At 38.9% G+C, this 72,089-nt stretch overlaps 2 non-coding genes across 2 annotated transcripts; one reads left to right on the plus strand and one right to left on the minus strand.

Annotated features, from left to right (window-relative positions):
* Positions 1–20,239: 20,239 nt before the first annotated feature.
* Positions 20,240–20,441, minus strand: LOC132535338 (small nucleolar RNA SNORA16B/SNORA16A family). The gene has a single exon (XR_009547127.1). It is a non-coding gene; the product is annotated as a small nucleolar RNA SNORA16B/SNORA16A family (small nucleolar RNA).
* A 2,604-nt stretch (positions 20,442–23,045) lies between these two features.
* On the plus strand, positions 23,046–23,173 carry LOC132535380 (small nucleolar RNA SNORA66). The gene has a single exon (XR_009547160.1). It is a non-coding gene; the product is annotated as a small nucleolar RNA SNORA66 (small nucleolar RNA).
* The last annotated feature ends 48,916 nt before the right edge of the window (positions 23,174–72,089 follow it).

Genomic DNA, 72,089 nt, shown 5'->3' on the forward strand with positions numbered 1-72,089 from the left:
CAGGTCCTTGTGCTTTGTGCCACGTGCGCTTAACCCACTGCACTACTGCCCGACTCCCGAATAGCCAATTTTCTAAAGAGATACGCATGGCCCACCAACATCTGAAGGAATGCTCCACTTCACTTATCATTAGAGAAATACAAATTAAACTCCACTAAGATTCCACTTGACACCTGTGAGAATGGCCTACACCAACAAAACAGAAAATGACAGGTGTTGGCAAGTTCTGAAGAAAAAAGGACTCTAGGGGGCCGGGCGGTAGTGAAGCAACAGGTTAAGCGCGCCGAAAAGCCCAAGGACTGGCATAAGGATCTCGGTTTGAGTCCCCAGTTCCCCACCTACAAGGGAGTCGCTTCACAAGTGGTGAAGCAGGTCTGCAGGTGTCTATCTTTCTCTCTCCCTCTGTCCTCTCTTGATTTCTCTATGTCCTATCCAACAACAATGACAGCAATAACAAGAATAATAACAACAACAAAGGCAACAAAAGGGAAAAAAATAGCCTCCAGGAAGGTTGGATTTGTAGTGCAGGCACCACGAGCAATAACCCTGGAGGCAAAAAACAACAACAATAAAAACAAAACAAAACAAACAAAAAACCCAAACAAACCAGGGACTCAATTACACTGTTGGTGGGAATGCAAACCTGGGGCAGTAGTTTTGGAAGACTGGAGAGTTCTTTAACAAACAGTGGAAATGCTGTATAATTCAACAATACCGGTTTTAAGCATTTATCCAAAGGACATGGCAACAGTAATTTGAAGGGACAAATATTTCCCAGAGTTCACAGCCGCATTATTCACAATAGCTAAAGAGTGGAAACAGCCTAAAGGCACATTGGCAGATTACTGGATACTAGTTATGGTATATATTCCATGGAATACTATTCTGTAATCAAAACAAATGATACTGTGTCCTTTGGGGCAAAATGCATGGAACTGAAAGTGATAATGCTTAGTAAAATAAGTAGAGGTGAAAGACAGCTACCAGATGGTTTACTCACATGTAGAGACTAGAGAACTGCTGCACATGAGCTTGCACACAAAACAATAAAACAACACCCAAAATAAGCCACTGTTGTTAAGACTGTGAGAACTAGGTGATTATCGTTGGGAGGGTGGGAAACAACTTTGTGGTGTGGAGCTAACCTTATAATCTTGTAAGCCAATATTAACCTCAAAGAAAAATACAGCTTTAATTTTTAAAGCCCTGTAGTATTTTCTTCTACGTATTTCATAGTTTCTACTTTAATACTAATGATCCATTTTGAGCTAATTTTGGTGCATGGTGCTAAGTGGTGGTCTGATTTTTATTTTTCGCGTGACTGTCTAGTTTTCTTAGTACCATTTGTTGAAGAGGCCTTCTTTTCCTCATTGAATGGTATTGGCCCTTTTGTCATCTTACTTTATACCTAATTCTGCATTGTTTAGTTCATTATTCCCTCTAGCAAATAAGCACACTCAGTGATAAATCTGACAATAACTGAGCAAATAAAGGCAACTAACAACATCAATTTAAAGATGTATTCACCATAAATCTTAAATGAATTTTTATGTTCACTATTGGCATCAGTCATCAAAGATGATAATCAGGTATTCGTGAAAGCAGTGCTGACTTTCAGTATTTTGTGCTATTGTAAGTAGAAAGGATCTTTTAAAGACTGAACTAAACGTTAATGAGTTCAAAGCTTTAGTTAGGTTATTCCATGTCTATCTACAGTAGCATCATTATTACTCTAGGGATGAGGAGCAGCAATTCTTCAAACAATATTCCTTTTTTTTTCTCCTGATCACTATTTTAATCCTTTTCTTTCTTGCTACCCTTCAAAATAATAGGAATATACCATATTTTCATATATGTCATTGACTTGTGTTTAAATATAATATTTTTCAATAAGAAAGAATTGGAGGTTATTTTTGAGGGAATTTTTTAAAAAATATTTGCACGTGATATTTCCATCTATTGATAGCAATCCAATGCTTTAAAGAAATCTTAGCTAATCTCCATACTTCACCTCCTCTTAACTTTCTCCCCTTTACAAAGACCTATGTACAAAGCTGAATAGGGAGAAACTCCTGCTGGCAACCTATATATTTTTCCCTCCAAATGGGCTTCTCAACTTTTGAGGCAGTTTTTCCACATGATTTTTGGTTTTCAGTGTTTTGAATATCTATCATGTTTTGCTTATTAGAACAGGTAAATATTTATTTCTATCTTTCCAAAGCATGTAAAATGGAAAGGATAAAATACAAAATTTTCTTCAAAGAAACAATGGGAATGGAGTGAACTGTAAGACATGTAAAGGAACGTAGAATTTGAAACTACTTTCTCTTAGGCTATAGTGACCTTTTTGGCAAGACAGATTTGTTATTGTTTTATTTTGTTGAGATAGGGATCTTTGCAGGAACTAGTGCTGCTATTGGGATGGATGTACTTTATCTTAATTTTTAGGTGCTATATTATCCAGAGTCTTTAATTTAGGTGTGCCTTTGTATGAACGCAGTAAAAGTGCATGCCATTACAACTCTGGGGGCCAGTGAAATTGTTCAGTTGGATAGTGTGCTATTTTGCCGTGTGTGTGATCCAGCCTCCAACATCTTGAAGGAAGCTGTGGTCTCTTTCACTTTCTCCCTTTGCTTCTCCATCTCTATCTAAAAACAAAAACAGAACAAATACAAACTCTGCAAGTCTGAGTTTTCTTCAAGTTGCTCTCTGTGTAATGTCTAAAATAGGATATTGAATCTTACCACTCCTACTCTAAACTCACAAATAGCTTGTAACTTGGGTGTTTGAGAGTTGGCATATTAGTAACTGCAGAAAACATAGTGTTAGTTTTCTAATGATAGTACATAGTAGATAGTACATGGTCAGTGCTGTCCAGAATTATGCCTACTGGTAACTGTGGTACCCAATAGAACAGGCAGCGGCATCCAATGGGCATTATGGAACTAAGCAAAAGGAGAATAGTTGAGGAAAAGGCAGACTGTAGATGTCATTTAGTAATTGAGTTCATGTGGGAGACCTCTTGGGTTTGTAGTAACATAGGAAATCAGTCTGTGATATGTTAGAAGCTAGTAGCGAGAAGACATAGTAAGGCGTTAGTGGGGAGAAAGAACTAGCAGTATTTGTTACCATGCCATCTGAGAGTACTTCTTGATCAGATCAAATATATACCACATACCACTGGTATGTCTTCACTGGTAGTGAAAATGTAATGGTGTAAAGGCAAAGTTGCTAAAATAGCATGTAGAGGTGAGGTGGTGGCACTTCAGGTAAAGTATACGTGTTACCATGAGCACAGACCAGGTTCAAACTCTCAGTCCCTACTTGCAAAGAGAAAACTTCATGAGTGGTGGAGGAATGCTGAAGATCTCCCCTCCCATCTCTGTATCTTATCTTCAATCAAAATGACAGGGGAAAGTAAAAAACGGCCACCAGGAATGGTGAAGTCCTGTAGTCATTGAGTAAGTAACCCTGCCTGGCCAAAAAAAAAAAAAAAGAATAAATAAAAATTATTTATATTTTATTTATTTATATTAATTAAAATAGAAATTAATTTCTATTTTAATTCATGTAGTTATCTCTCCATTAGAAGTTTTTTAAGTCGGGGCTGGGTGGTGGTGCACCTGGTTGAGCACACACATTACGATGTGCAAGGACCAGGGTTCGAGCCCCCAGTCCCCACCTGCAGGGGGAAAGCTTTGCAAGTGGTGAAGCAAGGCTGCAGGTGTCTATCTGTCTCTCTCCCTCTCTATAGCCCTCTTCCCTCTTGATTTCTGGCTTTCTCTATCCAATAAATAAAGATAATTAAAAAATTAAAAAAAAGAAGTTTTGTAAGTTAACTCAAAGATAATTCATATTCTTAATATAAAGATAACAATGAAGTAATCTTGTACACCTGTGGAATTCTAGCCTTTCCAAAGGCTTCCCTATATTTATTTATCTTCAGACTCCAACATCACTATTCTTCCTACCAAAATTTACTTTTTATAATAGTTTTTCACAAAAAGTTTGCATGGAGTTATAAATTTAGATGAAATATAATACTAAACTTAGATAATTTCTGTAGTCTCCATAATATAAAAAATTATACTTCATACTAAGGTACTTACCAATTTTTAAAAAAACTTTCAAAACATAAACAATATTACAATAATCAGGAAAGTTATCAATAATTTTACCTGACATAGAAGGAAACTAAAGGACAGAGAAATTAATTGATTTGCCTAGAACCTCCAACTGATTTCCTGTATATTCATCACTGGAATGAGTTGCTTATAAAATTATTTGAACCAGAGCCCTGGAGAGATAGCTTACTCTGCAAGATTCAAGTCCCAACAGCACTCAGGAGCTTCTGTGGCACCATAGGAAGGTCTGAATTGTGGTGTTTTTTCCCCTCCCCATCTGAATGACCAAGTAGCCTTCACATGGGCTACATCGTGGCAAAACTCTGAAACATACCACATACCATCCTGTGTGCAAATTCAACTCATTTTTCTCCCTTCACATGCTTTATGTATTATCCCAAGTTGTTTTTCTAAGGCCTGTGTGCTGAATTCTGAGCCAAAGTTGCTTCTTTTTTACCTGTAACAGAAAGTTCATTGCCTTTCACAGAACTCAAATGAGAGCACTGCTGTCAGCCACAGGTGAATCTCCCTCCTCGTCTCCTTCCCAATTCCAGACTTCTTTTCAAAAGAGCAGGAAGGTTGTCAAAAATAGCACCTTTTAAATTGGCAGTGTATTAGAAAAACAAAAACAAAAGTTTGCTTTGAAAATAATTGAGGTGTGTGGATGGTAGAGGTGCTGCCTGCCATGCTGCCTGGCAGGTACTCACTGGCTGAGATTGACCTTTGGTATCTACTGGCCTCACTGAGACAGCCACTGCGCATGCACCCTCATCAGCGAAGGCACATTAAGAATCTTAGGAAGCAAAAAGCAGCCTATTCTTTCATATATATATATATATATATATATATATATATTGCCTCTAGTGTTATCGCTGGGGCTTGGTGTCTGCACTACGAAACCACTGCTCCTATGGACATTTTTTTTTTTTTTAATTTTTGAATAGGTCAGAGACAAATTGAGAGGGGAGGGGAAGATAGAAGAGGAGAGAAAAAGATAGACACCTGCTTCACCAAGTGGTGAAGTGACCCTCCTGAAAGTGGGGAGACGGGCTCCAACTGGGATCATTGTGTGGATCCATGCACTTTCTACTATGTGTGCTCAACCTGGTGTGTCTACGCCCTGCTTTCTTTCTCTCTCTCTCTCTCTCTTTCTCTCTTTCTCTCTTTCTTTCTTTCTTTCTTTCTTTCTTTCTTTCTTTCTTTCTTTCTTTCTTTCTTTCTTTCTTTCTTTCTTTCTTTCTTTCTTTCTTTCTTTCTTTCTCTCTGCTTTTCTTTCTTTTTCTCATAGCAGCCCAAGATTTGCCGTTTTGATTTTTCTTTCCAAATCAGCTGGGAGAAACCAGTTCTCTCAGAGTCCTGTATCCTTTCTCCTCCAGTAAAACCAGCATGTTCTCCTTGGAACTCCAACACTAGAAGAGATTTCTGAAAGAATGTGCCAAGCTCCTAATTGAAGAGAAGAAATCTGTAGAATGGGGAGTCGGGCTGTAGCGCAGCGGGTTAAGCGCAGGTGGCGCAAAGCACAAGGACCGGCATAAGGATCCCGGTTCGAACCCCCACCTCCCCACGTGCAGGGGCGTCGCTTCACAGGCGGTGAAGCAGGTCTGCAAGTGTCTATCTTTCTCTCCTCTCTGTCTTCCCCTCCTCTCTCCATTTCTCTCTGTCCTATCCAACAACGACGACAACAACAATAATAACTACAACAATAAAACAACAAGGGCAACAGAAGGGAATAAATAAATAAAATAAAACATTAAAAAAATAAAAAAAAAAAGAAATCTGTAGAATATTTAAAGAGGAACACTTGAAAGATGCTTTCTGAGACCTAGGAGGTGATTCAATAGTACAGCACATGCTTTACCACATGTCAGGCCCTGAGTTCAACCCCTTGTACCCAATGGCAAAACCATGGACAACACCAGTGGGACTGCATGCATGGTGGATTCATGTTTTAGTGCTTTTCCTTTCTCTTTTCAAGACATGGGATAAATTAGATAAATTAGATCAGAAGATAACTTAGCAGTGGCATCACACATGCTCAAGGCCATGGGTTCACTCACCAGCACTGCATAAAATGGTGATCTGTTTTCTGAGTTTACTACTCTGCCTTAAAAATCAATATGATTTGGGAGTCTGGCGGTAGCGCAGCAGGTTAAGCACAGGTGGCACAAAATGCAAGAACTGGTGTAAGGATCCCAGTTCAAGCCCCTGGCTCCCCACCTGCAGGGGAGTCGCTTCACAGACAGTGAAGCAGGTATCCATCTTTCTCACACCCTCTCTGTCTTCCCCTCCTCTCTCCATATCTCTTTGTCCTATCTAACAATGACGACATCAATAATAACAACAAAAGGGAAAATAAGTAAGTAAATATAAAAAATTATATATAAAAAAGAAAATCAATATGATTCAAGGATTAACTGAAAATGTAAAAAGAAACTTAACGAGTTGAAAACATTGATGACTTGGCTATAGATTTATACAACTTTTTGATGTGTAGAGACTTAATATCCACAATTATGAAATGGCTACATGAAAAGGATAATCATAAACTGGAGACAACAGTTATGTGTGAAAGCCCTTTGAAGACCCACTGAATTGATGTATCCATTCCAGGATTAAGGAAAAAAGTTTCTGAATAGCTAGCACCTACCTAACTAAGGAATGGTTCAGTATAAACATAACTATTTACAAAGGGTTTTATAATAATATTTAACTTTTAGTAGTAACAGAAAAGTCAAATAAAAGTAAACTCTAATATGAAAAAGGAACAGTGATATTTTTAAATCAAGTGGTCTTTCCTTTTTATCATTGCTCCTATTGGCCATCCCCTCCCCCCCTTTTGATAGAGAGAGGTAAAGAGAGGGACCAAGAAGGAAAGGGACCGAGAGGAAAAGAGAAACACCTGAACTATTACTCTTTGCTTGTGAAGCTTTCTTTCTTCAGGTGAGGACAAGGGATTTGATCCCAGGTCCTTATACATGATGTCGATGAATACACTCTCTCAGGTGCACCGCTACCTGACCTGGTAGTATTATTTCTACTAGAAATGTTTTCTTTTTATTGTACTTGGGAAATGGTTAGGTTAGTGGAACAAAACAGGACTACATAGTCAGAATGATTAAATAAAAGGCTTTCCCACAAGAGGATTGTAAATGTGACCATCATGCCAATCACGACCATTTTGGTGAAACAGAGAAACAGCTACTAGTGCATTTCACATAGCCTTACATTTTTATGGTTGTTATTTCTGGGGTTTCACTGCTCTGAACCAGCTTTTTAGATAGAAAAAGGGAGACAAAAACAGGGAGAGAAAGAAGAAATGACAGCACAGCACTGAAGCTTCCTCCACTGTGGTAGGGTCACACTTAGGCCATGGACAAGGCAAAGCGGGCACCTTCCCAAGAGAGTCATATTACCAGGTTTTGCCTTGCTTACATTTATTAATTTTTAAAAATTATAACCTTTCAGAGATTCCTGCTTGCTACTTCGACTTTTTAACTGGCCACCAAGAAATTGTTTGATGCATGATTAAATAATATAAATATGAATATCTCAGTAGTATGCCAGGGTTAAGAAATGGGGAAATGTAAATGGGAGCACAGTGTGTACTCCAGAGGCTACAACCAAACTCTCAATCCAGATTCTATAATTTTATAACTATGTGATGTGCTGTTTACTTAGCCTGTTACCACATTTTGAAACGCACCTAGTTCATTGGGTTACTATGCGGTTTAATTAAAATAGTCTTCATATAATGTTAGTACAGTGTCTGGTAAACAGGTTGCACTCAATAAAATATATACAGCATAATTATAAGGAACTTTGGTATTCTCCTAAGCTAAGCCCCAAACTGTAAATTCCAAGTTTATCTTTGATGACTCTTTATCTCTTGACACTACCCATACCTAACAGATAATTGATAGTTAAATCATTTAAATACCACATTCCCGATCTTTCTCATTATCCTTTATCTCCTTTTTCTGTGTTTTTCCCAAAATGTAGCTCATTGTGCCTTTCCTCCTATGCTACAGATATAGTTTTTTTTTCCCCCTAATTCCCTCTGGTATCCTTTCTGCTTCATATATTGCTATCAGTTACAATCATGAGTAATTTTAATAACATCTAGTTATTCCCATTTTTAAGATTTGTTCTTTTAGACTTTGTCACAGACTTGATTATTGATCATAATTATATTATAATAGCATACATAAAGTGGCCCTCTAATTTTCCCATGTCCCTCCACTACAAGTGGAGTCTACTTTCCCATTCCCCATGACTTGCTTTGGCTATAGAATAGGAGTAGATATTACAGGAGTAAAAATTTTACATATTTTGGGTTTCCAGAAAAGTCACAAAGTATTTTTTCTTTGTTTTTCTATTTAAAAATATGTTATTGGTTTTTAAAATTTTTTTATATTTATTTTCCTTTTTGTTGCGCTTGTTTTTTATTGTTGCTGTAGTTATTGTTGTTGTTATTGATGTCGTTGTTGTTGGATAGGACAGAGAGAAATGGAGATAGGAGGGGAAGACAGAGAGAGAGAGAAAGAGAGAAATCTGCAGACCTGCTTCACTGCCTGTGAAGCGGCTCCCCTGCAGGTGGGGAACCAGGGGCTTGAACCAAGATCCTTAAGCCGGTTCTTGCACTTTGCACCATGTGCACTTAACCCGCTGCATTACCGCCCAACTCCCTGTTATTGGTTTTTAAATAGTCCAATATTTTTCATGGTGTAGCTTTTTTTTTTCCTGTATCTTCCACAAAAAGAACAAACTCTAGAATTCTGTTGTCCTTGTAACCTTGATGATGGAATGAACATAACTATGAAGGAAACCTAGGCTCAGCCCATAACCTAGACTCACTCCATGTAGTGCAAAATGGCATGAGCACTAGCCTATTAAACCCAGTTTATGTCAGTCAACCCTCAGCTGACCTGCAGACCCATGAGCATGAGAAAGTGTTAATGTACACTATTGAAATTGAGTTGATTTATTGTATTGCAATTATTGATTAGTACAAAACAAGTATCTAGCTTTTCATCTGACTACAGAATGGTCTATAGAATTATATAATAATTGTATAATAGAACTGACTATAGTCCAGCTAATTTTGACAACCTGATGGAGTCCCACAATGCCCTCGGCTTTTCTATCTGTAGTATTCTAGCCTGTTTTCACCCAAAATCCATATTGCTAGTAGTTATTGGTAGTGGGCTCAACAGTGATGGGTGACCTCATTGTAGTCCTCTTGAACCTCAAGTCAGGCTTCCATACCATTTGTGGCCTTGAATTTTTTGAGTTTAGTTTTTGACATACTTAATTTACATTTTCATAGTTTGATTTTGTAACAGAGAGGCAGTCCTTTTGATATGGGGTTAGTGTGGATGAAGGGCCTCTACGTTCCAGAAGTCTGACTCTTGGGGGTATTTCCCCATTTTATAGAAGGGGAAGGTGAAACTCAAAGAAGTTATATACATATTTTTTCTAAATGTAAACAGAATGGGAAGGAACTGAAATTCATATTCTGTTTCTCAATATCGTATCTTAACTTTGTCATCTTTTGCATCTTCCAAAATTAATAGGTAATTGATTTGTGAAATAGTTAAGTGACATGAATAATGTGTGTTTTATGTGTGGAGAATCTAGATGATAGTGTCCCAACTTAGTCGCCTTAATCAAGAAAATATCCACAAATTTAGATTCCTAGCTTTAAAAACCTCATGCCTCATCTCTTGAAGACTGTTCTAAATGTTGCCAATGTTTGTTTCTTTTAATTCTATAGAATTCAGAGGGAAACCACAGAACAGCTACCCAAGGATAAGAGTCTGACCTAAGCCCACAAAAGCCAAAAGTAGCAGGGTTGAAGTTGAAATCTAACTTGACACTTTGTCTTCAGCTCACACCCTGGCACCTTCAGCCTTTGTCTTTTTTTAACAGCAGAGTGCCAGCCTCGAATTTTTAAACCTTAACTCTGAATTTCTTGACTGCGTGTGTTTAAGATAGATTTTGCATGTTACTATTTTGAAGCAACTGTTTGTCAGAGCTGGAGAGGAGAGAGGAAATCAAAGAGGTGGGGGGTGGGGGTGAAGGGGAGGCTGCTTGTCTTAGAATTGAAGCTGCTGAGTAACCAAATTCAAGTGAAGTTTTTCTTGATTTTAACAAGCTCACTCTAAAAAGATTTCTCAGCCTTGCCATCACTGACTTGTGGAATGGGATAAACCTTTTTGTGAGTAGGGGCAGGGGGTGATGTCAGGGAAGGTGGGCCAGTCCTGTGCATTATATTTATCAGCATCCAATATCTACCCATCAGATGCCAGCAATGCACCTTCTGTTATGACAATAAAAATGTCTACAGAGATGACTTAATGATCTCTGGGAGCAAAACTATCCATATTGAGAACCACAGTGCAAAATAAATAAATGAAAATGAAATTACTGGAGTTTTCAAAAACTCAGAAAGGAAAAGAGATTCCATTTGCCCAAGTTCACAGTGATAGACCAAGAAATTAACCCCTGGCTCTGGAGTCTGCGTTCTTCATTACTTTGGTGTCTACATGCTGCAATTAAGAGAATACCTTGGATTCCATTGACCTTCAAGAAGTAATTATCACATTTCTTATCTTACCTCCCATTGAAACCAGTACTGGTTTGTCTTCTGGTGCCTCTGACTGAGGCTGGTCATGTAGAGAATTCAGGGAGGTTATCTACTGACACATGGGATAGATTTGTATCTGTCTCTGAATCAAATGTGTGATTCTCATTAAAGCCACTGAGAAAAGATAAGAAAACCATGTCATTATTTATACTGAGCTGGCATCTACGATCTGGAAGGAAGCACTAAAGCTGTACAGATCTCATTTTCTGGTGAAAATAGACAAACAGACTAACAAACCTGTATAGAAAAGGTGATATTAATGTTCTGGGAGGCATTCTGTATTAGTGAGGTAGAATAAGATAGTACAAGGGGTGAGTCGGGCGGTAGCACAGTGGGTTTAAGCACACGTGGTGCAAATTGCGAGGACTTAAGGATCCTGGTTCAAGCCCCTGCTCCCCACCTGCAGGGGAGTCCCTTCACAGGCAGTGAAGCAGGTCTACAGGTGTCTATCTTTCTCTCCCCCTCTGTCTTCCCCTCCTCTCTCCATTTCTCTCTGACCTATCCAACAATGATGACATCAATAACAACAGCAACAATAACTACAACAATAAAACAAGGGCAACAAAAGGGAATAAATAAATAAATATATATATTTTTAAAGATAGTACAAGGGACTATCTTTAGTGGTGCACCTGGTTAAGTGCACCTGGTGGTGCACCTGGTTAAGTGCACATGTTACAATGTGCAAGGACCCAGGTTCAAGCCCCCAGTCCCCACCTACAGGGGGAAAACTTTGTGAGTGGTGAAGCAGTGTTGCAGTTGTCTCTCTGTCTTTCTCCCTCTCTATCACTCCCTTCCCTCTCAATTTCTGTCTGTCTCTGTCCAATAAGTAAAATAAAGACTATGCAAAAATAAAATTTAGAAAAAAGAATAAGTACAGGATAGGATGATATTTTGTGTAGCTTTCATAAAGACAGACTTAGCATACAAATAAGTTCTCTAATGGGAAAGATGTACAGACCTAAAGGATAACTAGCAGAAGGTCAGGATGAGGGCACTAGCACTTGAAATTCTGATATTTTGCTAACACCCTCCATGGTCAAGGCCATGGAAACAGGCAGCCCAGTTTTACCGAAGGCAGCAGTTAGTGTGAGCACAGGGCTGATACTTCTCCAGATACAAAAGCTGGTTGCTGTTAAAACTCCTTGCTGTTAAAACTCAAGTTGTATTTCCTGAACTCAAAGTGAAGAGGAAGTTGCACCACAGATCCCTTACACATACCCCAGTGGACAGTAGTCTGCAGAGCTCACTTTTTAGTAAAATGACAGTGGATAGACATATAATAACCAAAACATTAAGTAATGACAAGCCTCACATTAATTTACCATGGCTTTTCTCAAGAGCATGCTTTTTTAGGAACAAGAAAAAAGTTGATGGAGGTAGGTAGACATTGGTTTGGGAATTTATAAATATCCCAACCCCTGGCAGTGATGCACCTGGTTAAGTTGCCCACATTACCATGCACAAGGACCCAAGTTCAAGACCCTGGCCCCCATCTGTAACAGGGAAGCTTCACATGTGAAGAAACAGTACTGTTGATGTCTTTCTTTCTCTTTGCCTATCTCTTCCCTCTGTGTTTCATTAAAAAAAAAAAAATCCTTGGGAGCCGGGCGGTAGTATAGCGGGTTAAGTGCACGTGATGCAAAGTGCAAGGACCGGCCTAAGGATCCTGGTTTGAGCCCCTGGCTCCTCACCTGCAGGGGAGTCACTTCACAAGAGGTGAAACAGGTCTGCAGGTGTCTATCTTTCTCTCCCTCTCTCTGTCTTCCCCTCCTCTCTCCATTTCTCTCTGTCCTATCCAATAACAATGACATCAATAGCACTAATAACTACAACAATAAGACAAGAGCAATGAAAGTGAATAAATAAATAAATATTTTTAAGAAATCCTACTATAAACTAAGATGAGAAACTATATATACTTAAAACACATTCAAAGCCCATGCTTTTATCATTTTAAGGCAATCCTTTACTCATTTATGTATTACATTTATTAAGAATCAGCTGTATTCAAGGAACTATGCCAGCTACTATGATTGTCGTGATGAACAGCATGGAGAAGGGACGTAGCTTTCCCAGTAAATGCATCATTAGATTTGTAATTGACTGCTGTGATGCAGCTCCTTATGGGAAGTGCAGGACAGCCTGGTTTGTCTGGGAGTTCAGGAAAGTATCCTCTGAAGATGGAATGTTTGAGCTAAGATCTGTAGGGTCAGAGAAGTAGTTAAGTGAGAGGAACATAGTGTTAGAAGTAGAGGGGATGGTTTGTATAAAGATTCTAGAACAAGAAGAATCATTGGTATCTGTAGGAATGAAAAATTAGCTACATACATACAGGAGAAGAAATAAAGATATTGAAGATAAGACTAAAAAAAAGGAAGGGGAGGTTAAAGCTGATTAATGGTCTTGATCTTTAGAAAGAACAATATTAAATTCAGATTCATCTTTAATTTTTTTTTTCTATTTTAGGGGCCTGGGTGGTAGCACAGCGGGTTAAGTACACATGGAATGAGGCACAAGGACTGACATAAGGATCCCTGCTCAAGCTTCCAGCTCCCCACCTGCTGGGGGGTCACTTTCCAAGCGGTGAAGCAGATCTGCAGGTGTCTATCTTTCTCTCCTCTTTGTCTTCCCCTCCTCTCTCGATTTCTTTCTGTCCTATCCAACAACAACAATAACAGCTATAACAACAGTAATAATAGCAACCACAGCAAGGGCAATAAAAGGGAAAAAAAATAGCCTCCAGGAGCAGTGGATTTGTAGTGCAGGCACCAAGCCCCAGCAATAACCCTGGAGGGGGGAATTTTTTAAATTTCATTTTATAGTTTACAGCACACTTGTTGACACATGGATACAACTTCTCATATCCCGTGACATGTACCTGCAAAACATTTTAACCCCAATCTAGGTCCATTTTCCCCCATTGTGCATCAGGACCAACATCTTCACCTTCAAGTTCATCTTCTAAAAATATCTTTTGTCTCTCACTGTGCAGAAAAGAGTCTAGATGAGGGCAGAGGGATACTTGTGAAAACTATTGCAATAGTCCTAACAATATTAGAAAGCCATAGTGGTGGCAGAGATAGAAAGAAACAGAAACACACTGAAAGATGCTGAAGATGGTGGATCAGTCTCTAGGTCTTGACTCCATGTGGAATATAAAGTTCAGGGGAGATTATGATACCAAAGCATTTGATATTTCCTGTGGTCATTAACTATTGCACTTGAACATTATATTCTCCAGATCTTTCATTTATAGAGAAAGAGATTGAAATCTGAGTTGTGAAGTGACTTGATCAAGACTTCACCAGGACCAGAACCCTAGTGTATCAGGTCAGCCAGTTGGGGGTGTTCTAGTTACGAGGTTCAGCACACACAGATTCCTTATAGTCATGAGACTATGACGGAATATGGTATGGGAAGCAGTAAGAGCTATCACCCCAAGCCCCATAGTGCAAGATCAACTTAAGTGTCTTTATCTAGCACTGCCTGCCCCTACATAAGGAAGAAAGATTTCATCATAAACTAATGTAGAAGAAATTCGTAAATGTTGGGGCATGGGAACTTAAAGTACAGAGGCAATTCACCCTGCCTACCCTGGTGAGGATGGGGTCACAGAGCTCATGGTAGAACTTTCTTTAATGTCAGTTACCTTCTTTTCTAATATTCTTGTCACATCCTTGAACCCTCTAAATGATTCAAATCATGGAATGAGTTTCAAATCCATTTCCTCTGCAAATCCATTTCCTCTATCCCATTGGAGCAATCTGTTTTCAGGCAGAGGGCTCCAGGAAGGACAAGCAGACATCCAGAGACTCTTCTCTCACATGTTCATTAACTACATTCTGAAAATTTCTGGGAAATCCACAAACAACTACAATGTTTCCCTTTGTTGTCTCTAGTGGGTTTATTTAGCAAAAAGTGTTTATTCTAACCTCTTAACTAGCTGTCAGCTCACCAGTTGCCTCACATGGGAGTGGAAAAATATACATGCATAGTAAGTAGCAAGAAAGAGCATACCCATAAAGTCGGTAAGATATTCTTTGACAGTACTTCAGTTAAAAAAAAATGTGATAGGGTAAGTCCCAGTGAAAATACTCCGTTGCACTGTCTTAGTAGGCAGTTGGGATAAATTGGGATTTATTTGCTATTTATTATTTGATATATACTTATATATTTATAAATTTAGTTATATGTTTATAAATTTATATATGTTTATATATTTATATCAAATATTATGTATTTATTATTCTATAAATATTGTGATATCAGACATCTCCTAATATCCAGTTTCCCTTTTCTCATGTGGTGTATGGCAATATGATGAAAACCCTTTGTTTTTCTGTAAGATTCTAAATAGCCCATGGAAGATTTGAATTCAATTAGCTTTGAATCATGTGCTCTTTTCTGGATAATCCACATGGCTAGAGGGTGTAATGATTAGGATACACAGTGCGTGAAAAAACCCACACAGATAAATTGGAGAAAGGACAGTCTTCCAAAAGAAAGTCTTACCCCCAAAAGAAGAGAGAGACTCGGGGTGGATCAAAGACTAGAAGTTTGCATCTGGGGGGTTTTAAGATTTCAGAGACTGCTACTTCCTGTTTGGGTCCTGCAGCATTCTGTGGTCACTGTGTAATGTGATCTAAGCTAATTGCCAATTTGTATCTAAAGCAAGAAGACTGAGTATTTTCTTTGATCTTGATTTTTTTTTTTTTTATTTCTCACATATGCTGCCCTGATAAATCTACTTATTATCACTTTCTCTACTTTGCCCTGTTTCCTGAATGGTCTCTGCTGCATTTCTGTTGAAAATCTTATTCACACATTTGTGTGCTTGTCTTGATTATAGAAATTTTTATTTTTACTGCATCCTTGTCTTTGCTCTACTTCAAGCCCATTGATTCAATCACCAGGTTCCTCTCTCTTTCTCTCTCTCTCTCTCTCTCTCTTTCTCTCTCTCTCTCTCTCACACACACACACACACACACACACACACACACACACACACACACACACACACACCATACAAAACAAGATCAAGTGATAGGAAACGAAAGACAAAGCTTAGTAGAGTATAGAAATCAAGGAAGAAACAATGTTCAGAAGAAGCAGACCCACCCTAAGAGTCCAGGTTGCTGGCGGTCATGAGGATGAAAGGGTACTATATCTAACTTCCTAGAGCATACATAGAAAATGAATTTTTAAAAAATTCAAGAAATAGGAAGATAGCAGGCAATTTCCAGAAATCAAAAACAAAACAAACAAACAAAAAAACCTGAGTGTAATCATTTCTGGGGAGCAGGGAAGTAGCAAGAAAAAAGTGACTGGGAGAGATGACTTTCATAGTAAATCTCGTTGAACTTTTGTTAAGTTATAGTCAAACTACAGGATAGTTTGATAAAACTAAAATGAAACAAGTTCTTATTTGATCCAGTGGTCTAGGACTTTAGCCTGGCTGGCTGGATGTAGTTCAGATTAATGGGTTCCCATGAGTTGGGTCCCCTATGTCTGTTCTTCTCTTGCCTTAATCTCAAATTTTGGTGGACCACCCATAACTACTTCTTGATAAATAAGTACATAGAAAAACTAAATCCTTAAGAAATTACATATTTCAATGTATATATAATCTACACTTGAATTTAATTTTATGTCTTAGGTATAGAGTTCTAAATCTGAAACCAATTTCCTCTCAGAATTTCTCCATCATATTTTAGTTTCCACTGTTTCAATGAAAAATGCAAAGCCATTATGAGTTCTTGCTTATAAGTATACTTTTTCTTCTTCTCTGGAAGCTTTTACAATTTTATCTTTTGAATCTAGTGTTATAAAACTCCAAATAGTTGGAGAGGGGCTGGGTGGCTGGGCAGCCATTAGGCCACATATATAGCCATGTTCTAGGGTCAGAGTTGAAGCCCCTAGGACCCACCTATATGGTGAGGGGCATGGCTCGAGGTAAAACAGTAATGTAGGTGTCTTCTCACTCCTTCATTTTCTATTTCTCTCTGTCTCTATCAAATTAAACAAAGAAAAAAAAAGAAAAGAAAGAGTAGAACAGAAGAAAGAAAGGCAGCTGGGAACAGTGAAGTTGGGGAAAAAAAAAAGAATACAGCACATGTTCACATATATATATCCATAAATTAGGGCAAAATATATACCTGAAAGCAAAAGTACACAATACTCTGCAGTGAGTCAGTATAAAGTTCATAATGAAATAGTGTCTACTTAGACTTAGATACCCTCCTCACCTACTTCCTATTACACTTCCCTCACTCACTCTAAAGGACTGCAAAAGTTGAATAAGGGCAAGAGACTGGCATACTTTAACAATGACTCTTTAGTTACTATTAGGCCCCCGCATCAGCTGGGGCCCTAGTCAGGGAGTCCTGAGATTCCCAAACAGATATGATGAGCCTAGACTTCAAATAAATCACTCTCTTCATTGTTACTGGTCATCTCTATCAGGAACAACAAAATAGATTCCTTTGTGGGCCCCCATAGGACCTTGCCCTCAACTTGGATCAACAATGGTAGAAAATGTTCCGTCCTCCCTTTGGAGGCTGGACAACATACTCTATGCTACACCTGAGGAAGATGGGTCCTGATATTGCGGCAGCTTGGAATGTTCCTACTCATGACCACAGAATGTGAGCTCAGATCTACAGGGATGCAGAGGTCACATAGGCTCCTAAGATGAATATGGGCCCCAGAGCAGATCAAATCGATGGGGTTTACAGTCAACAATATTTAAACCCCTTTCCCATATTAGGGAGCTACTCTCTTCCCTGATTCACCTTTCTGGTCCTATTTCCAGCCATGACATCATCTCCCCAGACAATAACTTGGATCCACCTGCATATCAGATTTCAGGCTCAGGAGGAAAAAAAAAAAAAAACTAGTATAGCCACAGGCTCATTGGGATTTAACTAAAATATGCCTACTAGCTATCTACAAAACGGCGACCCCCCCACCCCCAACTCTTCATCTGTACTATTCCAGCCTTTAGGTTCATGATTAGTCAACAATCTGTTTGGCTTTATATATGTTAACTCTCTTTTCAGCCACCAGCTTCCAGATGCTAGCATGATGCCAACTAGACTTCCCTGGATAGACAGCCCCACCAATATGTCCTAGAGCTCAGATTCCCCAGAACCCTGCCCCACTAGGGAAAGAGAGAGGCAGGCTGGAGTATGGATCGACCTGACAACACCCATGTTCAGCAGGGAAGCAATTACAGAAGCCAGACCTTCCACCTTCTGCATCCCACAATGACCTTGGGTCCATACTTCCAGGTTAAAGAATAGAAAAGCTATCAAAGGAGGGGATGGGATTCTGGTGGTGAGAATTGTGTAGAGTTGTACCCCTCTTATCCTATGGTTTTGTCAGTGTTTCCTTTTTATAAATAAAAGGAAAAAAGAGAACAACAAAAGAAACATATAATATATTGTAATGAACCTATATAAAATAGCTTCATTCTTGAATTTTTTTCATAATTATTTCAGTTATTATTTTCTCTATTCTATCTTTGTAAAATGCCTTTCATTTAAATGCTTAACCACATAGTCACTCTCTAACTTCTAATTAAGAAAGCTCTTTCCTCTATCTCTCTCATATTTTCTATTTCTTTTGTATTATGTTTTTCCCCATTCTCCCTCTTGGTCTATTTTTTTTTGTTTTTCCTCCTCCTGAGAAACGTCTTCTCTCCTTGCTTAACTCGAACTTCTGTGCATTGCGGTGGTGTCTCTCCAATCTTTATGATCCTCCCTTCAACAGACAGGGTGCTGACATTTAGAGATTTAGCTTTCTAGTTTATTAGGTCAGTCCATGCTTGTGTTTATGTCTTCCATTTGCAGAATTTGATTGTTACCAAATAGAGAAGATATTCTTTTAGAAGAAAATTGTGTTAATAAGGAAATGATCTTCCTTTCTTTCTCTTTTTATTAGTGCATGCAGCTTGGAAAAGAGTCCTAGCAGTAGTTTCAGAAGAGGACTGTTCTTCTTCAGCAGTCTAGAACAATTTCATTCTGATCCCAAACTTATAAGTACCTCTCAGCATAAAGAGGCCCTGTACTAACATTCCTATCTTTTCTTATAAGGCAGTTTGGTCCCCAGTTATTGCTATCCCTTGAAAATATCACTTCTTTTTCCTTCAGTCCCCTTCCCTTAGTAGCTTATCAAAGTAACTTTCCCATCTACTCAAAACTCTCACTACAAGCAGTTCTATTTAGTTAAATCAATAAATGAGTTCACAGCAGACTAGATTATTAGGAGAAAAAAAATTAGTAACCTATATGTGGAGAATATACATGACTATAAATTCTAAAGTAAATGAGACAAACAGACTTTGTATCCTGTGCTCAGGTCTGGAATATGGTCCAGGACATAAAGGAAAGAAGAGAGGATCAGGTGGTAGTGATAGCATAATGGTTATGCAAACAGACTCTCATGTCCGAGGCTCCAAGTCTCATATTCAATCTCCTGTACCTCCATAAACCAGAGCTGAGCAGTACTCTGGTAAAAAAAAAAAAAAAAGGGCAGGGGGGGTGTCACACAAGACTAGAAAGGAATGACTTCACATGATAAAACCTTGCTTCTAGATGTTTGCTCTGTCATATGATAAAAAAAACAAAACATAAAAAAACTATTTCTAGAGATGTCAGTAAAACTAGGTAATCTGCATTCTTGAACATTATGGTAACAGTGTCTCCCAAGGCCCAGAGGGCTTCACTGACCTTCACTCTACCTGTGTCCACATGTAGATTAAAATACTTCTCGGGGCATTTTGGGAAAATACTTCTCTGAATGTATCTTGAAATGCCATTGTTACAATGTCTTTTATTTTTTAACTTGCAAATTCTTTTATTAGATATAGACATACTAGCAAAATAATCAAAGCCCTGTGGCTTCTACTTTGTCTTCAGCTTGGTTCTTCTTGATTTTTCTCAACTATGGAGATCCATAGTAGTAGATGAAGACAGTTTTTTATTAGAGAAGAATCTTATTATAAAGCAAAGCTCCAGCAACAAACTGGTCTCTTCAAATTCCTCAGTATCAAGCACTGCCAGGAAATCTGAGGGCAATCAGGTTTGAGGTTATTGTGTTCCATCACTTTATAACCCCAGTATCCTCACGAAAACACAATTGTCTTGAATGGTCTCACTGTACACTTCAATGTACTCTTCTTCAGTATCCAAGATACAGCTGGCCTTAGTTTCTAATATGGATGCATAAACTTTTCAGCCAATGTCCCAAAGCCATTTACTTGTCACTGAATTTTCCTAGTGCAGATGTAGAACCCATCTAGCCTACCCCTACATATTGTCTTCTCTGGAGCAGATTACTTTTCAAAAGTCTTATTCTGATAACTGTACATAAGATTTCATCAAAAGAACATTTTCCCCAAGCTTCCCGAAACTGTAAATTTTAATAGTAGTGTGTCTTTATTTGCAAGGTCCATATGTACAATGGGAATTGTCTTTTCCTACACTGTGGCGGATCAGTTGCAATAAAAACAACTTTGAAAAGGAAAACTGTCACTTTGGGTTCTTTTTTTAATGACTTTTAAAAAGATTTATTTATTTATTTTCCCCTTTTGTTGCCCTTGTTGTTTAGGGTTCTTTCTTGACCACTGAAGTTAAGTAGAAGGAGCCATAGCTTCAATAAGGGCCATACTACAGTACCTTCTAAAGTAGTAGCCAGATGACCCAAGCTCTTTTGTCTGCTTCAGTCTCCTCTAGCAAATGGAGCTAAGGTGCCTCCTTCACTGCACCTATGTGAGCCAGAAATTAAACGATGGGGCAGGGGTAGATAGCATAATGGTTATGCAAACAGACTCTCATGCCTGAGGCTCCAAAGTCCCAGGTTCAATCCCTTGCACCACCAAAAGCCAGAGCTGAGCAGTGCTCTGGTAAAAAAAAAAAAAAAAAGAAGAAGAAATTAAACGATGGCCATAGCAAAACCACCAGTCAGATCCTGACACTTCACATACAACTCTGCTTTTGACTGCTCTGAGAACTGTAAGCACAATGGAGACACCTTCTCCCAAGATCCTCTCCGCCTCAGGCCTTAGTGAGGATTTGCAAATTTTTTTCCCCCAGCAAGTCTACAGTATCTGCAAAAGTGAAAGTAACCTTACACCCCTTGACTTCAAAACATAAGGTAAAAAAAACAAAACACCCTAAATTCTCACCTCGACATTGACTGCAAGAAAAACCAAAGAGAAAAGAAATGATAGTAACCTCTCTAGACCTATGCGCAGGCAACAGGGTGAGCAGTGGCAAGGACACAAACCCAGGGAAGGTGTGAGACATGGTGGAGTCTGCTGCTGCTTTAAGACCCAGGGAATGTCTGCTTGACACCTTGCTTTCTGCCTCTCCCCACCCCACTTCCTTCTATTTTTACAACTAGAGAGGAACAGGAAGAGGTATGTGCTTTTTTACTTTTTATTATTTTTTTTTATGTGTTTCAGCACTCATGGCTTATCTGTCTTTTAGAAAGTGACAAGGCTGTGAAGTTACCACTAGAGAATGATTCTGATGTGGGGCTAGGGCTTCAGGATCCTCATAGCTTGTCAAAGAAGAAGCTAACTAACCAGTTTTGGGGAATGTTGACTACCTTCTGTGAAGCTGGCAAGAAAGCTCCGGTTCATACTTGCATGCAGTATTCAAATCTAAAGTTAAAAATGACTCCAAGATCATTTTAGTTGTCAATGAAATGGAAGGTAAAGGAGCTCTGTTTTAAGAAAGTTGCCCTGGAATCAGTCTGCTCTATCAATAGTCACATTCCAGAGACACATGCTGTTGGCTGAGACCAGTCAGGGCTCCTGGGTTCAAAAATATATAGATTCTAGACTGGAACTCTCTATGCAAATAATACACATATAGCTGACTCTCAAATTTAAATGTATGACACATTCTGGGTATATACTTTTTTTTTTCTCTTAGCCACTAATTCCAACCAATTTTCTATATTTTTTTACCCCTCTCTAGCTTTTAGTTTTTTTCCTGTTCTTTTCATCAAATTAGCTCTTTAGAGAGGTCTACTACGCTTAGAAAAGAAAGCACAACTACTTTTATGTTTCAGGTCAATATTTTTATGTTATAAATATGTGCTGTAGAATATTTGTACATGTTTATAGCAAAAAAGATTTATTAGCTATTTAGTTAGAATTTAATGGAACAGGCTTATACTAATACATAGTCCGTTATTTATCTGAACTCAGATTTAAAATGACAGTCTGTATTTTATGTAGCAACATTAACTCTAGACCTTTTCTCTGAATATTTCAAATGAAGACATTAAGTTTTGGGGAGAGTGGTCCAGGAGTTGACATGAGGACCTGAGTTCAGTCACATGGGGCAGAGTGATGTCTGGTTCTTTCTCTCCTCCTATCTTCCCCATTAATAAATAAATAAAATCTTTTTAAAAAAATTTTGAGGAGAAATAAAGGATTACAGGCAAATTAGTCCCCATAGTATAATTCGCTTTGAAAAAGAGGAGCCCCACCGTGATTTCAGTGTGCTAATGGCAGGATGACTAAAGTTTTAAGTTTGTTTCCACTCTCAGGGAAGAGCCTTGTACCTGACATTCACAGTGTTCTGTACAAGGCATGATGAGCCCTGAAGGTAGTTATCTAAGTCCACTGTGTTAAAATCCTAACACATAAATTATTGAATAGGCAGATTTGTGGGTTTTTCCCTCCTTTTTTTGAGATTGCTTTTTAAAAATATTTATTTATTTATTTTCCCTTTTGTTGCCTTTTTTATTGTTGTAGTTATTATTGTTGTTGTTATTGATGTCGCCATTGTTAGATAGGACAGAGAAATGGAGAGAGGAGGGGAAGACAGAGAGAAAGTTAGACACCTGCAGGCCTGCTTCACCGCCTGTGAAGTGACTCCTCTGCAGGTGGGGAGCCGGAGCTCGAACCGGGTTCCTTACTCTGGCCTTTGTGCTTTGTGCTACGTACGCTTAACCCACTATGCTACTGCCAGACTCCTTGCATTTTTTTTTTTAACTGAGAGAACTCGGAAAGATGAGTATTTCTTGAGTAAATGTTAAGTGCCTAAGTCAGGAGCCCTATACCTCTCAAGCTGTGAAACTTCAGGACCATCTCTTTCACTCCACTCTATTTCATCTGGGGGAATAACTGGTAGTTAAGGCTTTAGAACAGTTTTTATACCATATATATTGTATACATTTAAAATGCTAGTTATTTGTTATTCTATTACCTACATGTTTTTGATCTGTTAAGTTTTTGAGAGTTCACAAATTTCAGTGTTCAAACTCAATCACTAACTGCATGTTTCAGAAGTGAGAGGAACTAGGTTTGCTAAAGTAATTGTGGTGATAGAATTGTATAAACCTCAGAAACTACTGAGGTGGCCCATTCTATCCCAGTACAGTGTTAAAACATTATATAACCAGTAACCAAGTACCTTAGCCACTACTTTGTGAATCAGATATTGACATTTTACCTTATTGTCTTATGTAGAGAGAACTTGACACATTTCCTTCCTTCCTCCCTCCCTTCCTTCCTCCCTCCCTTTATTCCTCCCTCCCTTTCTTGCTTTAACATCTCTAAAATTTGATACATTTCAAAATTAATGATGATTTTGGTTGTCAAAATAGTTTGCCTGGATGGTATGCTGGACATGTGTGCACAACCCAGGTTTGAGCCCAGCCCCTACGCATTAGAGGAAGTTTTGATGATGTGGGGTTTCTCCCTCTCCCTCTCCCTCTCCCTCTCTCTCTGTCCCTCCTGTCCTCTCCTACCCTCTCTTCTTCCTTCTCCCCTCTCCCTATTCCTCCCTTTCTCTCTCTTCCCTCCCTCTCTTCCCTCTGCCTCTTTCTCCTTCCTCCTCTTTTCCCTCTTCTTCCCTCTCCCTCTCTTCCTCTCTCTCCTCCTCTTTCCCCCTCCTTCGCTCTCTCTTCTCCCTCCTTTCCTCTCCCTCTCCCTCCCTTTCTCTCCCTGTCCCTCTCTCTTTTCTTTCCTTCTCTGCTCTGTCTTTTGCTTTATCTGAAAAAGTTGGTTTGAAGTAGTGGAGCCCAGAAGCAACAAAAGTCAAATAAAATTAATGACATTTTGTGGCAACTTTTTCCCCCAAGTGATACACAAAATAATAATGGCTTTTACAATTGAAAGCATCTTAGAATTGATAGCAGCATAATTTACATTACAGATAAAAATCAAATGACTTTTTTTCTTCTTTAGATTGTCATACCTGTTTATCCAGTTTTTCTTCATGCCTTAGAAGCAATGACTAGCATAAATCTGTTGCGTATTTTTTGGATCATAATTATATATATTTATTTTTCAGTATTTTTTATTGTTCTTATTATTGGCCTACATACATCAAGTAGTATCTATTTTATTTAGACTTATATCTTCAATTTATATTGATTTACACATTTACAACAGTTTTTTCTGTTCTATCACATTCCATTATAGAAATATATTGTAGCTAATTTATCAATTTTTTATTTTCTTTTCTGTTCTCTTTTTCCACTTTCTGTTCTTTTTTCTTTGTCATTGCTTGAGCTTGATTACTTTGAGTCAACATCTTCTGTATTTTTTAACATGATAAATTTTAAAATATTTTTTATTATCTTTATTTATTTATAAGCTAGAAACATCCAGAAATTGAGAGGGGAGAGGGAGATAGAGAGGGAGAGAAACAGAGAGAACACCTGCAGCACTGCTTCACCAGTCGCAAAGCTTCCCCCCCACCACAGGTGGGGAGCGGGGGCTTGAACCCAGGTCGTTATGCACTGTAACATGTGCACTCAACCAGCTGTGCCACCCCTCGCCACCCCCTCCCCCCGAGTCAACATTTTCAAACTGAAAGTGAGATGAAGATAGAGTGAAGTAAACATCACAGTCCCAAAGCTCCCTTCAGAATGATGGGAGCCAGACCCAAACCTGGGCCCATTCCCTATTGATGGGCATTTACTTATTTCCAATTCTTTTGGCTATGTTAGTATTATTATAAGCAATGACTCTCTGACATAGAGTTACAAATGGAATTCCAGGTGTTAGGGGATGTACATTTTCAATTTTTCTTTAATTTAATGAAGCCCTCATTTTGTGGTGTTTTTATGAGTGAAATATGGATATGTTATTGTGTAAAGTTTGGTTTGTTTGTTTTTTTCTCCTCAAAGGAAAGCCCTTTCTGTTTTACCTTTCACCCACGACTTTTCCAGAAATCATAGTTATACCGTGATGAAGTCACTCTCCGTAAATGTCACCTTTGAAAGTTGTTCTGAGCTGGTTTATGGGCCACTGGTCGACAGAAATACCTCCACTTCCTAAATCATCACTGTGCTTCCAAAGACTGTGTGCTTGAAAGGCCACAGGCAGCTCTCTCAGACTCACATGGAGATCAGCTAGAGTTGGAGAAGAGACTTAGCAGTGTGACTATTAAAGACACAGTACTCTGCATCAAAGGCCTGAATGGGTATTCCCATTTGATCCAAAAGTGTCACATATGGGAATTTACTATAAGGAAGAGATGAAAGATTTGCACGAAAATGAAGTGGGTATTAGCTACAAATAAGACTATAAACCATAGAAAGTAAGAAACATTGTTGGGACTCTATAAAAGGACTTTATTTTACTTATTTATTTTTTATATTTATTTAATTTCCCTTTTGTTGCCTTTGTTGTTGTTTTATTGTTATTGTAGTTGTTGTTGTTCTTGATGTCGTTGTTTGTTAGGACAGAGAGAATTGGAGAGAGGAGGGGAAGACAGAGAGAGGGAGAGAAAGATAGACACCTGTAGATCTGCTTCACCACATGTGAATCCACTCCCCTGCAGCCGGGGGCTTAAACCGGGATCCTTAGGTCGGTCCTTGAGCTTTGCGCCACGTGCGCTTAACCCGCTGTGCTACTGCTACCGCCAGACTCCCTAAAAGGACTTTATATGATTAAATTGGGATGAGTTCAGGGTGGGGCAGGGGACAATAGAAAGTGCACCTCACATGTTACTAAATGAAGAAAAGGTATGAGAGGATTTGAAAAATACAATTTAGTTATTATTATTTTCCTTTTTAAAAATAAATTTATTGGACAGAGACAACTAGAAGGAAGGGGGAGACAGAGATGGAGAGAGACAGAGAGATACCTGCAGCACTGCTTCACCACTTGCAAAGCTTCCTCCCTGCAGGTGGAGACCGGGGGCTCAAATCCGAGTCTTTGTACATTGAAATGTGCTCTCAACCAGGTGTGCCACCGCCTGGCCCTGAATACAACTTATTTTAACACACAACCACACACACACACACACACACACATTATGGAAGGAATAAAACGGCATTTACAGTGGCTATTTCTGGGATGTGCAAGTATGGGTGAGTTCTAATTTCTACCTTTTCCACCTTTCTGATTTCCATAGTTTGAATATAAATTATTTTTGCAGCAAAAATATTTCAAAATTTGCCAGGGTTCTGTTTGTTTGGAAGACACAAACAAATATTTGTTTGGTTTTGTGTTAAGAATAAACATTGAGAAGTAGGTAGGTATCTTGGTGATATAATTTAGGAGCTTGATGCAATGAGTAAATACACTTAATAAAACACATTATCTAGGGAAGATTTTGAATTTTCTTGGGCCTTTTCTTCACCCTTGTCATCCAAATTTCTTAAAGAACAGTAAGTGAAGACTACCCAGAGATGACCAGTGTCTTGCAATAAATAACCTCATCTTTCTTTTGTTTTTAAAGAATTCCTCCACTTATTTCCATCACTATACGAGAGCTTCTAACCATCTACAAAGTAGGTTGATAGATTTGCTTGATAGTAGGTTTGAGACAGATATCCAGTGATTCTTTCAGATGGATTTAATTCCATTTTAAGCAAGACCAAACTAGAAACACATTCTTTAAAGACATCATTTTAGTGGTCCAGGGGGTGGCACAATGGATCAAAGCACTGGATTCTCAAGCATGAGGTCCTGAGTTCAATTCCCGGAAGGACATGTACCAGAGTGATACCTGGTTCTTTCTCTCTCTCTACCTATCTTTTTCTCATTAATAAATCAATTTTTAAAAATCTTAAAAAAAAGAAATCCTTTTATTGGGGAAACAGTGATTTATAGGACAGTTGTTGATAGATTGGTACAGTCTCTTGCCTTCCTGTGATAGGTATTTTCACAGCATGGCCAGAGCCAACCCAAGTCCCTCTTTACTAGTCTGCTCTGGATACTTGATGCCCTTCCCCCACACCTCAGTCCCAGTCCAGAATCCTTTGCTTTGCTACAATATATCCCTCAAAGTTCAAGATTCATCCTGCATTTCCCCTTTCTTCTTAAGTACCACCGATAAGTGAGATTATCCACAGTTCAACCAGGAATAACACTCTTTCTGTACCTTTCATTGAACTATGGCAGAAGAAGGTGGGAGTAGAGAGGCCTGAGGGGGAAGATGAAAAGAAAAGAAAACAAGAGGAAAGGCAGAAAGCTCTATTTACTTTCTGTCAATTAAAAAATGTCCAAGTGACAGGATACATACAGTGGTACGACTGTATATAACTGAATTTCTCAACAGCTGAAGATACTATTTTTTACTGTATTAAGAAAGAGAGAGGGGGGTCTGGCAGTAGTGTAGCGGGTTAAGCATACGTGGCGCAAAGCTGAGGGACTGGCATTAGGATCCTGGTTCGAGCCCTGGCTCCCCATCTGCGGGGGAGTCGCTTCACAGGCAGTGAAGCAGTTTTGCAGGTGTCTATCTTTCTCTCCCCCTCTCTGTCTTCCTCTGCTTTCTCGATTTCTCTCTGTCCTATCCAACAACGAACGACATCAACAAAAACAATAATAACCACAACAAGGCTACAACAGCAAGGGCAACAAAGGGGGGGGGATGGCCCCCAGGAGCAGTGGATTCATGGTGCAGGCACTGAGCCCCAGCAATAACCCTGGAAGCAAAAAAGAGAGAGAGAGAGAGAGAGAGAGAGAGAGAGGTAGCACTGGACATCACTCTAGTATGGGTCAGAGATCCAGCTCAGGCTATGGCTAAGCTACTTTCACATTGCTGATAATAGTCAAATTTGAATAATCCAAAGTTAATATTATAGTAAACAAATCAAAGCTATTAAGATGATAAAACCTAATACGTTCTGGTTTATGGGATTTTGAATGACAGGCATGTGTCCATGGACAGTGACATTCAAACTAACTTAGCATTTATGCAAAGAATTCTAATAATATGTAAGAATAGCAAAATAAGGAATTTCCATGCCTTAGAGAAAGAGAAAATTATTTTCCCCAAAAAATGTTCACAAACTATTTTATTGCCCCTTTTATGATGTAACTTAATAGTAACTGAACATTAAATAACAGTTTAAGATTTCTTCTAACTTCATTTCACTCCAAAAAATCCAAAAAGTCACAGAATTTTAGAAAACAAAGTAATCATATAGGTGTTTCTAAATTAATTTTAAAGGTTTTTCTAAGTTCCCCTGGGTTATAACTAAAGAACGTGGGTTTGCAATTGGTGACTTTGAATTCCGAATCTTTTAAGTACAATCTGTGTCTTTGGTAATGAATCAGTTACCATGAAAGACTTAAGGGCCAGAAAAGAGAGAATGTAGGGAATTTTCCAATGTTTTTAAAAAGAGATTTCATTTATTTATTAACGAGAAAGACAGGAAGAAAGATAGAAAGAACCAGATATCGCTCTGGTACATGCGCTGCCAGGGATTGAACTCGGGACCTCATGGTTGTGAATTCAATGTTTTATCCATTGCACCACCTCCCAGACCATGAATTTTCCAATTTCTAACAAGCATTAAAAGTAAACTGCAGAGAGGTGAAGTGACTGGGCTCAAGGTCAGTAGACCTTCCTGAACTGTTTCATGGAAGAGAGAGAAGTGTTGGCAAAATGGGTCGGCTTGTTAATCTTGTATGCCTAAGTAACTCTTCAGAGTTGGGAAATTTGGATGCAGGCTGATGAGATGCAGAGGCAAGAGTTGGTTAAGTGAGCAGACCACGTGCTGGTACTGTTCTCTCTGCATTCCAGACAAACAATAGCTTTGGAAGTGGTGTGAATGGCACCCCACCCCCACAATTAACCTCAAAGAGGTGTTAATTTCACAGTCAAACTGAGGACCATTTAAATTCAGGCAGTGTCAGAAAACAAGCACTTATTTGGAACCAAAAGAACAATTTGTCTCTTTTCTTTTGCACTGTCTGCCCCATTAATTTTCCCTGAATAAAATGTCTTCAAAGAGACAGACTATCCTAGCACCTAGAATGGCCCCTCCATCCCAGCCTTGGCAGATGAGATCCTTGGGGAGATGAAAATCTGCTAAGGAGAAGAGTGAGAACAGTGGACAATTTCCTCCAAGATGGACCATTTCTGAAGTAAAGCTAGAGTAGTACCCATTAGTTTCACCGAGCATAGCCATTTTCTTTGTGATGACCTTATAGAAGTCATCATATGTATTTATCTGTACATGCTTTGGCTTTCAAATTATTCATTTGTTTTTGAACGACAAGCTTATGGTTTGCATGGTAACCTTCCTTTCCTTCATCTCTTGATTTCTCAATCTGTTGGCATGAGGACTACATCATTATTTGGTGAAGGAGGAGGAGTTTGACTTCCATGTTCTAGGACATTTATCAGCATCCTATTCACTTCCACCCACCCACTTGATGCCAACAGTGTTCTCTTCCTCTATGCTCCCCACTTATGACAAATGAAAGTGTCTCTACACTGCCACATGCCCCTGCTTGGAATTTAATCCCAGCATGTAAGTCATCAGAAATGTACATCCCAGCATGTAAGTCATCAGTCATTTTTCTTTTAAGAAAAAATCTTAGAAGACACCCAAAGTGAGGCCAGGAAGTGACACACCTGTTATAGCACACGCTTTCCAGGTTTAAGCCCAGGTCCCTACTGAAGGAGAGAAGCTTCATAGGCAGTGGGGGTAGTGCTAAAGGGCTTTCTCTACTCTCTCTCCCTCTCTCCCTCTCCCTCTCCCTCTCCCTCTCTCTCTCTCTCTCTCTCTCTCTATATATATATATATATATATATATATATATATATTTACTGATTTAATACTGATTGAAAAGATTGTAGGATAAGAGGGGTACAATTCCATACAATTCCCAACACCAGAGTTCTGAATCTCATCCCCTCCACTGGAAGCTTTCCTATTTATCCTTCTGGTAGTCTGTACCCAGGATCATTATGGGGTGCAGAAGGTGGAAGGTCTGGCTTCTATAATTGTTTCTCTGCTGGACATGGGTATCCGCAGGTTGATCCAACCCCAGCCTGTTTCTATCTTTCCCAACTAGGGTAGGGCTCTGGGAGGTGGGGTTGCAGGACACATTGATGAGGTCACCTGCTCAGGGAAGTCAGGTTGGTGTCATGGTAGTATCTGCAACTTGGTGGCTTAAAAGCATTAAGATATAAAGCAGAACAATTTGTTTAATAATCAGGAACCTAAAGGTAAGAATATAGCAAATTCTTCTAGCGTTTGCCATTCTTCCGTAGCCAGTCAACAGCGTCAGGTTGAGCCTGATGTAAAGTTTCAAGACCTCCTTTGAATCTGGAGAGGTGGCAGTCGTTGACTATGTGGGTCATAGTCTGTCTGTAGCCACAGGGGCAGTTCGGGTCGTCTCTGGCTCCCCAGCAATGGAACATAGCGGCAAACCGGCCATGGCCTGTTCGACAGCGATTGAGGAGGGCCCAATCAAAAAGTGTCAAAGCCGGGTTGACACTTGCAGGGGTCTGTGATGAGGTGTTTGTTCTTTACCTCAGCTGACTGCCAACTCTGTTTCCAAGAGACTGGAACAGAGAAGTTCAGTGTAGGCATAGGGGACCAGATAGGGTGACGAGATGTCAAGCGTTGGACAGGGTGGGCGAAGATATCCGCGTATATTGGCAGGTCCGGTGGAGCGTAGGCGTGGGAAATGAACTTAGATGACACCGCATCCCGACGAATATCTGGCGGGGCGATGTTGCTAAGAACTGGCAGCCGTGGAACGGATGGTTCCAGAAATTATCCTCATGGAGGAATATAATTTGGAATCGACCAAGTGGACATGGGGGCTACGGAACCATACTGGGGCACAGTATTCTGCAGTGGAATAGCATAATGCCAGAGATGATGATTGCAGTGTGGAAGCGCTCGCGCCCCATGAGGAGCTGGCCAGTCTTGCAATGATGTGATTCCTCGCGCCCACCTTTGCTGCAGTGTTTATGAGATGTTCGTGAAATGACAGAGTGCAATCGAGAGTAACGCCAAGATAGATTGGCTGGGCTTCATGCCGGATTCTCGTATCGCCAAGCTGCACATTAAGCTCACGCGAGGCTGAGGCATGGTGTAGATGGAAAACAGATGATACCGTTTTTGCAGTGCTAGGGATTAGTCGCCATTTTTTACAGTAATCAGATATCAGAGATATCTAATATAGCAAATGAGATTTGGGGTCTCCATTTTGGAAAAAGCCCAGAAGTCTATTTTAGGTATATTCCAAGGGCCCATAACTTTACTAATTTTTGCCTGAGCCCAACAACTAAAATTCTCTGCCCATTCTTTCCTTCTTTATTTCTTCCTGTCTCTGTCAGGAAAAAAAAGAAAGAAAGAAAGAAAGAAAGAAAGAAAGAAAGAAAGAAAGAAAGAAAGACACAAGCTGCTGCTGGGCACCAAGCCCCAGCTGTCAAAAAACTCAAAACCAAAAATAGCAAACACAACAATAACAAACACACAAATCAGAGTTATGGCTTCATGATCTCCGAATTCAGGTTACTGAACCATCTACTATATTGAAATGAAAAATCAAAAGTGAAGGATGTTGGGATATTTGGGAATTCACAGAGATAGGAAAGTTAATTCTCCCTTTCATTCTATCTTCTTTACTCCTCCCCTCTGTATTCCACTAGTTGTATACCAAAATATTACTGTTTTGAGAGGCACTATGTAAATGGTCAGACCTACTATGTAACAAACCCTACTCCATACCATGTAGCAGGGATTTTATTTTATTTTATTTTATTTTATTGGCTTGGCACCTGCACTTAATCATTCCTGGAAGTGACTTTTTTTTTTTTGATAAAGTGAGAGAAGGAGAGAAAGATAAAGAGAGGCAGAAAGAGGGAAGATATCTATAAGCACTGCTCCACTGCTCACAAAAATTCTTCCCTACAGCTGAGGACAGAGCTCTTGAACCCTGCTTGTCATGTTTGGGAATATGTGCACTGTACTGGGTGGTCACCACCTGGTCATTTTTGCAGGCTGTGAATCCTGACTCCACTGCTCATTGTTCTTGTCATTTCTCCTTTCTTTCTACTTCTCTCTCTCTCTCTGTCTCTCTCTCTGCCTTCAGGGTTATCGATGGGGCTTGGGGCTTGGTGCCTGCACTACAAATTCATGACCTTTTCCCCCATTATTTTTGTTGTTGCTACTGTTGTTGTTGTTGGATGATGGGGCAGAGAGAAATTGAGAGAGGAAGGGAAGACAGAGAGGGGGAGACAAAGACAAAGATAGACACCCACAGACCTGCTTCACCACTTGTGCTTGGACTTCAGTCTAGGGAAGCTGATTAATTTCTCCTGGCACAAGGATTAAATATTGAAAAGTTTAAATCTGCCTTTGTGATTTTAATGTACAACAAAATTAGAAAGCTTTGTGTCAAATTCTTCACCTTCCTCCCCTTCAGGCGGGGAGCCTGGGCCTCGAACCCAGATCCTTGCGCTGCTCCTTGTGCTTTGCATTATGTGTGCTTAATCTGGTGCGTACTCCCTGCTCCCTTTCTTGTGATTTCTTGATCCCTCCTTTTTCTTTTTCTTTTTTCCTAATCAGAAACTATTTGAAAATAAATAAATAAGAAAAAGAAGCTATTTGAGAAAAAAAACTTTAAAATGTCAATATTAACTTTCTTCCAGTAGAGCCCTATGGTAGCCATTGTGTAACTATATGACTCTGGTTAATTTTTTTTCTTAATATTTATTTATTTATTCCTTTTTGTTGCCCTTGTTGTTTTTCTGGCAAAAATTTTAACCCTCTTTATCATTTTTCTCATCTGTAAGTTGGGGATAATAACTTGTCCAATTTTACATGGAATCATTGTGACTATTCAATGAATTTAGAATATGAAAATAGAAAAATCAGTGTCTGGTATATAGAATGTTCAATAAATGCTCTCACTGTAGTTAGCAACATTAATTTTTCAGTTCTAGCCCAGATATAGGAGATCAATCTCTACAGGTGTAACACTAGGGAATTTATAAATTTAACAAATTAGAAGTCCCAGTGGAAATTCAGAGATGATCTGGTCAAACTTTTGTTTTCACAACTAATGAAACTAGGCCCCTAAACATTTTGTGTAATCCATACTCTAATACTTCTAAAATAAAGACAAAAGGACTCCTTTATAACCTTTTTACTCAATGTCATCCAAGAACCAACAGAAGCAGTATCAGTGGGTATTACTAGACCCACTACATCAGAAAAAGTTCTCTAGGGAGTCAGGCTGCAGCGCAGTGGTTAAGCACAGGTGGCGTAAAGCGCAAGAACCAGAATAAGGATCCCGGTTTGAGCCCAGGCTCCCCACCTGCAGGGGAGTCGCTTCACAGGTGGTGAAGCAGGTCTGCAGGTGTCTATCTTTCTCTCCCCCTCTCTGTCTTCCCCTCCTTTCTCCAATTCTCTCTGTCCTATCCAACAACGACAACAACAATAATAATAACCACAACAATAAAACAATAAGGGCAACAAAAGGGAATAAATAAACAAATAAATATTAAAAAAAAAAAAGAAGTTCTCTAAACCACTCATTCTGAGTATCACTCATTCTGAGTATCAGTTGTATATTGGAAAACCTTGCAAGGCTTAAGAAACATGGAACTTGGATTTCAGTCTAGGGATGCTGATTCATTTCTCCTGGCACAAGAATTAAATATTGAAAAATTTAAATCTGCCTTTGTGATTTTAATGTACAACAAAATTAGAAAGCTTTGTGTCAAATTCTTTTGATTACCAATCACTTACCAGTTGTTCTGAAGTGAAGGAAACTAAATCATCAAGCTCTATTTGAGGTTGAAGCTACTGCTTCCAGCTAATACAAATGTTTTATTGAGCAATTGTTTGCAGCTAGCATATAGGAAACAGACAAATAAGCAAATAAACATGATATCAGATAACTAGAAAAGCATAATCTTATAGATAAATATGAGTACACATTCATGTCTGACATTGAAAGTTTTACTTAATAAGGAAAGGAATAAAATAAAACTACATTTTAAACCTGCATATTTATTTATTTATTTATTTATTTATTTTACCAGAGTACTGCTCAGTTCTGGTTTATGGTGGTTTGGGCGATTGAATTTGGGACCTTGGAGCCTCAAGCATTAGAGTCTGTTTGCATAACTATTATGCTATCTCCCACACCAAGATTACATTTTTAAAGACAGAAAAAAGACCCATCATTCACACTCTTCCATTCTAACACCATATTTACATACATCCTCCTCACTTTGACAATGTGAGTTTTAAATGCTAAGTGCACTTTCTTCTTATTGACTTGGCTCCTGTTCATATTCATTTTCAGGTCTAACAATGTGGGTAAATAAATTATCTCCATGTTTATTGTTGCTTTGTTATTTTCCCCAATTAGATTGCTGTTTCAGTTATGTCCCGTTTATGAAGAGAATGCATAATCATCTCTTGAATCCATGCTATTAACTGTCTGGCACTTCAGTTTGCTCTTCTGTTATCCAGAGATAAAACTTCTAGCCTATCTCCTTTGTGGGAGAAGATTACATAAGATAGCAAAGGAAAGGAGGCTTTGAAAGAGAGTAAAATAACTTAAGATTAGTGAGACAGAGGAAGTTTCCTCAAAATAACTCCATTTGTTGAGAGCCAATGTAACAGCTACTGGGTAGTTTGCATAGTTTGCTCTGATACCCACAGCAGTTTTGTAAGTCATTATTACTGTCTTTGTTTTCTGGACAGGAAAACTGAGACATAAAGCTTGTGGTTCAGTTCCTATAGTCAGTAAAACTGAGAAACCCACTTTTCAAAACTATATTTTCCTAGTGACCTAGCAACAGTCAACAGGCACATGTTAAATTTTATAGATTTTAGAAAAATGCAGGGTGATAAAAAAGGAGTAGAAGGAGGCTAAGAAATTGTGTTAGAAGTTGAAATATTACACTTCTGTGAACATGTAGCTTATTTGAAAGGTAACTTCTAAACCAGTGGCAGCTCTGTCTGACAGATTCTACTAATTTAAGTTAGAAAAAAGTTTAAAATAGTAATTAAATATTCACCAAAAGTTTGGGGTGGATACTTGCAAACTATCCTTATTTTATCTAGACACACTTGTGAAAATTCAAGACTGATTAGTTGAATGTGTACATTCATACTTGTGTGGTGAAAATTAATAAATGTAATTGGAGAGAAAGATCATAAAGGAAAGGACACAACCCTACATTTCCATGTATGCCCTCCCCCTTCCTTTCAGTCTCAGACCTGTGCTCTTACAAACCGAGTTATTTCCCCAGCCCCAGGAAAACTTATCTCACGAATCGTTGGAATCTAAAGATTTATGTTCTCAAATTTTCTGGTTCTCCATCTTGGCTACATATTAGAATCACCTGAACAGTTCTGCAAATACTAATGTTTGGGTTCTAATCCCAGAATTTCTGACATAGTTGATTTGTAGGGAAGCTGGAACCTGGGTATTTTTTAGAGATCCCGATGATTCCTATAGTCATCAGTGTTAGAAACTCCATAGTTATCCATAAAGAGACTATCAGGTACATTCCTAAGGGACACATAAGTCACAGAATTAGATATTGTCAAAGTATATCACACTAGGGGCTGGGTGGTGGCGCACCTGGTTAAGCACACGTGTTACAGTGCTCAAGGTCCTGGGTTCAAGCCCCCAGTCCCCACCTGCAGAGGGAAAGCTTCACAAGTGGTGAAGCAGGGCTGCAGGTGTCTCTCTCTTTATCTCCCCATTCCTCTCAATTTCTGGCTGTCTCTATCCAACAAGATAATATGTTTTGTTTTTTTTTAAAGTATATCACACTAGCCAAACCTATAAATAGAATTGTTATCGTCTTTGAGTATGACTTCAGTTAGCTCTGCATATGCAAAAAACACAGCTTATTGTCTTCTGTAATAAATGTGTTAAATATTCAATCATACAAGTTTAGCAAGACGGACTTGCTAAAATTGAACTTGTATATATAAACCTGTGTGGTGAAAATCAGCAATAGCATTGGATGGTGACTAAATCAATGAGTAAATAAAAGAATGACAGAACTGAGATACTGTATCAGGAAAGGTGCAGCCATCTTATTTTTACTTTTTTTTTTTGCATATAGACAATGTTGGAAGATTCATAAAGTTGATGTGAAGAGACTTGAGTCTTAATGTTTACTGTGGAGAAGTCATATAAGCTCTCAAAATTTTTATTCTCTAATAAAAAATGATTTGGGAGTTTTAGTAATAACAGGTATGATTACTATATGTTAAAAATGTAAGTAGTATGTTACTATAAAAATCAAGGAGATGGGGGTCAAGAAGTAGTTTAACTGGGAAGGCATGTGCTTTACCATCTGCAAAACCTGATACGACATGGGAGTCACAGCACCTGGAGAAGTTCCGTGGATAGTGGGACAGTGCTGAGATATATTCCCCCTCACTTTTTCTCCCTATATGAATCCATCCAGAATTTAAAATAATGGGAAAAAACTTCAGTCCTCTCAAAGGACGGAATTGTGTGTTTAGAACTTAGCACTGGGGACAAAAAAGAGGAAAAGAAGGAAAGAAGGGGAGGAGGAAACGAAGGAAGGAAGGGAGGAAGGAAGGAAGGAAGAAGAAAGAAAGATGAAAAGAATGTCAAGAAAAACCCAATAAGTGTATCTTGGTTCTGTGGTTTTCAAACTTTAGAATGCATCAGTGCCTCTAGAGAGCTAGTAAACATACATATTCCTGGGTCTCATGCAGAGATCTTGAACCAGTCTGTCCAGGGACAGCACACTGCATGTGGCACTTAGTCAAACTGTGAAGTTAAGAATCATCATCAGTAATAGTTACATTATGTTGTCCTTTTCTTTCTCCCAAGGCATCTCAATTTCTCCTTTTGTTCTCCTTGCACTCTTCCAACCTTCAAAATCAACTTTTATAAAAAAGAAAGAAAGAAAGAATGAATGAATGAATGAATGAATGAAAGAGAAAGAAAGGCAGGAAGAAAGAAAGAAAGAAAGAAAGAAAGAAAGGAGAAAAGAAAAAGATAATTCATCTGTATTTGTGAATGAACTGAAACTAGCATACTAGGCCATCTTGGTATAACAGAATTTTAAGATGAATTGTGGATTTGCTCTTTCCCTTAAAGAGTTAATGAGCATTCACAGAAATGTTTCCTCAAAGACCTTGGTGGAAGAGAATAAAAAAGAACAAAGGTGGAGAGAGATGGGCAAGTGGACATCTTAGTTCTTAGTAGTGTAAGCCCTTGGTTAAGAAACTAAGCCCTGGGGGTGGGGCAGTAGCGCAGCAGTTTAAGCACAGTGGTGCAGAGAGCAAGGACCCGCTCAGGGATCCCTGTTCAAGCCCTGGCTCCCCACCTACATGGGGGGGGGGTCACTTTACAAGCAGTGAAGCAGGTCTGCAGGTGTCTATCTTTCTCTCTCCCTGTCTTCCCCATCTCTCTCGGTTTCTCTCTGTCCTATCCAACAACAACAATAGCAATGGTAATAATAACAATAAATACAACAACAGGGGCAACAAAAACGGGGAAAAAATGGCCTCCAGGAGTAGTGGGTTCATAGTGCAGCCATTGAGCCCCAACAATAACTCTGGAGGCAAAAAAAGAAAAAGAAAAAAGAGAAAAAAATAAAGAACCCCTTTTCAAAAACCCCTTTCCAAAACAGAGACCCCAAATATTCATCTGCAATATTCTTGTCTTAGGTTCATGATTAATCAACAATTTTTTTCTGACTTATATCTTAACTCTTTTTCAGCTACCAGGTTCCAGATGCTACCATGATGCCAACCTGACTTCCTTGTGCAGATGACCTCACCAATGTGTCCTGGAGCCCCATCTCCCCAGATCCCTACCCCACTAGGGAAAGAGAGAGACAGGCTGGGAGTACGGATCAACCTGTCAACACCCATGTTCAGCGGGGAAGCAATTGCAAAAGCCAGACTTTCCACCCTCTAAACCCATAATGATCCTGGGTCCATACTACCAGAGGGACAAAAAATAGGAAAGCTTTCAAGGGAGGGGATTGGATACTAAGTTCTGGTGGTAGGAATTACATGGAATTGTACCCCTCTTATCTTATGGTCCTGTCAATACTTCCATTTTATAAATAAAAAAAATAAATGAATAAAAAAGAAACTCTGACCCCTACTCTTCTTGCATTTGCCTAAAACTAAACCAAATAAGAGAGCTGGTGGAAATTTTTATATGGTAGGAATCAAGTTTTTGTTTATTCTTAAGTAATATAGCCACATGTTTTGAAAGGCACATCAGTGAAAATGGTTGGGATATGTTTTACAAAGAATGAGGCCCCAAGTTCTAGACCCAACACCATATGTGAACACTATGTTATCTCTCCCACCCTGTTACTTCCTAGACTCTTGTCTCTCTCTGTGTCTTTATCCTTCTCTCTTTTTCTCTATCTGAAATTAAAAAAAAAATAAACATCAGCTATGGATCAGTGCTATCTCAGGAGACCCTGACGCCACAGGGAGAAAAAAGGAAGGTAGAGCTCTTGGGACCTGCCCCTCACCAAAATAATAATAATAATAATAATAATAATAAGAAGAAGAAGAATATAATAAGAAGAAGAAATCTTAAATTTTACTGAAGTTGGGGAAATAATTAAAGGTATATAAGACTGATTTTCACAGGCAAAAAAAAAAAAATAGATGTTGGACCTTTACCTCACATCAATACAAAAATTACCTCAACACCATATACAGATACAGAACTAAGTGTATGAGCTAAAATTACACAATACTTAGAAGACATAGAACTTAGTTTGAATTGCATTAGTTGTGGCTATACATTTTTAGATAGGATATAAAAATACAACTAATAGGAGAAAAAAGATTATATGAAATTTCATCAAATGAATTTTTTTTGCCCAAAAAGGATACTTCCAACAGGATTTAAAAAAAATAAAGTTGAGAAAAATATATGTAAACCATATATCTCTGACAAGTCTCATATTCAGAATATAGAAAGACATCTACATTTCAGCAATAAAAATAAAAATCAAATTAAAAATGCACAAAGCACTTGGACATACGCAAATGCGTAGTGATTGATTCCTTTGTGCTCTTTCTTACCTATGCATCTTCTATGTCCTTCTCACTGCTTGCAGCAGAGAAGAACTGGGACTGGTAGTAGTGTTTGAGAGCTCAAACTATGTGTGATAGTATGCTATCAACCCAAGCCATTGCCACATATTTTAATATGTTCTCCAGACCTAAGACAATGTAGGAGGAGAGTCTATGGACTTCAGACTTTATTTCATGATTCCTCAAAATCAGTCTTTGCCCCCTATCGTTGAATGCATGACAGTAAGATGGGTCAACTTTCATGAAATCCTAAACAGGATTTCTTTCTTGTAGACAACAAAGGAAACTAGCAATCTCTCAGTTGCTTTAGTAATTTGGATCAGGAAAGAAAGCGGTTTGTTAGCTTGCTGCAATAAACTCATTTGACTTCAGATTTCAGCAACCATAAAAGAAATTATTTTTTTCACACATGTCTTTAGAGATGAAAAGGAAGTGAGTGTGCAAAGTGGTTCTGACTATGATTCGGCAGATTCCTTGGTCTAGATTCTTTCCAACTACAATATGCTTCCTGGACTGAAGTAAAGGAAGCTCTTCAAATGGGATGAAACATCTACTCCTCTGCTATTTATATCTCAGCCTTCAAGAGCAGGATCAACTGCACCTCATCAGAGTCCTTAAAAACATCTAATCATTTTCTTCTCCACATCCTTACAAGATGCAAAACTTATATCCTTACAAGATGCAGACCTTCTCTGCATCATTACACCCAGCTGCATGTACAGTGCTTGGACATGGGTTGCATTGGATCGACCTTCTCGTGGTGCATCCCGTGAGTACCCATTCATTGGGGAAACTGACGATCCTTCCTAGCCGACTGAATCCACATGGATCCCAGTCACTTTCAAAACCAGTAACAAGCAGCTCCTGACAGCTTTGCTGTTGACTGGCTACGGAAGAAGGGCAAACGCTAGAAGACGAAGAATAGGCACTTAACAAAGAAGTGTTGACTATTAGACAAAGGCTACTATTCTGCCTTTTAATTCTCTGTGGTATCTTGTATTAATCAAAATGAGATATATAGTAGCCAGCATGTGCCAAAGACCAGGTTCTAGTCCTCCCACAAAATTTGTTCTCCAGAAACAAGCAGTTCAAATAGGCATTCATGCCTTCAGGACAAATGACAGTACCAACATCCTCTTCCAGCAAAGAAGGTCCTAGGGAGGAGATAGCCTTTGGGGAAGCAAACACACAGCAGTGTATCTTTCTCTGATGTTTCTCCTCCTTTACTCCCCAACTCCTATCCCATGCAAGCACAACCTAGGACCTGAGTGTCTCTATTCACATGAACTCCCTCACATAAGGCTGGAGAAGTCCAGGGCAGGTTGAATCAGTGGTAAATGTCTGCAAGACTGAGAGCTGATGTTTCTGTTTGGTCCAGGGCTCAAGCAACTACTCCTTTTAGTTATCCCAGTTATGAGAGTGGATCAGTGTAACTTTACTTACCATGTTGGGGTTTTTCTGTATCTATTATATCTCTGTCTGTCCATCTATCTCTCTCTCTACCATCTATCATTGATCTATCTGGAGAGGAGAAGAGGAGAGGAGAGGAGAGGAGAGGAGAGGAGAGGAGAGGAGAGGGGAAGGGAGGGGAGGGGAGGGGAAGGGAGAGGAGAGGGGAAGGGAGGGGAGGGGAGGGGAGGGAGGGGAAGGGAGAGGAAAAGAGAGGAGAGGAGAGAAGAGGAGAGGAGAGGAGAGGAGAGGAGAGGAGAGGAGAGGAGAGGAGAGGAGAGGAGAGGAGAGGAGAGGAGAGGAGAGGAGAAACTTTGAGGATTTGATTCCCTTACTAAGGTATCTAGAAACTTCTAAACCTGTAGGAGAGGTCTGTAGGTTTCAATCACTCACCAAGAGCTGATGCTGTAGTTTTGAGGAAGATTTTCTTCTTCAGAAAAACCTTAAGATTTTGCTCTTAAGTCTTTAATTGGTTGGATGAAATCCACCCACACTACTAGGGTTGGTCTTCTTTATTGAAAGTCAACTGATTGCAAATGTTAACAACATTCACAATAACACCACCCATCAATGCCTGGGTCAGTATTTGATTAAATAACTGTGAATTATAATCTAATAAAGTTGATATATAGAATTGAACATCACAGTTCTCTATATACTTCTGAAAACTCCAAATGCAGGAATTCAACTCTACTAAGTACCTAGTGGGTGTCCTGATACTATTCACCTACATACACCTTTTTTTCCTTCTAAACATGTCTGTTATATTCTAAAGTTCCTATCTGTCTTTGTTCTTGATTCAGGCTAGTCTTCTTTTCCCAGGCTATCAGAAAATATATTTTGCTTGAATTCTAACTCCACTGCTAGCAGGCTTGTGTCTGGGAACTGGAAAGGCAAATGATTTTGTAGTTATCTTCCATGTGTTGACTTCTATCCATTCATTCACCCATCCATCTATCCCTCCCCCCCCCCCCCCGCCCTTAGGATCGCTCCTTCATCATTGCCTCTCTTAACCATCTCAAAGAAAAAATCCATGTTAAAATTCATTTGAAAGACTCAAAGAATGGTGAAATAATTTGGAGTTGGAAATAATTTGGAGTTGTAAATAAGCCCCCCTAGTATACTAATACTGTAGTGAGAATTTTCCCCTTGAAGGGAGATCTTGATCAGGCCTTGCTAGATAATAAGTTTGACTGAGTTTCAGAGCACTCATTAGAAAGCATAATTTTATTTTAAAATTTTTCACATAGACCTCTGCAGTGAGCTTTGCATTAAGATTTTACTGCTGGGGATCCAGTGGTAGCACAGCAGATTAAGCACACATGGAGCAATGTGCAAAGACCGGAATAAGGATCGCAGATCAAGCCCCTGGCTCCCCATTTGCAGGGGGGTCACTTCACAGGTGGTGAAGCAAGTCTGCAGGTGTCTATCTTTCTCTCCCCCTCTGTCTCCCCTTCTCTGTCGATTTCTCTATATCCTATACAACAACAATAGCAATGACACCAACAATAATAATAACAACAAGGGTAATAAGGGCAACAAAATGGGGAAAATGGCCTCCAGCAGCAGTGGATTCATAGTGTAGGCACTGAGCCCCAGCAATAACCTTGGAGGCAAAAAAAAAAAAAAGACTTCTTCAGATTCCTTTCCACAGGAATTAGACTAATTCACCTACCTACCAGCTATGCAGGAGGGTTCCTTTACCCCAACAACCTCTCCAGCATTTGTTGTCACTATCCTTTTTCATGTATGACATTCTCACAGGAGTGAAGTAGTACCTCATTGTTGCCTTTATTTTTATCACCCTATAATTAAAAGCATGCCTCACTTGCTAATTATCTTTCTTATAATTTTTCAACTATTTCTCCCACCCATATTCTACTTTTCTAATTAGAATTATGAATTCCCTGAGGTAAATATCTCCTTAGTAGGTGCCAGACACATTAGATCCACTTTAAAAAATGCCTTATTTATTTCATATAAAGCAGAAACAGTTTCACATATGAGAGAGATGAATAAAAGAGAGAAGCCAGAGCCCCTCTCTGGTACATGAGTTCAATCTAGGGATTGAACTCAGAGCCTCAGACATACAAATCCTGTGTTCTGTCCATTGTGTTATTTTCCCAACAACTATATTCTCTTAAAAGAGAATTCTGCCTTTAAAAATAAAAGTAACTGAGTGATAGTATAGTCTCATTTTATAAACAAGGAAACTGAAGTTCATGGAAGTGAAATTATTTGGCAAAACCCTATGTCCAACTTTAAAATCAGAGCCCAAGTTCAAATCTGTCTCTAGTATTCTGTCTCTCAGTTGTGCCATCTGTATTTGATATCTCAATATCATGAATCAGGGTAAAGATTTCATGTACCTGGTAGGTGCTCAGCTAATTCTTTTCGATGAATGAATGACTTCTATTTCATGGCCTTTTCTAGAGCAGTTGGCATAGGAATAAATTTGATTTCTACTTTCTTTTTTCATTTTGCTTCAACCTATTGGGATGTCATAGCTGCCAGGAAAAGGAGAGGAAATGAAAAGCAGAGAGCCTCTTGAAGGGCAAATCATGCTTTTTAACTCCCGCACTTTTTTTTTTTCTTTCTGAAAGGGTCTTCTTGCTAACCCCAGGGTTATAAGAGTAACACTTTTGGGGGAGGTGGTGGTGGTGGTGGTAGTGGGGGTTCTGTGTTCTGTGTGGTTTTGACAAAGGTGGGCTAGAATTTACTCTGGAAATCTTGACTAAAATGTTTTTGTGGGTCCAGGGCACAGTTAGGTTCACACCTAGGAAACTCTCTGAGGGTAAAGCCACAGCTTGGTTAAATTGGGTGACTCACAAGTGTGAAGGTTCATGTTTTAGCACCTGGCAATCAAGAGGCAGAATTAAACCACTTAAAAATGAACACTGATAAAAACCAAGAGAATTTTTGCAAGGGCTGCAGGCCATGGCATATATCAGAATCTTACTTGTCCCAAAGGACTGAATTACCTGCTAGCCCATCTTTGATTTATAGTATAAAAATATATAGTGACAACTCTAGGCTAGCAAGTAAGCCTTTGAGTTTTGTTTCTTTTTAAAAAGATTTGATTGGGTTCCAGATGCCATCAGGATGCTGGCCAGGCTTCCATGGACTGAAGACCCCACTAATGTGTCCTGGAGCTCCGCTTCCCCAGAGACCCACCCTACTAGGGAGAGAGGCAGACTGGGAGTATGGACCGACCAGTCAACGTCCATGTTCAGCGGAGAAGCAATTACAGAAGCCAGACCTTCCATCCTCTGCAACCCACAATGACCCTGGGTCCATGGTCCCAGAGGGATAGAGAATGGGAAAGCTATCAGGGGAGGGGATGGGATATGGAGATTGGGTGGTGGGAATTGTGTGGAGTTGTACCCCTCCTACCCTATGGTTTTGTTAATTTATCCTTTCTTAAATAAAAAATAAATTTAAAAAAATAAAGAAAAGAAAATTTAAAAAAGTCCACTGCTCCTGGAGACCATTTAAAAGTAAAAAGTAATTATACTCAAAAAAAAAAAAAAAGATTTGATTTCATTAGCTCCTTCCTCCCCCCAAAAAAAGGAGGTGCCTTATAGCATTTGTTGTATATATTTGGCACAGGGAAAATATGAGTTCCTGAAAGCTGCAACAAAGATTTTTAAAAGTCCAAGCTTCAAAAACTTATATGGAAAGATAAGCATTATTATAGAAGTATATCTAAAATCTAATTCCTCTTTATTTGGAAATTGTTTTTGGTTCTTTGAGGAAAGCCACAATTTGATATATGGAAATTATGGACAGAGTAAGAAAAGGTCCTATTATGTATTGTTGCCCTTTACAACAATGTCATTGAGAAAAAGAAAAGGGAATAGCTAACCACAGCCTATCTCACCTCATTATTTCTCTGCCTGGCTGAACCTACAGATTTCTTAGGAATCTTGTTTTATTTTCATTTATTTTTTAGTAAGAAAATGAGATAGAAGCAGACAGACAGCATGAGTGCAAGACACTGCTCAACTATCTATTAGATCTATTAAATCTATTAGATTTTGGTTAGTCTTGCTTTTGTTGTCCTCACATGATGCCAGGGATTGAGCAGCCCTCCCCCCCCACCACATCCACCCATATGAGGCAGGGACTCTACCACTGACCCACTTTGCTTTTTTAGCATTTAAAAAGTATTGTTTTGGATATTCTGCTGGGACTAGGCACTGGCAAGATAATTCAAGTAGTAAAATGGGAGTATTACATTGGTGACTTGAAAGAAATTTTTGATGGTACATGTACACACACACACACACTGAATCTTATTACTGTCTTTTTAATTTTTTAATTTTTATTATTTTATTTATTTATTTTTACCAGAGCACTGCTCAGCTCTGGCTTATGGTGGTGTGGGGGATTAAACCTGGGACTTTAGAGCCTCAGGCATGAGAGTCTCTTTGCATAACCATTATGCTATCTACCCCCCTAATTTTTTATTATCTTTATTTATTTATTGAATAGAGACTGCTAGAAACTGAGAGGGAAAGGGAGATAGACAGGGAGAGAGACAAAGAGACACTTGCAGCCCTGCTTTACCACTCATGAAGCTTCCCTCCTGCAGGTGGGGACCAGGGGCTCGAACCAGGGTCCTTTGCACTGTAACATATGCGCTCAATTAGGTGTTCCACCACCTGGCCCCCCCTTACTCTGTTTTTTAGTCAGACTTTTGACCAAACTGGTTACCTAAAACTTTATATAATTTTTTAAAATAAGTTATGTAGTTTTCCACTTTTTTAAAAAAAATTTTCAGAGTTTTGTCTTTCTCCACAGTTTGAGACTTTTTAAAACCAGTAGTGACTAGTTGTTATATACAAATGAAAGGGATGCATTAGCAGTACAGATGACAGGCATCATTTGTGCTCTCATGAAAACTACTCAAGTTGTCCATGCTGGACTTCTTTTATTTTTTAATTTTTTTCTTTTTCTTTTATTTATTTACTGGATAGTAACAGAGAGAAATTGAGAGAGGAGAGGGAGATAGAAAGGGAGAGAGAGAGAGATAGAGAGACCTGCAGCCCTGCTTCATCACTCATGAACCTTTCCCCTGCAGGTGGGGAAAGGGGCTTGAACCTGGGTCCTTGCGCACTGTAATGTGTGCACTCAACCAGGTACGCCACCACCTGGCCCTAATACTGGACCTCTAACTTTGTGAGGAAAATGATGTTTGTTTTGTTCATCATGATATCCCCTCCCCCAAACAGTTTTTGATACATAGTAGGATGTATGTAAATATTTTGTTAACAAACAAGTAAGTGAATGAGGTAGAGCTGGAACTTTGTCTCATGTGTTCTCCATACTGTCACCAGACATCATAATAGCACCTGGTGTACTAGTAGGTGTTTAATAAACAACTACAGACTTGAATGCCTTTCTAGAACTTCAGATGCCAAGTCTTATGAAATTCAGAAATTGTGATATACTTAAGTTTAGAGACTAGTTAATATTTTGAGTTGATGAAGTAAATAAGGGTTATGTCTTTTTTCAGTGATTGGTCCACAAAAAAAGTCAGATCATTATAGTTGTCATCAGCCAAACTAGATCTAAAAAGTCAAATATTGATTGGTTTACTTTGAGTTTTACAGCTCCTTATTACGCTTATTATAAATTCAAAGCCATTCTTGTTCTGTTCTAAGAATGGAGCAAGGTGAGGGAAGCCTGTATTGTGGAGCCATGTTTTAGAAATTATAATAGTGGGTGATACCTAGAACATATCTCCTAGGTACAACCTAAGAATTATGGATTGGAAGAATGAAGAATTATGGAGAATGAAGAATTATGGATTGGAAAACTGAAATATTTGATTTGGCTCTATTTGGCTAAACACAATAATTATGATTATGAATTATTATGAAAAAATATACACAATATATTATGTGTATCTTTTCATAGTGAGGTGCTGGGAATCATACTGAAGATAACATATTTAACATCTTTGTACCTTTTACCTCTTCTTGATCACAGGATCATCTTTTGAAGAGACAGTGTCAAGGAAGTCATATCCAAGGTAGGAAAAATGTGTTTCATTGATGATTCTTGCATATAATTTAAAAGATATGATCACATTATAACAACCAATTTTCTCCTAAGTTAGTTCTTTAGGCTGAATTGCTGATGCTTTCTTAGGGAATTTGGATATTCAAATACACTATTTCCTATTATATCTTTTAAAGGAACCCATAGATATGAAGTTTACTAGTTATTTGATGCATAAGAAAATTTATTTCAAAATCATGACTTGTCTTAATTTTTCTTCCTTTTCCTTCTTACTCCAGACAAAGAATTTGTAAATCCAACCCTAGAGTTGTATAGAATTCCTCTACCACTTTTTTTAATCCAACATGTGATACTTTGAACTAATTAAAATACTTTCTCAATGTGCTGTCAAAGAAATTCTAATCATTATACATCAACAGCCTACAGGAAACCACCATCCTGGTGTTAGAAAAGAAACAGGAAACACTGCTTATCTCCGGGGCTTCAGATTTCTAAAGCACTTACCTACTCTGCTGGGGTCATACTCAGACACCAAAACTGTCAAATCATTTACAGCATCTCCCATTCCACAACTTAGGTCTCACAATGGATCCAATTTAATAGGAGTTTGCTGAAGAAAACACTCCCGCTGCAATAGTTCATTGGAAAACTTGGGGTAGCTATTAAGACAATTTAGCATCACATAATACTTTGGTAATGTTTAAAATATGGATTAATATGGAGAGAAAATCCTCAAACTGTATAGACAGTAGGGCTCATATAAGCGCACAGATACACATACACAGCATACACAGAGGGAAAGGAGATGGAAAGAAATGCAGCAATACCAATATATCCATTGCCACCTCTAGGTGCTAAGTCTATGACATAGTTCTACCTGCTTCTTTCTCCTACATCTGTGTTGTTTAAATTGCACTGAATAAATATGTACTACTTTCATAATAAGAAACGTTTTTTAAAATCCAGAAAACAGTCTTAAAATAAAGCCAAGTCCTTCGTGGACATCCCATATTGGAAATCATGGATGGCATTTTGATCATAAGGGTTAAGATACCTTAATTTAGGGGGGAGAACTCAGGTTGTAGAGAAGTAAAATGACTTGCTTGCAGGCAGAGGTTAGGGAGGAGCTGAGGAAGTCTGAATTAGAATCTCAGGTCGGGGAAGTTGGGTCATAGTGCAGAGGGTTAAGCGCAGGTGGCGCAAAGCGCAAGGACTGGCGGAAGGATTCCAGTTGGAGCCCCCGGCTCCCCACCTGCAGGGGAGTCGCTTCACAGGCGGTGAAGCAGTCTGCAGGTGTCTATCTTTCTCCTCCTCTCTGTCTTCCCCTCCTCTCTCCATTTCTCTTTGTCCTGTCCAACAATGACGACATCAATAACAACAACAATAATTACAACATTAAAAAATAACAAGGGCAACAAAAGGGAAAATAAATAAATAAAATATATATAAAAAAGAATTTCAGGTCAGAACTGTCTCATTACTATTAATGTAGTGACTGCTGAGACTTTTAACACACATGTGAATTAGGGGGATGGGTGGTGGTGAGGTGGGGCTTCAGTGCTCTGGTATGTCATGTTCTTTCTATCCAAAGTGAAAAGAATGAAAAAGTAAACCTGAGAATGGAAAAGTCTCATATGCTTGAGCCCCCAGCATCACAACAATAATACAAAAAGCATGATCAAATGTCCACTTCCGGTTGACTTGATAAATATGCTCAATTATAAGAACGTGATCTCTGTTATTCCTGCAGGTAAGAGCAATCACATCACACAGAATGGGCTTCTCTTCAAAGCAGGCTCAAGATCCACCTCCTATAACCTAAAGTGCTCACCAACTGTGCTGCAGAGATAGCTCACTAGGTAGAGTCACTTCCTTGATGTGCACGCTGTCCAGGTTTGAGCCTCAGCACCGTACAGCAGGTGCTACGATACCACAGCACTAGTGTTGTGATGTTTCATTTCTCTGTGACTCTCTTTCTTCCTCTCTATGTGGGTGAAAAATTAGTCCAGATTATGAGGACATGTCTCTAGGAAAAACAGGAAAACAAACATACAGCAGCTACCAAGAAATGCCTAAACACATGGAGCAGAGAAAGGCGATCACTTAGAGCAATCTCAGAAAGCTCTCCAGGTAAGCAAGAAAATACCAGATTCTTATGCTGGGCAAAAGAACCAAGAATGAACCTTGACTCACCAAGACTGAGTTTTTTTTTAAAAATCTATTGTATAGATGAATAAATCATTGAGAAGTTAAAATACTTACATAAAATTATAGATCTAAGATAACATATGCAGTCCCCTGGGTTATCAATTGATACAACCCACATTAGTTGCTTTCTAATCTGTCTACATCCAGGAAACCCTATTAATTAGGGCACACATCACCGCTTGCATGAAGTAGATCTAACAGAATGTTAAAATGTTAAGTTTTGATCCAAGTACAAAACAGATGCTATCAAAGAAACTAAAGACTATCGGATAAATTCTCAGAATAGTCAATAACTGATTGCAGATCTAAAATGGATGCTTGGAAAACTTTCTCAGAATTAGTACATTCTTCCCCCAGCTATTGTGAGAGTTGGCACTTACTAGCACACAGTTGCTTCCTTATCTGGTGGATTGTCCTCAGCTGAATCATTAATGGGACCCAGTTCACCTGCAAAGCAAATTGCAGCCTATGACTGACTGGAGGAAGCGAAGGCAGATCTCAGAGTAGGAGCAGCACTGTGGTGTCATCCAGAGTTCCAGTTCCTTGTATCATCCAGCACCAGAGTTCCTTGTAGGGTCTGATGAAAACCTGACTCTAACAGAGACATATCTGCATCCCCACCTAGGTGTCCCCCCCACCACTGGAGTTCAGTGTTTGCACAATGACTCCACTATTCCCAGTAGCCACCCCCCCTTTGATATATGGTAAGAAACAGAGAGATACAGAAGGGAAGAGAGAGAAGGAAAAAGACAGAGAGAAGGAGAAACACCTGCAGCACTGCTCCTCTCTTCCTGAGGCTTACTCCACCCTGTAGGTGGGGACCAGGAGCTTAAACCTGGGCCCTTGCTCACAGTAACATATCCTGGGGGTACCATCACCGACCCCTTCACTAGTGTCTTTTCTTCTGCCCCATTTCCTTTCTATCATTCTTTTTTTCCTGAAAACGATTTTTAAATAAATCTCTCTCTTTTTTTAAATTTATTTTTTATTTAAGAAAGGAAAAATTAACAAAAGCATAGGGTAGGAGGGGTACAATAAATCTCTTAAATGAGTATGAGGCTTGTCAGATATAGGAAAATCAAACATGCAACAAAGTAAATTTGAATTCCTGGAAAACAGAAAATAAAATTTTAGTATGTGTCTCATGCAATATCTGAAACACACATCTGCTCCTCATTTTAATTTACCAGAACACAACTCAACTTTGGCTTATGGTAGTGCTGGAGATTGAATTTAGGATATTTGGTGCCTCAGGCATGAAAATTCTTTTGTATAGCCATTATGCTACCTCTCATTCAATTCACAACCTATGATTACTGACAAGTTTTCTAGAGTTTATGAGAAATTCTCAAACTAAACTAGGCATTTCACATTTTATCTGATAAGTCTAATATGAATTTGTATTTCAGGAGTCCTTGTTTCTAGGAACTTCTACTTGCAAGGATTTCTCATCCATTATCAAATACATAATGGTGACTGTGGGGTTGGGGAGGGGCCTCTGAATATTGACAGCAGCTGTTGACCCAAAGCCAATTGTTTCTTGTTCTGTGTGGATATTTCCACCTGTGCCCACCCTGTGATAACTATAAAATGGTGGGATGAGAAGTGATCGAGGTTGCAGACTCTCCCCTTGCTTGGAAGGGTGTCGGCGGCCTAAGCTTAAGCTTCCTAATATAGGCTGTTACTATTGCATGTGATTATGGTCTTCTTTGCGTGAGATCTGTACTCGAACTTCTGGGCATAACAATGACCAGGTGTGGGAAATTAGGAATATGTAGAAGCATTTCACTGGTAATTCCCTCAAGCCCTCCCACATGCATATGACAAAACATGTGGTGTATTACTTTCTGATCCCAAACTAGTTACAAAGAAGGGCCACTGGGGATACTTTCTTTCTTAATTAAAAAAATTTTTTTTTCATTTACTTATTTTCCCTTTTGCTGCCCTTGTTGGTTTTTATTGTTGTAGTTATTATTGTTGTTACTGATGTCGTTGTTGTTAGGACAGAGAGAAATGGAGAGAGGAGGAGAAGACAGAAAGGGGGAGAGAAAGACAGACACCTGCAGGCCTGCTTCACCGCTTGTGAAGTGACTCCCCTGCAGGTGGGGAGCCGGGGCTCGAACCGGCATTCTTCTGCTCGTCCTCGTGCTTTGTGCCACATGCGCTTAACCTGCTGTGCTACCGCCTGACTCCTGGGATACTTTCTTTCTTTTTTAAAATTTATTTATTTTAAAAAGGAGACATTAACAAAACTGTAGGATAGGAGGGGTACAACTCCACACAATTCCCACTACCAGATCTCTATATCCCAACCCCTCCCCTGATAGCTTTCCTATTCTTTATCCCTCTGGGAGTTATTTCTATGTGGATATCTGGGTCATAGTACCTGAAGGGGTTTGAAATCGCCTGGGGCAGCTGGGTTCACAGCAACAATTGAGAAAACAATGGCATTTCTCTTTGACCCGCAGTCTAGGAGTATGAATTTCAGGGGCCAGATAAGGACAGTCACGGTAAAAGTCTGAACCTAGGAGAATTTTAAATGTGGTTGGTCATGCCCTTCTGGGTATCCTGCTACCAAAAAGAGGACCACAGCTGGCGATAAGGTAAAACTGAGGCATTTCAAGAATAGCTGGTTCAAGGAAAAACATCCTAGAAAGAGGTTAGAAATCTGTCCTATAGGGGGCTGTGGCACACCCAGTTGAGTGCACATGGTACCTGCACAGTGGCCCGGGGTTTGAAACCTTATTTGCCACTTGCAAGGGGGACACTTCATAAGTGGTAATGCAGGTTTCTTTCTTTCTTTCTTTTTAATTATCTTTATTTATTTATTGCATAGGAACAGCCAGAAATCAAGAGGGGAAGGGTGTGACAGAAAGGGAGAGACAGAGAGACACCTGCAACACTGCTTCACCACTTGTGAAGCTTTCCCCCTGCAGGTGGGGACTGGGCACTTGGACCTGATTCCTTCTGTATTGTAACCTGTGCACTCAACCAGGTGCTCTACCACCAGACCTGGAATGCAGATTTCTATCTTTCTCTCTCTCCCTCTCTATCTCCCCTACCCCTCTCAATTTCTCTCTGTCCTGTTAAATAAAAATAAGAAGGGGTGGAGGGAAAGAGAGCAAGGAAACATTTGCTCTTTGGAGCAATGGATTCATACATAATGCCTGCACTAAGACCTAGTGATAACCCTTGTGGCAATAAGTAAAATAAAAATAAATAAAAAAGAATATGAGGAGGAAGAGGAAGAGGAAGGAGGAGGAGGATAAGGGGAAGGAGGAGAGGAAAAGAAATGTTTTATAAAAAGTCATATAGTAAAAATGTTAATATCTGGAGTCACAACATCTGTGTCACAATGGCTATTTGACAAAGGCAAACATAGATGATATGAACATGTGTGCACAACTGTATTCCAATGAAACTTTATTTTTAAAACCAGACTATGGGTGAAATTTGGCCTACTAACCATGGTTTGCCAACATATGGTTTAGGGTAAAGCCCTAGAGGGGTATGCTAGACAAGACTAGAAAGAACCAGTAAAATTGTCAGTGTGCTTTGACCATGCCCAATTTATGTTCATACTAGTTTAGAAAAATTATCTCAGCTCTCTATTTAGAGATTTCTTCACAAACTAACTATAGTTTTATAAGGGTCAGAAATTGAAGTAAGTAAACTGAGGAAAAGTGAGTAAAGAAAATATTTCAGATTTGGAATTTGGAAAAAGGGATGGATATTTTAACTAACTGAATTGAGATGATGGTATAAAATGACTCTGAAATGTTCTATTAACTTCACTTGACCAAATGTCTCAGAAATTGGTTATTTTTCTATATAGTGGCAAAGAAGGTCTTTCCTGAATAAATTTTAAAAGGATGTGGGAAAATAAAAAAGAATGATTTCCTCTTACTTTGCATCTATCTTACTTATTCAAGATTCTTCTTATATTTGTATATGTTGGCCCTTATCTGGGATATCATTTGAACATTTTTCCAATATCAAGGAGTCTTCAAAGATGTCAAGAAAGGTGATTTTTTTTTTTTAAAGGATAGTCAGTTTGGAACACTGGTGAGGGCAAGAGACCACAAAGCTATGACAGGAACAGGTAAGTGGAACTATTCCTGCTCCATAAGTTTTTGACCCTTCTCTTTGTTGTAATCATAAGTGTGGGTCCAGAGAAGAAACAGAAATGAGACCTACTAATAGGCAATGGAGAGTAAAGAAAGAGAAAGACTTTAAGGGTGGGTCAGGAGGTAGTGCATGGGTTAAGGGCACATGGTATGAAGCGCAAGGACCTGCGTAAGGATCCCAGTTTGAGCCCCTGGCTCCCCACCTGCAGGGGGGAGAGGGGTCGCTTCATAAATGGTGAAGCAGGTCTGCAGGTGTTTTTCTCTTCTCCTCCTCTCAATTTCTCTCTGTTCCATCCAACAACAACAATAGCAATAGCAACACCAACAAGAGCAACAACAATGGAAAAAATTCAGCCTCCAGGAGCAGTGGATATCCAAACCCCAGGGGTAACTCTGGAGGAAAAAAAAAAAAAGAGAAAGACTTTAAGTAACCCCTTGCTAAAAGTAGTTGGAGTCTTGAGGAGGAGGATCCGAAATCTCACTTTTGAGAGATTTCCATTGTTGCACTGTGACCTAATGCACATGAAGTTAAACTTCTGAATTAAATTGTGTATTTATTTATCCTCAACTCTCAGGACATTGTCCAGTGAAACCCAGGCTTTCAAGACACACACTTTGTCAAAGACTGCAGCACATTTAGCACTCCTCTAATATGGAGGCCTGTAGAAATCAATTTAAAACAGCCTAAAAGTGTGATGGCACTAATTACTTCCTGGCATCTTCCATGAGATGTGCGATACGCTAATATCAGAGTCTATCCCAAAGCAATATTATATGGCAAGAATCAGCAACATTTTCTTCTGAAGGGCCAGATAATTAAAATTTAAAGTTTTGCAGGTTATACAGTTATCTGTGGCAGCTACTCAGCTCTACTACTATTGTTTCAAGGCATCCATGGACAATCCACAAACAAGCAAGTATTTCAGTGCACAGGTAGTGGGCCTGTGATCCAGAATTTACTGTGCTGAAGCATCCATCCCTTGCTACTCCATTCTCCACTCCTGACCTTTGACCACCCCTCCTACCATCTTTACTGTCAGGTGGCCCAAATACGATTAAATTATATTAAAAGACTTTTGCTACCACAGCTCTGTATTTGAATCTGGAAAGATACATTCCTGAAATGACTGGCCCAGCATGTGAAAAGAACCTGTCTGTCTTCATTGGGATCCTCTAGCATAATGAGTTGTGTTCCTTGGAAGGACACAGGGAAACCAACCATGCATAGAAAGCCTAAGAGGAATATAGACCTTGCAGTGGAAGAGAGAGAGAGCAAGCAAAGATACAACAGGAGGAAATGTCTTGTAGCTTTGGCTAAGTTCTGAGGGAGGTGAGGCTGTTCCAGGGACAACCTCACCTATGCATTTATTCCCTTCTGGGGTAGAGGAAGGAGTTTTGGTATTTATACTTCTGCACCTGTGAGTCATGGTTAAGTTCTACCCTGAGGGGAATTTACATTCCCAGGAGTCTCTATCCATCAGGGCAGCAGCAGGTTATCCTGACTTTAAAGCCAGAAGGCAAAGGAAAACCAAAAAAGTGCTGTCTGTTGGAAGACAGGGCACCACGGAAAGGTAATGAGGGACTATGGGCAGAAAACAGTGTCTGCTTTACTGTTAGAAAGGGAAATGGAGAGAAAAAAGAGCAATAGAAAGAGATGAGAGAAAGCCTGAGGTCTAAGATCAGTTTTGTATCACTGAAGTTCAGTATTCCTGAAATCGTAATTTACTCCTGCACATTTCACATATGTGGTGACGCTGAAGAGGATTCTTTTAAGTTTTCTGTCATACATACAAAGATGTCTTAATAAATAAAGACACAAACTTGGTCTGCTTTTCCAAAACATACAGTAGGAAGCAAATAAACCTTAAGAAGTATTGCACTGGCCTTTCGATCTCAAGTCTTTGAAATACGTTCTCTGGTCAGAGCTTTTGTACCTCCACTTCTATTCTTAATGACAGTTCAATTGTAGAATTGCAGGAGTAGGAGTCTTTCACACCCTTATAAAAATCTAACTCCCGAGAAAGAGAAAAGGCCTGAAAAGTCCAACCCCAGCTGGGGACAAACCCCAGGTGCACTCAAGACCTCAATAAATAATGGAGCACAAGTAGAAGAAAAGGCAAGAAATGTGGGAAATGTGATATCTCAGTTCTGAGGCCCAGTGGACTAACTTGGTTGTCTTGGGTAGAAACAGATTAAGTGTGAGAAATCACTCATCCCTAATATATAGTCATTTCATAGACTCTGCCATTGTGAGAAGCATTCAGCCCCAGTAACTAACAGGCAACAAAAATGTGCTTTTTTTTTTTTTCCACTTCAGAGGATTTAGCCAGTTGATTAGCTACAAAAAGAAGGAGGTTGGTGGGCGAAAGACTAAGCTTTCACTTCAGGGAATTCTGGTTGAGCCCTCTAAGAAATGGAGTTCACAACTCAGCTCTGGGGCCCTTGGATAATAGCTCACATCAGAAAACCAATGTAAGTGATTTGGCAAGTGGGAATTTTGGCAGGGGATACAGTGGCAGAAAATCATAAGGAATTTCTCCTCCCATTTCCTAGTTAGGAAAATTTCTAAAGATATGAATGACTAAGTGGCGAATACTAGAAATCTAGTCATTGGTGTGACTTGAAATCACCTCTTTTTTTTTTTGAGAAACAAAGAATGTATAGTCCCTACAAAGAAAGATGATCACCATGGAGATATTTTCCCTGAGTCACATTATTTGTTTTTATTTTTCTTGTTTGTTAGGGAATCTACTTGTCACCAGGATAAGGAACTAGGAAAATATCCACAGATTCACCAGTGTGCTCAGGGCTGAATTTACCAATAAACAAGTTTGGGTCAGGTATAATCTGATTATAGTGATAGTATGAGTCTCTGCAGGTTTTTTTTTTTTTTTTAAATGTTATTATTCCAAAAATCTAATAAAGGACTCTGCTGTGTGACCTAAGGTAGGACAGTTTTTAGGTCTTTAGGCCCATAACCTCCTCTATAATGAAGTATCAAAATAATATATTATAGGGGCCATTTTTAGGATTAAATGAGGTGATCCCAGCAAGGTGTCCTCACCTTACTGGAAAGACATAAGCCATCATTATTATTTTCACCATCATTACTAGGATAGATCTTGACAACACTAAAAGTGCAAAACCCATTTTCTATCCAGTTTACTTTTTTGAGCCTTGGCAACGAGGAAAGAACCTGAACTTGGAGGTAAAGATTTATGATCTAGTCCTTGCATTTCAACTTAGTTATGTCATCTTAGATGTGCTATTTAAAGAACTATGAGGCTTAATTTTCTTATCTGTAAAGATGAGGACTATGCATGTGATGATGTATTTGTAATAGAAATTATTTAATTTCTACCACTGTGCCTAGTGCACAGCAGGTACAGACAAATAACTCTTTCCACCCAGGGAATCTTCCCAAAGTCCTAATGTAACTTCCATGTCTAATGACATTGTCTTTTACATAGAACCTAAACCTTTTATCTTCCTCTTGGGTTGAAACTTCAATATTCCAGATCCTGTTGTTCTTTCTCAATTTGATCAAACGAAGCAATAAATATGTTAATAGCATGAATTCATTTAAGAAATGTTTTTTGGCTTATGAGATAGCTCACCTGGTAAGGTTCACACCTTGCCATGCTTTAGGCTCAGGTCTGAGCCCTTGGCACAATATAGGAGAACTAGTAGCACTGGGGATGCTTCAATGCTGTGACATCTCTTCCCCTCTCTCTCACTGTCTCTCTGTCCAAAAAAGGTCACCCAAAGTGATGAAATTGCTCATGTATAAGACTCTGGCACACACACACACACACACACACACACACACATACACACACATACACACACATACACACACACACACACACACACACACACAATGTTTTTGCTCATCTTACCAGATGCTAGTTAATTTAGAAATCCACAGATATAAAGTTGTCTTACTTTTTGGTGATTTTTCTGTCACACTGGCTGTTACTCTGGTAAGTAATCTATCCCCTCACAAAAACACATATGTACAATTTTAATGGTCGTGCAATATCTCCAGAAATGAATTCTCAAACTTTTGCTGGAGGCAAACACATAGGGATGTAAAGTTTTGATGACCCAACAATCCAATACACATCCCCATCCCCAATCCAGTGGATTATTCTCCAACCCATTTTACAACCTTGAACCCCACTGCCACCTTCTGCTGCATTTGGTGCTTCTGAATACACATCTTGCCTTTCACTTTCACTAGAGAATGAAATTCCAGTTTTCATTTGTAGAGAGTGGAATCCTTTGGCTGCTATCCTCTTTGCAGGAAGTAGGAGGAGGTGGTACATAAATGCATATCTGGAATCTCAAGCTGTTCAGACACTGTTTTGCTATAAACCTTACTTAACTCTTGTGGTGTGTCATGACAGTTACTCCTGAGCTTCCTAGAGAAAATTAGTTCATCCCTCATGTCTCTTGGGTACGTATTTAATCTATTTCTTTTAATACATCAGTCAACACTCTGCCATCTGCTATACCTTCCCCAAAATGTAAAAAACAAAACTCCTTTTCATTATTAGATTACACTTGAAAATTTTACTTATACTGCTATTTTTTTAAATTTATTTATAAAATGGAAATATCAACAAGACAATAGGAAAAAAAGAGTTACAATTTCACAAAATTCCGTACTGATTGCATTGATTAGATTGGAATCAGCAGATGCAGTATCAGTATGAACTGAGAAAAGCATGCAGAAAAGCCAGCCCTACCCCAGAAGTTCCAGGACTGGGAGAAATATCGGTTATATAGAGAGTGGGGTAGGTTCCTGCTGACTTAACATTTAAGAAGACAATAGATAGTTATTGTTAAAACCAAATTATTTGGAAATTGGGTTGACTTTGAAAATCACATTGTTAGCATTCACTGTATCATACAAGACCCCGCCATAGTTTATGTCCTTTTATGCTATTTACATATAGCTGTATCTAATCACCACCAGTTGCTTCTGTTCTCCCTGGTCTAAGATTATAGGTGATTTAATATTTCAAAGAAAAAGTCATTGTTAGAAACATATTGATAATTTGAGTCCACTGTTAAAATTCAATCAGATTATCAATTTGAAGGTTTGCTTGTTTGCCTCCAGGGTTATCGGTAGGGCTCGGTGCCTGCACTACAAATCCACTGCTCCTGGAAGCCATTCTTCCCATTTTGTTGCCCTTGTTGTAATTGTTACTGTTGTTATGGCTCAGACCAGGATACTTACGCCAGTCCTTGCGCTTTGCACGTTGTGCGCTTAACCCACTGCGCTACTGCCCAGCCCCCCACCAATTTGAAGTTTTAAGTGCTTTGATTGAAGGAATATATACTCAGAACTATGGTCTATGCATCAAAAAGTTTGAGACATTCAGTCTATTTTCCCCTTAAATTTATTAAATAGTGATTTGTGAGACTATAAGTTAATAGGAGTGTATGTTAACACCATTCCCTCCACCAAAGGTCTGTGTCTCTCCCCCTCCCCACCCCCATGAAGCTGAACATACTTCTCGCCCCACCCAGAGATTTTTACTTTGGTGTAATACTCCAAACCCAGTCAGACTTTGCTTTGAATTTCCCTTTCTATTCTTCTTTCTCAACTTCTGTTTAGGAGTGGGATCATCCCATACTCATCTTTGTCTTTCTTTTTTTTTGGGTAAGAAACAAACATTTTTATTACCAAATTCTCCTCAAACTACATTGAAAGAACTTACTAGAATTCATTCTTGGTCTTTGTCTTTCTGACTTAGCTCACTTAACATAATTAACAAGTGGAAGGACTAGCAGAGGAAATAGTTCACCTGAGTAATGTGTTGCTTTGGCACATGTGTGACTGAGACTCAAACAGGGCCCCCACTGCATTGAAGAAAGATTCAGTAATGCAACTTCTTTCCCTTTCTCTCTGTCTGCCTCTCTGTATCTATCTAGAAAAAACAGTGGGAGCACATGGTTGGTATAATAGCTAGAAAGAATACAAGAAGATGTTGGGAGAGAATGGCACATGATTTGAAAAAAAAATGTTAGATTTTATTTTTAGACTTGGAAAATAAAACATCATTCTTAAAATTAAATCACCTTACTTTATTCTTGACTGCTCCAATAGAGAGAAATTGTTTGGGGCACATAGAAAGCTCACTGGTTGCATTTGGGCATCAGACATGGATGGAATAGTGTTATGAGATTTTCAGGTTTATCCAAAGGGTGAAAGGTTTAAAAAAGACAGCAAAGCACAGTCGTAGTGAGATGGATTGATTTCTTAGAAAAAAATGAGAAAAGAAAATCTTTAAGTCTTAATGTCACCCTTCCAACTAAACACCAAAATGACTTGGGAAAAATTTTCAAGTGAGGTTTACAGTCATAAGCAACTCTGGTGCTTTTTGAGGTTTGCCTGTGAATCTCCATTTAGTGGTACCAACGCTTCCTAGAGATGTGATTAATTGCCCCATTTTAAAGCTTTCACAAGTGTTAAGTTGCTTTTGACATCAGCTAACTTCTTAAAAGGTTTCTGTTCATTTCAGTTAGTGGATGTAGCATTAGGCATAGTGAACAGAGGATGCATTAGGCATAGTGAACAGCCTAATGCAGGGATTTCCATTCTCAATGATGTGGAATATGAATTAGAACAGGCTACCAAGTATTCTATCTTAAAGTCTCTGCATGTTATATACTATATACAAGGGTGACTTAACTCAAAATTTGTCACCCACTACTGTCAAGATTCATTTGGCTGACTGACTGACTTGACCAACAACCAGGTAAGTGTCTTCCTCCTCCTTTGTTCTAGATATTAAAGAGAAATAAGGATATGTAATCCAAACTAATTGTTACTTCTTACAAGGATAGTAGTAACAGTAATAATGGTAGTGGTAGTCTCACTACCACTCACTACTCAATGGTTTATAAAAGGACAAAACTAATTGACAAGACCAGAACATTTCCTCTAAAACAAAAAAGTGAACCTAGAAAAAAGATTGATTTTTAGTCTTCGTTTTACCTACTTGGAGAATTTGATCAGAATAGTCTAGGCTTTCAAGTTTCAATTTCCTTGCTTATAAAACTGAAATCATAATAGCTGCCTCATAGAATTTCTTTCAGCACTAATGGCAATAATACTTTAGGCATTAAGCACCATGGCTGACGTTTTGTCCTTAAAAGGGTTTCGCAAATTTTTAAGTAAAGAATGATATGATTTATGTTTTAGCAAATGTGAAGAAAAAGTAGGAGGCACAAAAAAATAGATAAAAGAAGGGAGGTAAAGCAAGAATTTTAACTAAAGCATGGTATTAACTAAAGGAGTGCTAGACCGGTTTGACTGATGAGAAAAGTTTCTTGAGAGCAAGACCCACATCTTTCTCTTGGTGCCTGGCACCCATCATAGTAGGTGCAGTGAAAACATCTTTTATTTGATCAACAAATTAACTCAGTTTGATTGAATGTCTTTATAAAAGATAACAAAGAGAGAATTTCTATCATTCTAGCTGGTACTTCTCATGTTTACCGTTAGTTTCTCTCTCTCTCTCTCTCTCTCTCTCTCTCTCCAGTTTGGGGATTGGACATTTCACTCTTTTTTTTCCCTCCCAACCTGGAAAGGTGTGTCATAAAAGAGAGCAAACTCAAAGCCAAGGTAACATTCCTAAGTTTTGATTTTTTTGAAAAGGGTTTTGACCTGTTTGGAAGAATATACGACAAATCAGTCAGTATCTCCAGAAAAATAAGCAACAAAGCTTCCCTTTCCTGAAAGGCAAGGAGATTCAGAGAAAGCATGACAAGATCTGCTGGCTTCTTGGGACAATGAGGGTGGGCTAAGGGTCCCGGAAATGGAGTGAGTTTGGAGATCTGCTCTTTCATCTCCTGGTTGAGCCTGGAGGGTGGAAAGGTGGGGGAGGGGAGCAGCTCTAGTTCTAGTCACCAGTCTGTTAAGTAAGTATAATTGCTCTCTGTGTGATATCAGTTGCGGCTTCTTTTTCTCCTTCTTCTTCTTCTCCTTCTCCCTCTCCCTCTCCCTCTCCCTCTCCCTCTCCCTCTCCCTCTCCCTCTCCCTCTCTCTCTCCCTCTCCCTCTCCCTCTCCTCCTTCTCCTCTTCCTCCTCCTCCTCCTTCTTCTTCTTTTCCTCTCTTTTCTTTTTATTTGTGATTTAATAATGGTTGGCAAGATTGTAGGAAAGGAGGGGTACAATTCCATATAGTTCCCACCACCAGAGTTCCATCTCCCCTCCACTCTAGTGGAAGCTTCCCTATTTATCCCTCTGGGAGTGTGGACCAAAGATCTTAATGGGGTGCAGAAGGTGGGAGGTCTGGCTTCTGTAACTGCTTCTCAGCTGGACATGTTCATTGGCAGGCCCATCCATATCCCCCAGCCTGTTTCTATCTTTATGTCTTTCCCTAGTGGGGTAGGGCTCTGGGGAGGTAAGATTCCAGGACACATTGGCCAGAGAATGGCCCAGGGAAGTCAGGTTGATGTCATAGTAGCATCTGCAACTTAGTGTACACAGCACTGCAGAGCAGGTCCTAGGGCCTGAAAACACAACTCATAGCAGCAGTGTCCTGCAGCAGATGATTTTTCTGCTTGTAAGTAAATGTAGCTCAAAGGAAAATCAGGGTCCTATCAAGAGACCTTCAAGATAAGAATAGAAGGATAGGGCAGGAAGGGGGTAGTACTGGTGATTAATGACCAGTAACTGAATTCTAGATGGAAATTAGGATATGTGAGTGGATGATAAGGTAGATGCCCACAAATATCTAGATACTAGGATCTGCTCCATCTGGCTTCCTTAACATTATGAGTTTCTGAATCTATGACCGCAGAATCTTGAGGAAGGCCTAGGAAGAGCTAACTTAAATTCAATCGTCTACCCATCAGCATGGAACCTCAAACTATATATTGAGATCAACATAGAAAATCAAATAAAAGTTCTTAGACACCTAAATTTGTCAACAGAGATTCAAGTTCTCATACAAAGAAGCTTTTCAAACAGATTACTAGGGAGCAGGCATTGGTTTCAACTTGCTGCCTGGACACATTCCGCATTGTGTTAATCAAAACATACCTGAGATTTAGAAATCCAATTGTCCAATTTTTACAAAGCAATTTTTGTTTTTCTAAGTGTCAATTTGGGACCTGCTAAAGTTGAAACATTAAAACAGTGTAGTCAGAGAAATGGTGTAGTAGTCGGAGATCTGTAGCTGTTGTTCTGACAGATTACTAGCATTCGAAGAATACAGTGAAAGCCAAGGTGGAATTGAGGTTCACTTGTGTAAAATTTTATTCTAGTCAATGTTCCAAACACTTCATAGAAGTTAACTCTTTATTCCCACAACAACCTAGAACAGAATAATAATAATAACTTATTATTATTATTATTATTTTCCCATTTATCAGATAAAAAATGACAGTGTAGAGAGGTTCAGTAAATTTGTCTGAATTTATATAATTGAGGTATGGTGAGTCAAGATTCAAATTCACCCCATACCACCATAAGCCAGAGCTGAGCAGTACACTGGTAAAGAAAAAAAAAAAGATTCAAACTCAGTTTTGTTTCATGTTCATGACTTTGCTTTGTTCCCCATCAGATTTTGCACTAGTTTAATGAAATCTAACTTTCCAGATAAAAGCATTCAGAAAAGGGCTGTTAGTATCAGAGGTAGTAATTTCACATTCATAACAATAGTTATGTATGATAGTAAAAGATGAAGTCTCTCATTTTGAATTTTTGGGAGACAATTATTCCCTTAATATTCTACCTGTTTAAAACATGGTTGATACTATTGATTAAATTTCTTGGTGTTAGTTTTCCTTATAGGTTTTGTGTTTTATTTTTTTAGTTTCATTATATTTACTTATTGGATACAGATAGTCAGAAACTGAGAGGAAGGGGGAGGGAGAGAGGGAGAGAGAGACAGAGAGACACCTGCAGCTCCGCTTCACCACTTGAGGAGCTTTCCCCCTGCAGGTGGGGACCAGGGACTCGAACCTGGGTCTTTGTGCACTGTAACATGTGCGCTCAACCAAGTGTGCCACCATCTGGCCCCTTTCTTATAGGTTTTTTTGTTGTTGTTGTTGTTGTTTGTTGTTATTGGATAGAGACAGAGAGAAATTGAGAGAGAAGGGGGACATAGAGAGGAAGAGAGACAGAGAGACACCTGCAGACCTGTTTCACCACCTGTGAAGTGACTCCCCTGCAGGTGGGGAGCCAGGGGGTCGAACCAGGATTCTAACCAGTCCTTGTGCTTTGCGCCACGTGCGCTTAACCTGCTGCGCTACCTCCCCACTCCCTGTTTTAGGTTTTGTATGTTTTGAGTTGGAAGGTTCTCTTGGGTGGTCCTCGACCCACCTCCCTTTCTTTTGTCTGTTCTTGGTTCTATCTAACACAGAGGAGATTATCATGGCTAATGCAGCCTTTTATCTCATTATGAGATTGAGCATGTCACACATGATGATACCTAAGGAAGAATATCAAACAGTTTACAGTATATCTGGAATAAACAAAATAAGTATGAATCAGGAAGTGAGATGACTCCAAACTTGTTTCATATATGTACTTATTTTATTTAAGTAGGCAACTATGAAAATATCAAGAAAAGGTTATATTTTGTTTTAGACTGTGCTTTATCAAGAGTGCTTTATATTTTTGAAAATCATATTGTTGTCAGTCTGTCCTTACGGGATTATGCATTTCCAAAACCACAATAATCTATACAATGACTTTTGTTTCAATTATATTCATGGTCACTGCCATGCAGAGTTGTAAGGAACTAACAAGTTTATTACATTTTTTTTTAATGTGGTGGAGACCAGTTACCAATTTCTTTCCTCTTATTTACCCTTATTTAAAATTTAGGCTCAACCCCCCACCCCCCCCCCCCCCGCCCGCCGTGGCTAACCAACAGAATATATTTTGCTATCCTTAATTCAAAATCCACAAGCGTAGGGTTAACACTTTAGCAGTTTATACTAATAGTCGAGAATTAGGCTTACATTAAAAAATATATTTTTTCCTGCAGATTAATGTGTTATATATCCCATTGGGTGGAATTAAGAATATTTATTATAAAATGGAGGTTTGAGGTTTTATAGAGCTTTCATTTTGTTCTGAGTTTCTATAACCTCTAAAACCTCAAAATGAAACCTTGCAAAATCCTCTCAGTTTTCAAACTAGGGCTTCCTTGAATCTTGATGTAGATTTACTAAAAGAACATATAGTACTTCAAAAAAATTGACAGAATGTAAGTTTCTGTGGAGGAGAATGGGGAGTAAATACCAGGTTTTGGAAGAAAAAACCATAAAGTAAGTTTTACTTTCTTAGAGTATTTTCAGAGAATTTCTTTTACATGATATATTCTAAAGGAAAATCTAAATGCATTCTGTAACAAGACTCCTCATAATATACATTTTTTATTAGCGTGTCCATATGTATTTTTCTTCTCTCATTCTCTTGCCTGGATTCAATGATATTGAAGGATAAATTTAGCTCAAGATAATTGAGATGAAAAAAAAAAACCTGTTTTATTATACATTTAAGTATTTCTTTTATTTTTTAAAAGTTTGTATTTATTTATTTATTTTGGATACACAGAGAGAAAAAATGTGAGGGAAGAAGGAAATAAATAGAGAGATTACCGGGGGCCGGGTGGTAGTGCACCTGGTTGAGCGCACATCTTACAATGTGCTAGGTAGGACCCAGATTCAAGTCCCCAGTCCCCATCTGCAGGGGAAAACTTCAGGTGTCTCTCTGCCTCTTTTTCTCTCTATCACCCCCTTCCCTCTCGATTTCTACCTGTCTCTATCAGATAAATAAAGATATTAAAAAATTATTAAAAAAAAAAGAGATACCTACAGCAGTATTTCACCACTTATGAAGCTTCCCCCTGCAGGTCTGGACATGAGGCTTGAACTCAATTCCTTGTGCATGATAATGTGTGCACTTAACTGGTGTGCTGCTGCCTGGCCACTAAGTAGACTTTCTTTTTCTTTTCTTTTCTTTCTTTTTCTTTTCTTTTTCTTTTTTCTTCTCTCTCTCTCTCTCTCTCTCTCTCTCTCTCTTTTGCCTCCAGGGTTATCGAATCCACTGCTCCTGGCATCCATTTTTTCCTTTTTTTTTTTTTAAAGATTTTATTTATTAATGAGAAAGTAGAAGGAGAGAGAGAAAGAACCAGACATTACTCCAGTATATGTTCTGCATGCTATTGAACTCAGGACTTCACGCTTGAAAGTCCAACACTTTATCCACTGCTCCACCTCCTAGACCACCATTTTTTCCTTTTTAATTGGATAAGAGAGAAAGAAATTGAGAGAGGAGGAGGAGAAAGGTAGACACCTGTAGACCTGCTTCACTGTTTGTGAAGTGTCCCCCTGCAAGTGTACAGGCAGGGACTTGAACCTGAATCCTTGTATGGGTCCTTGCATTTAGTACTATCCGTATTTAACCGGGTGTGCCACCACCCAGCCCCCACTAAGCAAACATTTTAACAGAAAAATTCGCCACTGCTTTGAGCCACAGGAGTAGCTATTCACTGGAAGTTCTTTATGCCTTTACTCTATTTCCAATTTTGAAACATCTATTCTCTCTTAATCCCTACATTTTCAAATCGTGTGTAATAAATGGGCAAGTATATCATGTGAAAAAGGGAAATAAAATCATAAAGAGTGAAAAATATGTATCATTAAGCTATACAAAATGGAACAGAACGCTAGTGATACAAAGCTAAGTGCAAATAAGGATGTTATAGAAGCAGTCTCAGGATATAAAAACTATTATGATAAAGATTATAACAGAAATGAATAGAGGAAGATTATTAAAGGATGATTATACAACATCTAAAACTGAGAGAAAACTACATTCTTATAGATTAATCATGAATATTATAACAGAATCTTAAGAGGTTTTAAAAAATGAAACAACAGAAAATATGTGATCTCGAAGTACATACTGCAATTCAATAAGCAAAACTAGCACAACAAGCAAAAAAAAAAAACAATGAAAGAAATCACAAAGGGAGAAATTAATCAGCATTCTAAAGAGTTTGTTTTTATTTCCCGTGACAATCATGACATCCTTTATTAGTATTTACATCATGCTAGTGAAATGGATTTCAGATCTTGTGAATGTGTATCCCCAGTATGAAAGCATGGCTGCCTATCCAAGTTTAGGTTATATCCTAGCTACAGGTATGTCAACAGAAAGTATAATTTACCTTGTAGACATTTGTTATTTTGAAATACTTGTTATGTGTTTATCATAATTGTTTGGGTTTCAAAAACAGTGCATTTAAATGTTTGTTATGACAACTTTCCGAACAAATAACATATATTTCTATAGCAAAGTAGACACCATTTTGCTGTGACTCAGTAGGAAGGAACAAGTTCAGTAAACAAGACCGCTGAAGTAACAATAAATGAGCCTACTAGTACTGGAAGTTACTTTTCACATTCATGTATCATCAGAGAACATCCTAAAATGAAATAGAAAAATCCCCTCTTGCTAAAATATAGTTGAACTTAGTTTCCTTTTTACAGTTCATATCGTCATTTTTAAAAGGATTTTCTCTTTAACAATTATTTTATTATATTTATTTATTTATTTATTGGATAGAGACAGTCAGAAATTGACAGGAAGAGGGAGACAGAGAGGGAAAGAGACACAAAGACACCTGCAACCCTGCTTCACCATTCGCAAAGCTTTCACCCAGCAGGTGGGGACCAGGGGCTTGAACCTGGATCCTTGCACATAGTAACATGTGCGCTCGACCAGGTGTGCCATCACCTGGCCCCCATTGTCATTTTTTATTTTTTTAAATTTTATTTTACTTTTTTAAAGTTTTTATATTTATTTATTTTCTCTTTTGTTGCCCTTGTTTCTTTTTATTGTTGTAGTTATTGTTGTTGTTATTGTTGTTGGATAGGACAGAGAGAAATGGAGAGAGGAGGGAAGACAGAGAGGGGGAGAGAAAGATAGACACCTGCAGGGCTGCTTCACCATTTGTGAGATGACCTCTCTGCAAGTGGGGAGCCGGGGGCTTGAACCAGGATCCTTAGGCTGGTCCTTGCGCTTTGCACCACGTGCGCTTATGTAATTTTTTATTTTACTGAAATGATACTGTGTAGTCTTCAGTTTAACTCTAATAAATATTTTCAACCAACACAGATCACAACTGAAGAATCAGTATTTGTTTAGCAACATCACATAATGATCTAAAAGTCATCATTTATTGGCTTCTATTAAACATTATTAGCAATTTTCACTAATGTTAAAGTTAATGGCCTCTTAATTTGAAAATATTGTATATTCTCTCACCTTCTCCCACCCATCTTGGATGGAGCTAATTATGTTAAGTGAGGTAAGTCAGAAAGAGAAAGATGAGTATGGGGTGATCTCACTCATAAACAAGTTGAGAAAGAAGAACAGAAAGGGAAACGCAAAGCAGAATTTGACTGAGTCTGGAGTATTCCACCAAAGTAAAAATCTGCGGGTGGAGGGTGAGGGTAGATTTTTCAGCTTCACCATAGAATCTGGGAATAGAGACACAGAACCTTTAAAATAGCAATAAAAATATTGTATATTCTATGTTCAAGTATATGGAATGGTCACATTATTTATGACTAGACATTTGAAAGATTAAAGAAAAGGTGCATACTGGTCAGAAAAATGAGACGACACTTAGCATATAAAATTGAAGAAAATCACTTGTATCATTGAGTACTAGTGGAGAAAAAGAAAAAGAAATGACTAGTTTCAGCCCATTCAGGCACAGACACTTCATAGAGAAGACAAATTGATGAAATCCTTTTAAAAAAATGTAGACCCCATTAAATAAAATGTACTTTCTCGTGAACTGGCAGTGCATCTGTTTTGAAACGTTAAATAGTAGAATCCTCTGCTATCATCCCCAAGAATAAAAGTTTATGGGTCAAGAGACAGCCCACCTGATAGAGTGCAGGCTACCATGTGTGAAGACCTATGTTTAAATTCCCAGCGTCACATGAGAGCTTCACTATTTATGGAGTGTTGTGATGTCTCTCCATGAGATATTAATAAAAGGGGAAAATATCCACTGGGATTGGTGGGATTGTACAGGAACAGAAAAAAAAATCAAGAAATAGAAGTTTATCTTTAGAAGAAATTATATATAGAAAGCTTTGGTAAACTTTTTTAAAAATTTTATTTATTTATTTCCTTTTGTTGCCCTTGTTGTTTTATTGTTGTAGTTATTATTGTTGTTGTCATTGTTGGATAGGACAGAGAGAAATGGAGAGAGGGAGGGGAAGACAGAGAGGAGGAGAGAAAGATAGACACCTGCAGACCTGCTTCACCGCCTGTGAAGCGACTCCCCTGCAGGTGGGGAGCCGGGGTTCGAACCGGGATCCTTATGCCGGTTCTTGTGCTTTGCGCCACCTGTGCTTAGCCCGCTGCACTACAGCCCGACTCCCTTTGGTAAACTTTTTACACAAGAATTCTGACACATGGTAAAAATTATTTTATTTCTTTTACAGATTTTTTAAGCAGAAAGTATTCTTTAAAAATACACTTAAAGGAATAACAGAATGATTAGTGGATTTTGTTTACTTTATTACTAACTTCTTGTCACCAGTTTCTCTGGGGCTTGGTGCCCTCTTATAGAAGCCATTTTTTCCCTCTTCTATTATTATTATTATTATTATTTTTCTTTAGCTGGCTAGGACACAGAGTGAGAGGGGAGTGGGGGACAGAGGAGAGAGAAAGAAAGATACCTGTAGAACTGCTTCACCACTTGTGAAGCTTCACCCCTGCAAGTGAGGAAAGGGGCCTGAGCCTTGGCCTGGCAACAGGTGTACTCATCCTGTTGCACCACCACCCAGCCCCTGATTTTATTAACCAGTTGTTGTAAAGGCAAAATAAAGTAAAATGTGCCACATTTTATTAAGTGTTAAAATTAAAATGATCTTGAGAGTTGTATGCATATAATTATTATGCTAAAGAAAACAGACAACTATTTGAAGATGAGGCAATAATAACAAGCTATTTCCTTTGTTTTAAATATTTATTTATTCCCTTTTGTTGCCCTTGTTGTTTTATTGTTGTTGTTGTTGATGTCATTGTTGTTGTATAGGACAGAGAGAAATAGAGAGAGGAGGGGAAGACAGAGAGGGGGAGAGAAAGATAAGACACCTGCAGACCTGCTTCACCGCCTGTGAAGCGACTCCCCTTCAGGTGGGGAGTCGGGGGCTCAAACTAGGGGCTCAAACTGGGATCCTTGCTGGTCCTTCTGCTTAGTGCCATGTGTGGGATGCATTGGATCGACCTTCTCGTGGTGCATCCCGTGAGTACCCATTCATTGGGGAAACTGACGATCCTTCCTAGCCGACTGAATCCACATGGATCCCAGTCACTTTCAAAGCCAGCAACAAGCAGCTCCTGACAGCGTTCAACCTGACCTGTTGACTGGCTACGGAAGAAGGGCAAACGCTAGAAGAAGAAGTGCCATGTGTGCTTAACCCACTGTGCCCAGACCCCTGTTTGTTGCTTTTAACATTATAATCTCAGACTTCCCAGGTTCTAAGTTCATACACAAGGTATTTAAAACTAAAGAACATTTTGTTTCTTCGTTGATGGCTGGTGTATCCCATATGCATAGGCAGTACCATTATTAACTAATAAAACAGCTCCAAATTTCACCAAGATCAATAAAGGTTATTTTTAGAAATAAAATCCCTAAAACTGAGTCATAGAAATTTCTTGTTGCTGTGATGGCTGACTGTCAAAGCACTTTTTGGAGACTCAACCAGTAGGAATGGGGTTGGAATAGGAAATGGCAGGAATTTCAGAAACCATTAATATAGTTTAGACTTTGGGAACATTTTAGAAACTAAAGTCTATGAACTAATATGAGCATTCCTTATCCCCCAAATCTTTAGGAAAGCCGAATTTCAATCACCACTTAGAGTTCCCAGAGCTTGAATATGCCAACCTCTATATTTTCATAATTCACTCAGAATCTCATCCAATCTACAACACAAAGGACTAATGCCTAAGGACAGTTTTTTTTCCACCTGGGAAATACTAGCTTTCATTTTCTTGAAAAGTTCAAGATGAGGAAGGAACAAAGCCTTCCTCTTGATATCAGCGACTCATGGAAATGTGACTCCCTCGGCCTAGCCAGCGGTAATAAAGCATTAGCATAGCTCTGGTCTTAGACCCAAATTAAAACCATCAACTCAGTCTGATTGTGATGTGGCCATAACATTTCACCACATTAAATGTGTGATAGCTCTGCCTGGGCAGGTAATGTGATCTGACAGTGTTTGTTGTCACCATGGAGCTGTCGTATTTGAATTGTTCCCTCAGTTCACGCCCATCATGAGTCTTTATTCTAACCTAAATCCACTGTGGTGATAATAATAAATATATTGATAGAAGAATCTAAAGCAGGGGAAACAAATGAAGAGTTTGTGAGTACTCATTATGTATCTGTTTAAGGCAGATTCTAAGATGATACTCAATGTTTCCTTATTCTTGATGCTCATTTATTTGTGTAATCTCTTCCCTTGACTGTGTGTAGGAACCAGGATTTGCTTCTGAGCAATATAATATGTCAAAAGCCATAGGATGGCAGGCACTTCCTTACTTAGTTTATGTCATATGTAATTGTGTTTTATAAAATTCCTTCCTAGCAGTGAGTCTGCTGTTGAAGTAATGAAGGGAACAGGCACCACTGAAAAACCTCTTAGAGAAAAACTTGGGTGACCTTTAGGACCTGCATATAGTCACTATCTGACAGCATGCAGAGAATTAGGAAACCTCTATCACACAGTTGTAATGAAATGTGTTCTGCCAATAATCAGAATAAACTTGGAAGTAGATGCCTTCCACAGATAAAAGTGAAGGCTGCCAATTCCTTGATTGCAGCCCTGTGGGACAATCAGCAAAGGACCAATGTAAACTATGTCTGGACTTCTGAGGCATGGAAACTCTGAAATAGCAAGTCTTCTCTTTGCTATATTCAGCAGCTATATTTACGATATTTGTTACATAGCAACAGAAAAATTAATTCACTGCCATGAACCATGATGCTATTCTACATCTAATGTTTTGTTTCATGAACTCAATAACCTTAGAAATTTTGATAACACAGATATACACAGATCTTTTTGGATGAGTGTGTTTGGTTCTTTAGGATATATCCCCGGGGGACTTTGCTCACTTTCCTTCATCCTTCTCTTGATCATTACCACTTGATACTGCATCTGCTGATCTCAACCAAATTAATGCAACGAGTGCCACCTCAACATGTTTTAATTCAGACTGTGTCCAGAGACACCAGGCCTGGGATGTCAACCTTCCACCTCCATTAGTGAGACCTTTCCTAGCTCATAGAACTGCTTAATACCATTTTGGGTGGTGCACTTACTAACAAAGCCACGGAACCTAGATAAAGATCAGGGCCCATGAGATAGGGCACATGTGCCCATGTATCCATAAATTGGGAGAAAATATATACCTTCAAGTGAAAATGCACAAGTCTACAGTGACTCAATAAATGCAGCAAACAAGTAGAAAGACACCATCAAGTACTCAATCAAGTAGTTTCTACTTAGACCTAGATACCCTCCTCACATACTACCTATTTCACTTCCCTCAATCACTCTAAGCTTTTCTCTGTGAGACAAAGTAGGGACTACAGTGCTGGACAAGGGCAAGAGAAAGACCACCCCACCATCCGGGGCCCTTGTCAGGAAGTTCTGAAATTCTGAAATAGATATGACGGTCCTAGACCTCTAACAGATCCCTCTCTACATCATCATCTACATGGTCATCTTCATCAGGAACATTATAAAGCCCACTGTGGGCCTCTACAGGACCTTGCCCTCAATGTAGAACAACAATGGTAGAAACTGCCCCAATCTCAGAAGGGAGGCTAGGCCTACATATTTTGCCACTTGAGGAAGACTGATCCTGAAATGAGTGCAGCCTAGAATGTTCCTAGTTATGACCATGGAATGAGAGCTCAGAATCACAGGGATTCAGAAGATGAAGCTTGTAGGAATTATATTAAGTGAGATAAGCCAGACAGAAAAGGATAAATATAGGTGATCTTACTCATAGATAGAAGTTGAAAAATAGTAACAGAAGGAAAAACACAAAGCAAAACTTGGATTGGGTTTGGTGTATTGCACCAAATTAAATGGTTCTGGAAAGGGGGGCAGTCT

The sequence above is a fragment of the Erinaceus europaeus genome, chromosome 21 (assembly GCF_950295315.1).
Source record: "Erinaceus europaeus chromosome 21, mEriEur2.1, whole genome shotgun sequence".
NCBI classification, from domain to species: Eukaryota; Metazoa; Chordata; class Mammalia; order Eulipotyphla; family Erinaceidae; genus Erinaceus; species Erinaceus europaeus.